General features: G+C 32.6%; 8 protein-coding genes and 1 long non-coding RNA gene across 13 annotated transcripts in view; 7 read left to right on the top strand and 2 right to left on the bottom strand.

Annotated features, from left to right (window-relative positions):
• LOC122592658 overlaps positions 1–2,602 on the top strand; it is a 3,263-nt gene extending 661 nt beyond the window's left edge. Inside the window, exons 2-8 of the mRNA XM_043764941.1 lie at positions 380–425; positions 517–565; positions 1,066–1,161; positions 1,438–1,491; positions 1,582–1,647; positions 1,841–1,919; positions 2,198–2,602. Coding sequence (XP_043620876.1) covers positions 380–425; positions 517–565; positions 1,066–1,161; positions 1,438–1,491; positions 1,582–1,647; positions 1,841–1,919; positions 2,198–2,275 — 468 coding nt within the window. The 3' untranslated portion in view covers positions 2,276–2,602. The remainder of the gene's footprint in view (positions 1–379; positions 426–516; positions 566–1,065; positions 1,162–1,437; positions 1,492–1,581; positions 1,648–1,840; positions 1,920–2,197) is intronic.
• A 1,934-nt stretch (positions 2,603–4,536) lies between these two features.
• On the top strand, positions 4,537–8,059 carry LOC122592204 (probable serine/threonine-protein kinase PBL19). The gene is made up of 9 exons (XM_043764402.1): positions 4,537–4,684; positions 4,816–4,946; positions 5,068–5,165; positions 5,355–5,560; positions 5,830–6,519; positions 6,585–6,724; positions 7,038–7,250; positions 7,467–7,616; positions 7,817–8,059. Exons 1-9 carry the CDS (start codon positions 4,537–4,539, stop codon positions 7,880–7,882), a joined length of 1,842 nt encoding a protein of 613 aa, XP_043620337.1. The 3' UTR covers positions 7,883–8,059.
• A 1,162-nt stretch (positions 8,060–9,221) lies between these two features.
• On the top strand, positions 9,222–12,463 carry LOC122593105 (probable nucleolar protein 5-2). Its single transcript, XM_043765460.1, has 9 exons — positions 9,222–9,317; positions 9,396–9,509; positions 9,596–9,637; positions 9,983–10,162; positions 10,247–10,411; positions 10,508–10,708; positions 10,799–11,296; positions 11,381–11,515; positions 11,870–12,463. The coding sequence occupies exons 2-9, from the start codon at positions 9,432–9,434 to the stop codon at positions 12,212–12,214; spliced, it is 1,644 nt and encodes a 547-aa protein (XP_043621395.1). The 5' UTR covers positions 9,222–9,317; positions 9,396–9,431; the 3' UTR covers positions 12,215–12,463.
• Positions 12,464–14,355: 1,892 nt separating this feature from the next.
• On the bottom strand, positions 14,356–18,816 carry LOC122592968 (vacuolar protein sorting-associated protein 2 homolog 2). Its single transcript, XM_043765302.1, has 11 exons — positions 18,650–18,816; positions 18,018–18,062; positions 17,603–17,637; positions 17,466–17,516; positions 17,170–17,274; positions 16,511–16,582; positions 15,596–15,667; positions 15,247–15,327; positions 15,132–15,167; positions 14,918–14,976; positions 14,356–14,589 (listed from the first exon to the last, which is right to left on the bottom strand). The coding sequence occupies exons 1-11, from the start codon at positions 18,690–18,692 to the stop codon at positions 14,529–14,531; spliced, it is 660 nt and encodes a 219-aa protein (XP_043621237.1). The 5' UTR covers positions 18,693–18,816; the 3' UTR covers positions 14,356–14,528.
• A 1,874-nt stretch (positions 18,817–20,690) lies between these two features.
• LOC122594032 (multiple RNA-binding domain-containing protein 1) lies at positions 20,691–26,038 on the top strand. Its single transcript, XM_043766510.1, has 15 exons — positions 20,691–20,806; positions 20,970–21,077; positions 21,195–21,309; positions 21,426–22,117; positions 22,253–22,384; positions 22,562–22,651; positions 22,819–22,933; positions 23,044–23,367; positions 23,454–23,518; positions 23,750–23,924; positions 24,042–24,146; positions 24,222–24,323; positions 24,394–24,567; positions 25,029–25,160; positions 25,615–26,038. Coding segments are annotated over exons 1-15 (2,466 nt in total). The 5' UTR covers positions 20,691–20,804; the 3' UTR covers positions 25,750–26,038.
• Positions 26,039–31,521: 5,483 nt separating this feature from the next.
• Positions 31,522–43,267, top strand: LOC122590941 (187-kDa microtubule-associated protein AIR9). 2 transcript variants are annotated; one of them, XM_043763116.1, is made up of 38 exons: positions 31,530–31,626; positions 32,175–32,986; positions 33,196–33,267; positions 33,569–33,634; positions 33,968–34,039; positions 34,142–34,207; positions 34,307–34,369; positions 34,450–34,515; positions 34,759–34,858; positions 35,160–35,261; positions 35,527–35,759; positions 35,859–35,973; positions 36,060–36,180; positions 36,283–36,458; positions 36,602–36,737; positions 36,930–37,030; positions 37,195–37,242; positions 37,577–37,761; positions 37,845–37,962; positions 38,113–38,240; positions 38,317–38,485; positions 38,758–38,876; positions 39,072–39,240; positions 39,378–39,462; positions 39,541–39,614; positions 39,707–39,826; positions 40,000–40,195; positions 40,282–40,403; positions 40,506–40,713; positions 40,882–40,955; positions 41,074–41,212; positions 41,341–41,519; positions 41,626–41,781; positions 41,857–41,988; positions 42,255–42,313; positions 42,400–42,432; positions 42,550–42,681; positions 42,834–43,267. In XM_043763116.1, the coding sequence occupies exons 2-38, from the start codon at positions 32,225–32,227 to the stop codon at positions 43,008–43,010; spliced, it is 5,073 nt and encodes a 1,690-aa protein (XP_043619051.1). In that variant the 5' UTR covers positions 31,530–31,626; positions 32,175–32,224; the 3' UTR covers positions 43,011–43,267. The 2 variants fall into 2 exon arrangements, 1 of the variants encoding a protein (XP_043619051.1); XR_006322651.1 differs by lacking the exons at positions 41,857–41,988; positions 42,255–42,313; positions 42,400–42,432; positions 42,550–42,681; positions 42,834–43,267 and having other exon boundaries at positions 31,522–31,626; positions 41,074–41,220; positions 41,626–41,715.
• A 3,359-nt stretch (positions 43,268–46,626) lies between these two features.
• On the top strand, positions 46,627–54,468 carry LOC122590660 ((+)-neomenthol dehydrogenase-like). Its single transcript, XM_043762838.1, has 6 exons — positions 46,627–46,690; positions 46,810–47,044; positions 47,589–47,654; positions 50,100–50,288; positions 50,392–50,795; positions 54,305–54,468. Exons 1-5 carry the CDS (start codon positions 46,677–46,679, stop codon positions 50,791–50,793), a joined length of 906 nt encoding a protein of 301 aa, XP_043618773.1. The 5' UTR covers positions 46,627–46,676; the 3' UTR covers positions 50,794–50,795; positions 54,305–54,468.
• Positions 54,469–54,866: 398 nt separating this feature from the next.
• On the bottom strand, positions 54,867–57,919 carry LOC122590661. 4 transcript variants are annotated; one of them, XR_006322576.1, is made up of 4 exons: positions 57,646–57,919; positions 56,061–56,174; positions 55,921–55,962; positions 54,867–55,786 (listed from the first exon to the last, which is right to left on the bottom strand). It is a non-coding gene; the product is annotated as an uncharacterized LOC122590661 (long non-coding RNA). The 4 variants fall into 4 exon arrangements; XR_006322574.1 differs by having other exon boundaries at positions 54,867–55,962; positions 57,646–57,912; XR_006322575.1 differs by lacking the exon at positions 55,921–55,962 and having other exon boundaries at positions 57,646–57,911.
• A 427-nt stretch (positions 57,920–58,346) lies between these two features.
• Positions 58,347–66,489, top strand: LOC122592203 ((+)-neomenthol dehydrogenase-like). Its single transcript, XM_043764401.1, has 7 exons — positions 58,347–58,541; positions 58,727–58,990; positions 59,126–59,139; positions 59,883–59,930; positions 65,039–65,046; positions 65,680–65,856; positions 65,974–66,489. Exons 1-7 carry the CDS (start codon positions 58,528–58,530, stop codon positions 66,379–66,381), a joined length of 933 nt encoding a protein of 310 aa, XP_043620336.1. The 5' UTR covers positions 58,347–58,527; the 3' UTR covers positions 66,382–66,489.
• The last annotated feature ends 3,552 nt before the right edge of the window (positions 66,490–70,041 follow it).

Genomic DNA, 70,041 nt, shown 5'->3' with positions numbered 1-70,041 from the left:
ATAAGCAATATTGATAAGTATTGAATTGGTAAAGTTGGTCATAATCGTTCACTATACCTCAAGGAATCAATTCCTAAATAGCTCTAAGTGAAGACATAATGGACATCCTTTGTTAATGGTTTTTATTTACCTTAGATTTCATGTATAACAGACCCATTATCAATCCCCACCAACTGATTCCACGGTGAACATCAAAGAAGGTAAAACATGTAACAATATGGTTAAAGGAACACGGGACGTGATTTCAACCCTTGACCTCCGCGTTTATGTTGCATGCCCCTCACCACTAGGCTACCATCATCCGGGGCTATCCTAAATATAATGTGATGTCAATAAATCTAATATTATTTTTAATGCTAACTGTTTGCTTTAAGGTTAGGCTCATGGGTCCTCAGATCCTCCCGGCAGATCTGTAGAGCAAGAAGGTATATAACTTGACTTAGTAACCGAGTAGCAACGTTACTTATGAAAACGTACTTCTAATATGAGACGCTAATTCCTATTGTTCTATTTTAGGTTCAGGGGAGAACAATGGAAGTCAAGCAAAGTCATCCTCATCATCCGAGTACTAACTACTTGCCTTTCATCACTATTGGTCAATTCTGCAGTATGTATTGTTGTTTTATATTTCTGTATGGCATTATTAACTGCTAATTAATTTCACATGTACAAAAGTAAACTTATGAAGTCAATTTTATATTTTTATCAAGATTTTCGAAAACAACCTTAGGTTCCATATCAATTAATTATGGACAGTGCTCATAGCTGTAGACTTGTAGCCTTTTACTTCCCTCTTGTTTTTTTCTTCTGAATTTTTTGGCTGCTAATTATTCTACACATATCTAGATATACTATCAGATTCCTTTGACATTTTTGGTGAGAAATTGAACTTCGGTTCTTATGGTTAGTATATGTGGGTTATTGGTGAATTAAAACTGTACAACATTTCCGCTGTCAACTTTTAGAGCTAAATATTGCATTGAGCCATTGCTGGAACACTAATAAGATTGGTACTTGTAGTTTGAGATTTGTATATAACGTAATATTTGTCCATGGAATTGTCAGGATATTGAAAAAGCTCAGTAGATATGGGCTATCAGGGATATTGTCATATGGGCTACTTAACACTGCTTATTATCTTTCCGCCTTTCTTGTGGCATGGTAAGTGCTTTCTGCAGTTGTACCTTAGAAATATTTAGAGACATACAACTCACTAGCAAAGTTTATTTTGACTTTTGAGGACCAGTATAATAATCATTGAAATTCATCTTCTAGTTTTCCCATATGCAAAACCTAAAACTGAATTATATTAAAAAAAGAAGAAGCAACCTAGTAGATTGATTAAAGGTAAACAAAAGGGAGTGATTGTATACATATTAACAGTTCATTATTCTATCCATACCTAGTTGACAGGAATTATGTTTATTCATGATTTAGGTTCTACATTGCACCGGCTCCCGGTAAAATGGGTTATTTCACAGCAGTTAAAAGGTTCACAGTTTTTTTTTTTCTTTTTATCATTGTAATCATCATCAGTATACTATTGTGGCGAAAGTCTGAATTGTACAAAGAATGGTGCAGGTTTGTGAAATTGATGGCCATGGTCTGGGCTGGAAGCCAAGTAACTAAGCTATTGAGAGCTGGAGGGTGAGCTGTTTAATATTATTAATATTTATATTCGTTTTCATTTTATTACGTAAGGTTCATATGCTGAATTAGTATTTATATATATTTTACCCACATGACAGTTTGAGATTAAATATCAAATGGATTATCAACATACCAGAAAATTGAAATGTTGTGTGATCAAAACCTTTATAAAGATTTGCTTATCATGCAGGGCTTTGGCACTTGCACCTGTTGTTGACAAAGGTTTATCTTGGTTCATCTCCAAGTTTAGGTTTAAATCACAGGCAAAGGTTGGTTTCTCTTTAAACGCTTTTTTTTCCTTTTGCCCTGGTGCCTTGAGTTGCATGTTGTGGTCGGGTTGGTTAACAAAGTTTGTTAAATATGATTACAGGAACTATAATATGATTTAGACGAGGCTTTATCCATTAAAAATAAACTTAGATCGGCTTTCAACATGTTTGACGTGTATTTGACCGATTTGAGGCACAATATGATAACCCAGTGAAGAATGGTAAATTGGTTGAACTTGTCATGTCTATTTCTCACATGTGAATTATGACATCCACAGGCCTTTACAGTGATTGTTGGGTGCTGTTTTGGGCTTGCTGCTGTGATGTTTATCGTCGTGACGCTGCTTTCCGCTTAAACCTTCTTTGCTCCTAACCTTCAAAGTTAACCTCAATCCCCATCTCTATAGTTTTTTGGGTACGAATTTGAAATTTTGACTCACTATGAGTATGAGGACATGTATGTCTTTCTCTTTTTTTTTTCTTTAAAACTAAGTAGTTACATGCAATGGTTTTGAAAACCAGACAAGTTCATTTGACTGTCTGCTCATCATTAACTTACAAAGTTAAAGAAGTTTAAACTCGGCGATTCTAGTTTGTATCTTTATTACCAACTCGACCTAAGAAAGAACGATCTTGGTATGTAACCTTTTCTGCAATTGTAACTTAAGCCACTTTTCTTCTTACTGCTATTGTAGTGTTCCCATTCTTATATTTTAAGGGTAAAAGTTCATTAAATGGTATACTCGTAATATATATCCTTTTATCCAAGTTAGATAATCTTTGTAAAAATACCCTCATAGGTGGTTAAGTTTCAAAATTTGTTCTGATATAAATAATATGGTGCAATGAAATACGAATGAGGAAAATTAAACACGGCGCATATAACTGATCTACAAAACCAAGTTTTCTCATCAAATAAGAATATTCATGAAATACAAGTGGAAGTTTTTCTTGTGTACTACATCATCCACATTTTGTGATAAAATGGTGAATCATTGATACCTTTTCTCGGTTAAACTGTCATGTTTTTGCTTTCCAAACATGACCTCATATAAAACCAACCTGGTTTGTATGACATTATCCTAAAACGAAACTGATCCGCTTCTGGTTTAATTCGTAGATTAATCTTGATATTGTGTCGCTATCTCTTGTATTTGACAATTGCAACAACTATGCTCTGTAACTAAAAACGATAATAACGAACATGGATTAAAATACCCCTTAAAGACAAACATATATGCAAACCTCAGCAAAATAGAATCGATATAAGTATTATTTAAAACTGTCAGTTTCTTCCCTTGTTAGGCTATCTATGTGTACAAACCATTTGTTTCAAACTGAAATTAATGGAAACTTAAACTATTAACATTTTCAAGACGAATCTCACATGATGATGTCACTGACAATCGATTTGGCCTGACAAAAATGTAGAGGTGGCAATCTTGACCCATTTGCTAACAAAACGGATCAAACTTGTAGGAATTCCCCCTAAATGTATTTTTAATGCATACAATCTCCGTTACTATATTTTTGGTCAAAATGTAAGATTATCATTGTAATAGACTAATAGTATAGTTATCATAGTTATATTGACTGAGCTGACTATTTCTATTCTCTTAAACAATCTGTTTCCGCCATACAAAAAGTTTTGACCCATTGCCCAACCCACCCATTGTTCCTAGAAAACGCTAGCCAAATTTTCAGCCAATGTATTCCTCCCACATGACACAACAAAAGAAGCTGGAACTTTGATACTCATTCTTTACAGAAATAAGCCAACCATACAAATTAGAGGCTTCCTGTTGAAAACTAGCTTTGTTATCATCACTTGAAACAGCAGCAGCCGGCTGTATTCTGAAAAAAACAAGAATCACCATAACCATGGGTTGTCTGTCACAAGGTGTAACTTAAAGTTTAAATCCTTTCTTGTTCCTGACAGTGAATAAATTCCTATACCCATCATCACATAGATAAGGGATATGCGAAAGAACTTAAACTAGGCTGCATCGGATTCCTGCACCCACTATATAAGAGTAACTTCAAGTTTCTTCCACTGTTTTTATTCTAATGATAACTCATACTATGCCTTTTTTTTGTTTTTGCTTAACTAATGCATGCTCTTACTTTGTTTAAATTTATATTAATTCATGCATATGTGTGATCTACGTGTGACTACCTCATTGTCAATTGTCACATTTTTGGGATATTCATGCATAATAGCTAATATACTTTCATACTTTGACCGATAATAGCAGCACACTTTGAATTATCAGAAAGAACATCCTTCAACTTTTGATCAATCATAGAAACCGACCATGAGATAAATTACTTTGTATAAGTGTGAGAATAAGTTGCTATAATGGACAATTATGCCAACGATTTTCTGTAGTGCAAAAATGAAAATGAAATAAATGTTTAGTGCTAGACTGTCAGTGCATACTTACAAAGCTAAATGATTTGAGGATAAAATGTCAATTCGATGGAAGTCCAAAGGGTCTTTGTAGCTTTTCTTATTTGACTATCAATGAAAATGAAAGAAATTCTTATAGCCATCCTCACGTTGTGTAACTTAAAATGAACCTACCTTACTGCAGTTTATATAAATTAGAAGAACATCATGTCTACAGGAGCAGAAAAATGGATGGTAGTCCATGATGTATCAAGAAGTGATGGTTTAAGCGCAATCATACCGGCCTTTGAAAGCTTACAGATTAGATCAGGTGATGAGCTGACACTCCTTGGAGTTATTCACCAGCTTAGTCCTGGTACGTAACCTATCTTCACCGTTACAACAAATATAACGATCTCAATATCTGAAAGCGCAAATGCATATACACATGTATCTGCAGAAAGCGAAAAGCAATTTACTAAAAAATCTGATCTAACTTGTGTGTAGTGAAAAGTAAAAGCATGATGGATGACAGTGGATCACACACCAAAAGTAAGGATGATGAACAGATGAGAAAGGAGGAGTACCTTAAACGATCAGAAGTAATAGAATTGTCTATGATTTGTGCAAATAAAAAGGTTTGAATATTAAGCAAATCCAGACTTAAATAAGTTCATGCTTTTTACTTTTTTAGTTTAGACCCATGACTTGATTTATTATTGTTAAATCTGAATGTTGTCCACAAAATGTGCTTTCCAGATAATGTTCCTGGTTGATGTGCAAGCTGCATCTTCTCCTAAAACGGTGGTTGTACAAGCTGCAAAGAGTTTAATGGCAACATGGGTAGTACTCGACAGGTACGTTGAAAGTGAAAATATAACATCATTATAGGCATTTCTATCAAATTTATTGTGTACATGACTCTTCAATGTTCACATATCTATTTATAACCTTAGCATAGACTTTGTTTCTTACTACTACACTACTTATGTTGCATACATTTCACTCTATATTTTATGTTACATTAGTCTTGTTAGATTATTCAGGCACATGAAGAAAGACAAGAAATACTATATGGATAAGCTTGAATGCGGCATACTAAGAATGAAAAGCAATAACAAAATCGGAAGGCTGAGAGGACCAATAGTAGAGGACAAGAAGCCAAAACTGGGGAGAAGGACTACAAGCAGTGAGCATGTCTCATATGGCGAAATGATACCAGTTATGTCAAACCAAGCACTTTCCAAAAAGAGTGAGTAATTACTTGTAATATGTTTCGAATGCACAATCTATCTTTGTTGTATGGATTAAGCACAAAATGGGCAGGTCAGCCGGGTTGGGTAATGGGTTGCGTCACAAATCTAGGGAGTGTAAAAACATATTGGGTCGGGTTAGGTTGTACAACTTCTACCCGTTCGACTTGTTTTGCAGATTTAAAATTATTATTTTAGTTAAATTTTTCAACTTTACTTCTTTGACATGATGGTAATTATTCCTTTTCTATCTTTATTTCTTCTCCAGAAACAAGTGGTCAAAAGGCAACAAACTTGCTTAAACAAGAAGGTAGCAACAGAGGTGGTACATCTTCATGGGATAAACCGCAGGTTTCATCTTCCTTCTCATCTACAGACCAGAAATCCTCATCTCCATCGATAGCTTCCACCTCAAGCTTCACAATTTCTGAAGTTTCAAGCTCTACAGATGGAAGAAACTTTTCTGCAATGCATATTGATCAGGAAGGAAATGACTCTAAAAACAAACAACCTTCAAATTTTACTCCCAAGAGTAAAGATTGGTGCAAGGTCGAATCATTTGATGATCAAACAGAAGGGTGTCAAGAAGAAGAGGAATTCAAATATTCCATCTGTTCGGTTTGCCAGAACAAACGTCCTAGTATTCGGTTAAAGAGAGACTTCAGTTATACCGATCTGGAACAAGCTACTAATGGTTTCTCTCAGAAGCACTTTCTATCAGAAGGCGGATTCGGTTCAGTGTATAAAGGAGAACTAAAATGTGGATTACAAGTTGCTGTCAAACAACATAAAGATGCCAGTTCTCAAGGCGAGAAAGAGTTCAAGTCTGAAGTTAATGTACTTAGCAAAGCCCGACACCCAAATTTGGTTGTGTTGTTAGGATCATGCTCAGAAGGAACACACAGACTGCTTGTTTATGAGTTTGTCTGCAATGGTTCTTTGGATGAACACTTATCAAGTAAGATGAAATAGATAAGATACAAACCGAGTACATTCTTACTGATAAAACTATTTTCTATGCAGGCCATGAACTCACCTGGGACAAGAGAATAAAAATTGCACTTGGTGCTGCTAGAGGCTTAAATTATCTTCATAAAATAAACATCATACACAGAGATATGAGGCCAAATAACATTCTTGTAACACATGACTATGAACCTCTGGTAACGTTCTAAAACCTTGACAGCATTTCACAAAGGGAAATAAGAATGCACTTCAACATATAAGTGCCTAAATACTGTTTAAGACGATTTGCATGTCTTAAAAGTGAGTGTGGTCCATGAGATAAACGCTTTATATAATAGTACGGATAAGAAACTCGTGTACTGGTTGGGGGGTACTTGCTAACCTCGGTAGATTATATAAACTTATAACATAGGCCATTCAATGTTGATTTTGAAAGTTTCCTTAGACGTGCGATTTTATCTTCACAACCTGTTTGGTGATTGGAACTAACCTCATTTGAATGCATATCAGCTAGGTGACTTTGGTCTAGCAAGAACAGACTGTGTTGATACTGATGAGACTGGTGTGGTTGGGACCCTTGGATATGTAGCACCAGAGTATGCAGAATGTGGAAAGGTGTCAACTAAGACAGATGTTTACTCTTTTGGCGTGGTACTATTACAGCTGATCACTGGATGTAGGACAAGAGAGAAGAAATTTGATGGAAAAACACTAGTAGAATGGGTAAGGCATTGGCTTTTAAATTTATCACATTTTCGGTTTCTCTTAGTTATGCAGTACAAGAACTAGTATTATGCATAATTGTAAACATGAAATGCACAATTCAAGCAGTCAAAAAAACTGACAAAAGCAAAATGCCATTTAAAGATAAGTCTCATTGTCAATAATATTGCTAGTTCTATAACCTATAAAGATCCCTGATACAAGGTTTTCATGCAGGCAAGACCACTTCTTGAAGAAAGAGTTTTCCCCGATTTAATCGATGAAAAGATTCTTGATGATGTCCATGTCTTCCAGCTTTATCTCATGGTAAAACTAGTAGATAATTGTCTCAAGAAAGATCCTGCCCAACGAGAGACCATGGAAGACGTAAGTATAGTATTTGTGTTTGATAGAATTTCAGAAAAAAATCTTACTGATAAGGAGATGTCTGTATGTAAATATAGAACCAACGCAATGTGATAAAACTGGAGACATTTATTAAAAACAATCCCGGTTGATACTAAAACAAACAACTATTGCTGTAGAACAAAAGTAACCCATGCTTCATTTTCATATTGGGCACGCAGGTGGTGCTGGATTTAGAATGCATTCAGAAAGGAACTACAAGGTACAGAGAACTAAAGCAATGCTAAACGGATGGAAAGAACATATATTTCTTACCCACATACAACTACTACGCAGGATGTCGAAATTGTATATGCTTCATGTCAAATATTCACAAATATGACATTCATGCTCTGACTCTCTGTATCAACAGGATGTCTAATGTATTTGAACATACCCATGTTTGTTTTACTAGTTCTTAAAAAGGTCTAATATGCTAGTTTACTTGAATATCATGAACAAAGTTTATGACAGTTAGTCATTTATGGATAGATTCATCAATTAGGTTTATTAAATGAAAACGTGATGAACTTTAACAATTTTGTTACCAAACTTCAATTTTGTCACATAAGTTTCAAGCTATTCCTTCTAGCTGTCTGACGATCAGAACATAAACAAGTGAACTTGCTTCTCCAAAGTTCTTATAAAACAACTTTTAATCAAAACTACGGTAAACAGAGGGGCAGATAAGTGTCACTAACGTGCGATGTTTAGGTAGGGGGTGCCAGTGGTCAGTGGCGGAGCCAGGATTTTAGGTCGGGGGTGCCAATTTTTTTTTTTATCAAACACGAATGCCAAAATACTTAATAATAGATCAATCTTCTTTTGCTTTGTCGTTATGGTTGTACAAATTTTACAAACCACAAAATATTAGTAATCTAATATGAGTTAGATGGTTTTAATGTTTCATAGTCTCATAAATATCAATCTATTTTAAATGAACTGACTGGGAGTTATAAAGCACCAAACTTCGACCACAAGTTATATTTCACAATTCACAACCATCATTAGTTAAATTATGATAATAACCTATTAAAGATGTCACTACATTTCTAAACAATCATTACAACATCAACACAAGTAATAAAATAAAAAAATAAGAAAATTTGAGATATACCAATAAAATGATTGTTGAATGTTTATTGGCAAGAAACACTGCCAAACCCAATTCCCTGAAAAAATGGTTGTTTGATTTTTGCCTTTTGAACTTCTACTTTATTTTTTAACTAATCTATTTCAATTAGAAATCCTCAATTTATTTAGGAGTGATTATGTGCTAGCGGGCTTTAAAGTGAGCCAATAGTTAATTATGGTGGGCCGATAATCAACAAAACTATTAGCTAAACCCCAATTTTAAATTATCTATGTATTTGCATTGCCCAATATGCAGGGGCTGTTAGGAAAAAAAAAAAAAAAAAACATAATCCATATCAAAAGAAAAAAAATACGGAGTAGTTAAACTGGTTCATTGAGAAGAATCCCAAAATGGGCCATAAATTAAACAAATGGGCCTAAAGAATAAACCATATAAAAAAAGAAACCCACAAAGCAGAGGGCCTTATCAATAAGTATATACAACGGGTTAGGGTTTTACACACCATCCACATAGCAACCCTAACGCGCACACACATAAACCCTGATTCTCTTTCTTTCCCTCACAAACCCCCATCTGCCACAAGAAAGGTACTAAAACCCTAATCCTCTTTCTTTCACTTTCTCTCTGATCTTTTTCATTTGATTCACGCCATTATTGTTCTACAGGAGTAGCTTTTTACCTTCAGCAGTGAATCAAGAAAAATGATAGTTCTATTTGAAACCCCTGCTGGTTTTGCCCTTTTTAAAGTCTTGGATGAAGGAAAGCTTTCCAAAGTTGATGTAAGTATCTGTATCTATACATGCATAGTGTATGTAGATATCTTATTTGTATTTTTCTTGATTTTGTATTTTTTTTTCTTTAACAGGACTTGTACAAGGAGTTCACATCTGCTGATACTGCTAGAAAGGTATTTTCTTTTTTTCAACATTATTGATGCTTAAATTTTTATTTTTTATGTTTAATTATTAGCTTTTATAATAAGTGAGATAGTAATTTTTTTAAAATTTATGTTGCTATTTGTTATGTATATCTAACATGCAAACATCATATGGTAGTTTTATCTCATTAATTTAAGTTTGAGTTTATGTAGAAATATCAGTATGTACTTGATATATTATGATTTAGTAGCTTAAGTTATGATATTTTAGAATAGGGCAATCTTGATCTTTTAAGGTGGAACAAGATTGTAAAAGTTTTCGGCTTTTTTATAGTTTTTCATGTACTGAACACTTAAGAGCTTATTTAACAACAGATTGTAAAGCTTAAAGCTTTTTCCAAGTTTGAGAACACATCTGAAGCACTAGCAGCAGCCACTTTGTTGATTGATAGCAAGCCTACTAAAGGTTTACGCAAGTTTTTGCGTGCTCATTGTGAGGGTGAGACATTGGCTGTTGCTGACTCTAAACTCGGAAATGCCATCAAGGAAAAGCTAGTAAGTTGTGATTTTGGTTTGTAGTTTTGTCGTTTGGTTTTGGTATATATTTGGACTTGGTTTTTAAGCAAAATATTGTTGCAGCAAATCGATTGTATCCACAACCAAGCTGTTATGGAACTTATGAGGGGAGTGAGAAGTCAATTGACAGAGCTCATAACTGGTTTAGGTGCACAAGATCTAGCCCCCATGAGCTTGGGTTTGTCTCATAGCTTGTCTAGATACAAGCTAAAGTTCAGTCCAGATAAGGTAAGTTTTTGTTATCCGTTAGTATTGTAATGCTTATCTTAATAATAATAGGGTGATACTGAAAACAACTTTGTATCATATATATGATCATGCCAGGTTGATACTATGATCATTCAAGCTATTGGTTTGTTAGATGACCTTGATAAAGAGCTCAATACTTATGCAATGAGAGTACGGGAATGGTATGGGTGGCATTTTCCTGAGCTTGCTAAGATTGTGCAAGACAATATTCTTTATGCTAAGGCAGTTAAGCTCATGGGTTACCGAACAAATGCTGCAAAACTTGATTTCTCTGAGGTATATTTATACTTAAAGTTTGCCATTTTTTGGTTGTTGGCATTGAACATATTCCTAGTTTATCTTAGATAAATTTTCGACTGTCTACAGATACTGACAGAAGAGGTTGAGGCTGAACTTAAAGAGGCGGCTGTAATTTCTATGGGAACGGAAGTCAGTGACCTTGATTTGACCAACATCAAAGACCTATGTGATCAAGTATTGTCTTTGTCAGAATACAGAGCACAGCTGTATGATTATTTAAAAAGCAGGATGAATACGATTGCCCCAAATCTCACTGCTATCGTTGGAGAACTTGTTGGTGCTCGTCTAATTGCCCACGGTGGTAGCTTGTTGAATCTTGCTAAACAGCCTGGGAGTACAGTTCAGATTCTTGGTGCTGAGAAAGCACTCTTTAGGGCTTTGAAGACAAAGCATGCAACCCCTAAATACGGGCTTATTTATCATGCTAGTTTGATCGGGCAAGCTGCACCCAAACATAAAGGGAAGATTTCACGTTCTCTTGCCGCGAAGACTGCATTAGCAATTCGATATGATGCTCTTGGAGACACCCAAGACAATTCTATGGGAATGGAAAACCGTCTCAAGGTATCATGGACATTCAATTTAATAAGATATCTTGTATATCATGTATGCATAGCTTAACCTTTTCATATCATATAATTATTTCAGCTTGAAGCGAGATTAAGAAATCTTGAAGGCCGTGAACTTGGTCGTTCAGCTGGATCAACCAAGGGCAAACCAAAGATTGAAGCTTACAACAAGGATTTCAAGAAAGGAGATGGAGCAATGATTACTCCTGCCAAGGTAATTTATCATTACCTTCATCATCAATTTACTTATTAGTTTCTCTATTCCTTCAAACTAGAGTTGTCAAAAGATAGGTGGTCTGGTGAATTTAGTTAGATGGGTTCAGGTCAAACAGGCCAGGTCAGGATTTGTTGACAAGGATTTCTTTTTGTCTATTATTTCAGAAAGGATTAATGTGGATTAATTTAATCTATATATATTATATATATATATATATATGTGAATAAAGTTAATTAGTATGTTGATTTCTACTGAATTGTAACTTTGGGTAAATTTCCAACTCCACTTTATGCATCTGCCGCTTAACTAGTATGTTGATTTCTACTGAATTGATATTGCTTTACTTTACAGACTTACAATGTAGCAGCAGATTCTGTTCTAGGACGGATAGAAGCAGAGGCTGACAAGGACGAGGAGATGACGGCTGTAGCACCAGTTGATGAGGGAAAGAAGGATAAAAAGAAGAAAAAGAAGGATGATACTGTTGATGAAGAAGCTGCAGATGAAGATGCTAGCAAGAAGAAAGTCAAAAAGAAAAAGAAGCGTGCGACAGAGGAAGAAGCTGCTGAAGCGCCGGTTGAAGAGGAGAATGTCGAGAAGAAAAAGAAAAAGAAGAGAAAGCATGCCGAAGATGAGGCCGAAGCTGAAAAATCAAACAAGAAGAAAGATAAAAAGAAGAAGAAAACCGACGAGTAATATGTATGGTTTAATAGAAATATTTAAAAATTTTGGGTGTTTTGCGAACAGGTATGAGGTTATTACCCCTATTGTAGTAGGGTTTATTTTGGCATTTCTGAATGGTAGTAGCAGCAGCGGATGGACTAATTATTCCATATGTATTAGTAGTTTTTTAGAATATGCTTTTATTTCTTTACTTGGTGTTGATATGTTGCCATAATGTTTAAAATTATGGTTTATGGAAAAAAAAATCGGTTTTTACCATCAGGAATATTTTGTTGAGTTGGAAGTTAAATGTGAATTTTTACCATATGGAATATTCGTTGAGAAAGTTGTTAAGTGCTTGTTCCAACCCATCTTCAAATTGGTGTGTACCAATAATGTATAATTTTGGAAAAAGTATTACAAAGTACATAACTCGTATAGGTGACATACATGTGCAGGAAAGAATTACTTAGGAAAGGAAAGAATTACTTAGGAAAGTGGTGCCGCCAGGGAGGGAAGGATAGAATTACTTAGGAAAGTGGTGCCGCCAATAATAAAATCAACTCTCTTACAAAGTACTCCTAAGTAATTATTTCCTTCCCATCCTCGCCTGGGAGGGAAGGAAAGAATTACTTAGGAAAGTGGTGCGTCGAATGCATTTTTTTTTTTTGTTTACTTTTTTCAGTTTAGATGTATGGAGTGGTAAAGATGGGATAAACGAGTCTTGGAAAATGGAGTGATGGGTGACTGATCATTGGAGTCAGAAATAGAGAGTTGATTCGTTGAGTGTCACACAATAAACTTTTTTTTTAAGATGTGGATCATTTGTTTGCAACATGAGATCTCGTTTTAATCGGGTCAGCGCTAGAGAGTCCCTTACCCTCAATACCTAGTAGGAGGAGAAACCCCAACTAAACCGTCAAATGCACTATATTTAATTGAAATAAAACTTTGTCCCTCCGCATGACTCAATTCTGATTCACTGGAGGACTTTATTTGTGAAATTCCTTGAAATGTCTTTCCCGTGTCTCGAAGTTGAGACCTTCAACTAAACCTTTAAATTTAACAACTTTTGGTAAAATTTTTAAAGGTCACATGACATGTTTTTATTGGTCTTTTACCTGCCAAAATTTGCTAGTTTTTTAGCAAGTTGACATTACACCTTCGCCCATGAGATATCAAAAATAATGCACAAATAAAAAAAATTTACTTTATTTCTTTAGAGTTAATTACAAATTTCGTTATTGTGGTTTGTCATAAATTACAAGTTTTATTGTTACATTTCATAAGTTAAGGTTTTAGTATCTGATTTAGTGATTTTGAAGTAATATCAACAATTCTGGTCCAAAAGCATTAACTTTTTGACCAAAGTTGTTGATTTTTGGACGAAAAGTATGAACGGAGATTAAAATATCGGAGATCAAAATCATATTTTTTGAAAAGTAAGGATCTAACCTTTAATAATTAATAAAACACAGTTGATTTGTGTAATTAACTCTTTATTTTATTTTAACCGAAATTTATATAATTGATGTTTACTTGAAAAAAACCGAAGTTAGTGTGGGGCAAATATAAACACAGCCGCCAATTTGTTGTTAGAAGACGGTGGTTTATAGGGAAGTGTTCATTTGGCCATGCGTACAACCGCAAGGAGTGTTCACCACCGTGCATTATGGGAGTGTCACGCGTAGGTCAGAGGAGGGTCCTGTTTCCTGGTGAGTATAAAGCGATTGTACAATATATGTAAATTCCTCGTGCCAATATAGCATTAGTTTTTCGCTGCAATCGAGTTATGATTTTCACGTTGGTGCTCAATCAATATCAACATAACATAAGGTGAAATAAGATCACAAGACTAAGGTTATATAAGTCCATCAATAATTTGTATACTGATCACAAGAGAGAAAACTTGAATATATAATGTGTAATAAAACTTCAACATAATGAGAAAATAAGATTTGTTGCCTTTCATATATAATGTGCATTAAGACATCAACATAATGCGTTAACTATTTATATACCAAAAACAGTAAATTGGTTCAGCCACCATTTTCCAAAGGTTCTGATTTCGGTTCAAGTGACAGACAATCAATTTCTAATGTCAGGGAGTCTACTTTTGCAGGTCATATCTATTTAAAACCAAAATGGATATGTAGATAAGTGGATGTGGAGAATGACAGAATGTAATATGCATATATAGCTCATAGGTCACAATCTAGAAAAGGATAATATATTTTGATGTTCATTATAATAACAGTATGTAGACGATACAAAATAACCTATACATTGAAACTAAGACTTCGGATCCTCACCAAACTAGAGCTCTCATGTATGCAATGCTTCTGGATCATATGCGTCGAAGAGAGGCAAGTCTCTTTTCAAGATCATCAACATCATTCGACACAGAACTGCAAATTTCATAAATACAAAAATCACTTATTGTGGTCTGGTTTTGCAAGGGCTGGACTAATATTGGTTACTCGGGTGCTTTCATTCATTTTTACACAATGTTTGGTTGTGTGGAAATGAAGTGTCAAATACAGTTTCAGTTTCAACAGATCAAAAAATTTAGTGACTTTCATGTAGCAAACTCTTGCGCACTAGAGTGCTTTTTTCGCCTTTTCAGTCGATCATAATTTTTTCTATATTTATTAAGTTGTTCTTCGTGCATTATTGCAAGTAAAGGTGGATATGGTAAGTGTTATTGACTTCCCTTATAGCTAATAGTTGGCATACCTGGGAGCAGCGTTTTCAACTTTCTTGGGTCCAAGTCGACCTTTTGGCGCTGAAGATAACTGTAATATAAAGAAGTTAGTTAAAAAGCTGTCTCGGCACTCAAAAACCCCAAAAAAGCAAGCTTAGGGGCTGGGAGGAAATTTCTTTATCTTATACATAATCACGTAGTGTCTCTACTTCTAACAGTAAAATAACACGTCATATAAAAACCAACCTGTGATGCAACGCCTACGCCAATCTCGTCAAGCACCTACAAGTGGACCCAATTGTTAGGTTTTTTTATCCTATGATGATTATTAAAAACTGAAAACAGAGTGCATTATGTCTACCTGGTTTGTAAGCTCCTCGGTTTCCTCTTCAGCCTCGTCTTTGTCTAAAGTTTCATCAATGGACTCGGACATCATCTCAATCTGCAAATAAGTAAACACTAAGTTGCAAATTATGTTGTTTGAAGTTGCACAAAATCAGATATAAACCAGATCTTCAAGTGTTTAGCAATTTCTGGATATATAATAAACTAATGGATGAAAGAACCAAGAGACATTTTGTGACAAAAGTAAGGAGTTGTTTATTAAATCGAACTATAAATCTCTCTTGTTAGGTGTTTTATTGCCACTTCAAGTTGCAATACCAGATATCCAGTTTCAAAATGTAAACGCAGATATCTAATAAACTTACCGTCATATCCAGCTGAGCAGACTCCTTCTGGAAGCTTTTAATTACTTTAATCTGTTTAGCAGGGGCCATTTCCTGGAAACAAAGTTAAAGATCATTTCCAAAAACATGGATAAAAATAACACATTTTTGAAAATATAAGATTCAAGGAGGATTCCTGGTCCTGGTGGTCAACTAACATCATCTTAGCAAGGGGTTAGGAAGGTAAGATGGGTTAACAAGTTAAAAACAGGTCATATTCTAAACCTGTGAATAAAACAAATTAGGAGGTTCTATGCTTTAAAAATAGACCTAGGTGGGTGACTTTCAACCATTTAGGCGGTTCCAAACAAAACCAAATTCGATCTATATTTGGTTTGCATGACATACTCAGCTTGCTTAAATTATGCCAGCTATAAAATAAATGGGGTAACTTTTACCTGTTTATGTGTGAAGATGGAACAATTAGGACAAACATGTAAAGTTGAAAATCATTACAAAGAGCTTCAACCGTTTAATGATTGCCCGAATTAATTACTTGCATTAGTCTATCAAAAAACCTGGATCATCATTTAACAATACTGATTTACCATAATTAAATTTATATAAAAACCATTTATGACATTCAAAAACTAGTAATAAAATGAAGTGTTAATGGGTCAACCAACCACGCATGTCGATTGTTGACCCATCCTCAATGTTAGCCTTTTTGACCTGTTACCAATTGTCACAAACCATCCCATTTTGTCACATATTGTGTTAACAATATCAAATTCCAAAAAAGAGAAAGAATTGGAAAGTCAACTGAACACAAACCAACTTGACCCGCTATCTAACCCGCCCATTTTGCCACCTACATAGCTATCGAACCTGCCCATTTTGCCACCTATAAGCTACTTTGTTGTGGCTAAATCTCAAGCACTGAGTTACTAATTGTACCTTGTTCATAGCAACCATTGCCTTTGTTGCACCCTTCATTCCAGTAGAAATCGAAGTGTTCGCATACAGAGTCTGCCAAAGAAAACACAGCAGGGTAAATCTAGCAACCATATATGAATCCATGGAGTAATTGTTTTCATGGATGTTGAAAAATGAACATGGAATCATTAATGATATATAGAGACATCAATGTAATTTAGATCTTTTCTGGTAGTAACTTAGATCTTTTCTGTTGCTTGATATTGAATAGTCAGAATTTATCAGTTGACTGGTTATAAAACATCCTGTTTAAAGGTGTAAAATAATCAGTTGTTTAATATCTGGCAATTTCTATTTGATAACCAAATGATACATTTTTGTGGCAAAACTGAAAAACGTACTGTATAATAGGAGGAATTTGATTATGAAAAACGTCTATTCAAGTCACAATTATCAGTTATTAAGGTAATAAGAGTTGAATAACCAAGTCTCTCAAATTTAGTTAGGAGAACTTGTTCATTAGAACATAAAAAACGAGTATTGCAAACTTGAAAAAGGGCATGATGTTTTAAACACAAATCTCAACACTCTTAAGTTTAAAATATAATACAGTGTAAGTTTATAACATTGGTGATGATTATGTTGGCAAACGTCCCAACAGATTATGTATTCATACACACCTGTGTATGAGTTGCTACGCCTCTGATCTGTGCACGGCTCCCCTGCAAATTTGTTATTTGTTGTCGAAGGCGCACAAGCTGGCGAGCTAATATCTTGGTGGCAGCCTGATTTAACAAAACGAATTTCAAGTATTATGTATAGACCTTGTTCAGTCACTAGAAGTTATTGTTATAACAATTAATTGTAAAATAAGCAAAAACCTCATAGAATTTGGAAACATCAATCCTTTGTGCGAATATATGCATATGTGTACATGTAAATATACAGACCTGCTAGATCTAATAAATGGACTAACCTCGTTTCCAGTCTTGGCTGTTTTTTTAATTTCAGCCACTAATTTCCTCTCCTGAAAATCAAATTTATGTTGTGAACTCATTAAAGATGAAAGAAAATCAGAAGCACAATAGTATAAACCCGGATATTATAACACACCTCCATCTGTAAGGATGCTATTTCACGTTCAATACCTGCATTGCACCACATCAAAGCTTAAGCAAGAGAGAAATTATTTTACATTTGAAAATTTAATATTATGTTAGACCCTGTACCAATAAACATTGTAATAAAAAATGGTCACAGTAGAGTGATATTTAAGGTAAATTAACTACATTTTGTACACCTATAAACATACTATTATTCGTAATTTCAAACCAAATGTAGTAACTACATTGATTTACTGACAGAAATTGATCCTATCTATAAAATCTTGATTAGAAATTTCAGAACCCCCAAAAGGCCAACGCCAGACCGACCGCCCCCCATGCCCATCAAGTTATATAACAACGCTTCGATAATAGAAGAATTAGACTTTTGTCAAGACAAACAAATAGAAGAAACCAAAGTTTACCCCGTGTGGCGACAGCCATATCTCTTTTGCTCTCCCTCAACGCATCTGTAGGTTAATACAAAAAGAATAAATCCACCGACTAAAATGTAAAATTACCACTCACAAAAAAATCCGACATCCACAATTCTACACTTACCATTCACTAATTCCAAACATTTAAAAGAATGTTCAATTAGGGTTTCAAAAATTTTGAAGAGAAATTGAGCAAAATGTATACTCACTTAAAACCATTTATGAAAGAGAAAAAAAAATGGCCACTATGGATGAACTACTTTACTGTCTAAAAAACACAAATCAAGACAATCTTGAATTGGATAAAATGTATATATCTTAACAATCAATTGAATTGTTTCAAAATAATAATCAACTACTACAAACATATATATGATAAATAATATTAAAATATATATATATATATATATATATATGGAAAGGAAAGGTCCTGTAAGTATTTATGATAAAATTGGGTCACAAAAAAAGAAAGTGTTGAATTTTTAATAGCAAATAAATTTGGAAACAAAGGTTTGAACTTTAAACACTCAGAATAACAACATCAGCATACTACCATACACTAATTACCAATTAATTAGTGTGCATTTAGGAAGAGAAAATAAACAAGAAAAAGGTGGAACCTTTGGGTGTTGTTTTCTTCTTGAAGAGGTTTATGGCTTTCATGATGTCTGTCTGTCGTCAGCAAACAGATCTGGGAACTACTGGTATGTGTGTTTGTGTTTTTTTACACTTTCTTGTTTTTTTTTTCCAGATATTTAAAAAAGAAAAATGTTTATGGAAAGTGGTGGACTACTTACTTTAACAGGGTCGGCAAGGACAAGGAGTGTACATATAGCCGTTATAGTAGTGTCAAGTTACTATAATGCCCTCATCTTTTTTTTTTTTCGTTTGTGGTCACCTTTTCTCATTATTCATGGCCCCTGTTGTTTATTCTTTTTGAAATGCTAACATTTTGTTTTGTTACTTGTTAGGGCAGACCCATGACTTAAGCGGAATTTGGAGTTATTTGTTACCTTTTCAATTCAGAACGCCCATAACTCGTTTTTAGGGGCGTCCTGAAGTGATAAAATGAGTATTGCGTTTCAATTTAAATGCCCATTAGCAAATACGGACTAACATGCAATTTTATCTTTTTTTAAATAGTTTTTTAATATGCCACCTTATTAACAAGTTTTTTATTAATAATAAAAATGACCTTTAAAACATAACCTCTGACTTCAACTAAAGGTTGTAAAACTCCTTGATCCATATGTCACATGTTGTTATACGCTTTATAGAGAGGCTTATGATTAAAGTTTCACTCTAGATAGTCTAAGTATATAAACACCTTAACATGTTAAAATGATCTGAAACTTACTCTAAACTACTAATTTAGTGGCAATGGTACCTTAATGCCAAACATAACAACAACAAAAATTATTACATAAAATATCTTAAACTTTATTTTGTTAGTTATAAAGATTTAAAGAATTTAAGGTTTAAATGTAAAATAATCTTAAGTTAAAAAAGAAAAAAGAAAAAAACAAATAGACTCACATGGCTACACCCACTCATATTAGCTTTCTTCAACCTCATTCCTTTTCATATTCCAAATCTCCATTTTACAACAAAAATCGCATTATACTAAAACAAGCTAATGCACTAACAACAAAAAACTAGAAACTCTCCAATGGTTAAAAATAATTCATGGAAACAATAAATACTTTTCAACGTCTATTTCCCTCTTTTGGCTTCAATAGTCGAATGCATACTGATTTCCTCTACCCAAACAAACAAATAGTCGAATTGTTCAATTTGGTTTGTTTTGGGTTGGTTTAACCGGATTTGGTTGTTAAAATTCAATCTGTTTATGTCTTACATGTGAATGAAGTTATTCATATACGATATAATGCTTAATTTTAAAGTCCTCAAAATTTCTATAAAATGAAAAAAGGTTGTTATTATATATACACAATGATAATCATAATGATTATAATACAATTATCTCACCTAAAAAAAATGCAATTTTAGTATTGCAACTTCGCATGACTCTTCGATATATAATACATGATAGAGGATTTTGATTTTTTTTAAATTTTGATATGTTTTAAAGTTAAAATTTGAAAGGTTCAAAATATTCCTCTTACATATTACACTTTTATTCTCATTCTCTAAATACTTAAAAGGGGTTAACAACTATGATTTTATAACCAGCCTACTTTCAGAAGTTTGTGAGAAATGATGATTTTGTATTTACACATGTGATTTTCATGGGGGAAGTTTGTGAGAGGGAAACATAGAAGATCCATGCTTTTAGCAGCATATTGGTTTTTCTCATAGTTAAAATACCTCATTACTAAAACAAACTCTACACACATCTCGCCGTGACCACCATTGCCACCACCAGTCAGTCATACACATCTCGATGCTACCACTATCATTATGGGTTTTGATAACATGCTAATATAAATAAACTTGGATCAATAAAACTAAAAGGCCATGGCATAATTGTAGTTATGCTGGGCCGTAAGTGAATAGTTCTAACTTCTAAATAATAAGTCCGGCCTAGTCAAAAATAATAAGCCCACATAAAATAAAATAACGGACATTAAATATACTTGTTTGTTTTTTTTTTTTATTATATATATGTACATAAAAATAAAAATAAAAAGTGAAGAATTAGAAATAAAAAGAAGTACTGTAGAAACTATAGAAAACCCAAAATTAGGGTTTTACTTCCAGAAAGAAAGCCTGTTCATTCATCACCGAGACCAGACCTTTTACATAATTATTATTATGTAAGTATAAGTATACATATCATTAATAATGATAATTAGTTTCCGTTGCTTTAAGTTTGATTATTATTATTTTTTATTTGATTTAGATACGCTCAATCTTCTTTTAAGCAGTATGTTTGAAGTTGCATAATTTTAGTTTTTAAATTGATTTCTGCCAAGGAAGGTCTCGAATATGTGTAAAAAATCTGCCAAAGCATGCCAACGAGGACCGCCTTCGCGATTATTTTTCGCAGAAAGGAGAAGTTACTGATGCTAAGCTTATGCGAACCAGGTACCCAGCCCACTGTCTCTTTCAGTTATATATATATATATATATGTTGAATGTTTTATTTACGTATGATGTTACGAGTCTTGTTGGGTAACAGTTTGGGGGTTGATGTTCTTTCAGTGATGGTAAGAGCAGACAGTTTGGTTTTATTGGATTTCGGAGCGATGAAGAAGCTGCCGAAGCTCTTAAGTTCTTTAATGGATCTTATATGGATACTTACAGGATTACTTGTGAGGTGTACTTTTTTTTTTCTTTCACAATTTATGTTTTTTCCGCGTCTATTTTTAGCTGCAAATTTGTCATGGGTGATCTATAACATTCTTAAATTAACAGACTTTATTGGATATATAGATTGCTCGGAAAGTGGGTGATCCAGAAATGGCACGTCCATGGAGCCGCCATACTCTTAAGAAACTACAGAAAGACAAGTCAACCGTGGAGAAAAAAGAATCCGTTAGTTTAAGTCGAAAAGGTAAAGCAGAGGTGAAGGATGATGATGCGGAGAATGAGGACCTTCAGTTCCAGGAGTTTATGCAACTCATGAAACCACGTACGAAGTCAAAGTTATGGTCGAATGATATGCTGGAAGCCCCCCAAGGAAAAGATGGTAAAAAGCAAGCTAAAGTAGACGGGGAAGGCAAAAAGAAAAAGATTTCAAAATCTGCTAAGTTAATTGAAACTGGTGATGAAGCTGATGGTGTTTCAGACGATCAAGCAGATAAGATGGAAATTAGTGCGGAACAAGAAAAAGCTGTGTCTGATATGGATTACTTTAAAAGCAGGGTAAAGAAAGATTGGTCAGACTCAGATTCTGACGATGATAATGACGATGAAGGGGATGTAGAGGAGTCAGAGAAGGATGATGAAATTACCAAGAAACACCATGACATCCTTTCTGAAATAGAAGATGAAGAGACTGCAGATTTAACTGAAAAACCTAACGAGACAGATGATGTAGATGAACCATCATCAAGTTTAGAAGATGAAGATGCTGTTCTACAAACTGGTCGTCTTTTTGTTCGTAATCTGCCATATACTGCTACGTATGTTTCGTATCTGATTAAATTTATCCACTTTTGAAATGATTGGATTGTTGTGCTGTTAAATTTAGTTGAGAATATTACCTAGTGTGTGATCCCTGCGACTTTAATTGCTTGATGATTTGAAATGAACAACAGGGAAGATGATTTGCGGGAGCACTTTAGCAAGTTTGGCAACGTATCTCAAGTCCATCTGGTGGTTGATAGAGAGACAAAGCGATCAAAGGGAATCGCTTACATTCTCTATGCACTCCCTAAATCTGCAGCCAGGTTTCTATTTATTCTTCTACCCTATAGTTTCTATTTTTAAAGTCTGCATCGCTTGTTTCATGAACATAATTGTGATTAGATGGCATGCTTATAAAGTTACAAGTTTTCAAATACCACTTGGTTTGTTTTTATCGTGTATGGGTTTTCTTTGTAACTGTAAAAAGCTGATTTGTACAGAGCTCTGGAAGATCTTGATAATTCTATTTTCCAAGGCAGACTCTTGCACATTATGCCAGCAAAGCAGAAAATTGTTCCTGTAAAAAAGGAGTAAGCATCCGTCGATTCAATTTATCGTTTTCTTAATTTAGTGAACTGTTTAAAATATTTTATTCTGTGGTGAACATCGAGTGCCTGGGGAGGAAATTTAGACCAACTAGTGTGCCCACTGCCTTTTTCAATTCCTTTAATTTGTCAAATTATATTTAATGGATCAGTGATTTGGCCGATCACTCAAAGACGTTTAAGCAACAGAGAGAAGACAAAAGGAAAAAATCTGAAATTGATGGAGATACAAGATCATGGAACACTTTATATATGAGACCAGATACAGTATGATCCTGGATTTTCATAAATTATCTTGAAGTTTAAGATTTCAAACTATATATTTTGTTGTTCATGTTTCACATCCTTTGTTTTTTTTAAAAAATTTTTTATAATAGGTTGTTGAAAATATTGCGAGGGAATTTGGTACAAGTAAAAGTGAACTACTTGACCGTGAAGCCTCAGATGTAGCTGTACGTATCGCATTGGCTGAAACTCAAGTGATAGCAAAGACAAAAAAGGCTTTAGCAAACGCTGGTGTTAACGTGACTTCCTTGGAAAATTTTGCCAGTCAAAAAACAGAGGGTGTTAAAAGAAGCAATCATGTTATACTTGTTAAAAATCTCCCCTATGGTTCTTCTGAAAGTGAACTAGCTACCATGTTTGGAAAATTTGGAAGTATTGACAAAGTTATCCTTCCTTCAACCAGAACTCTGGGTTTGGTATGTTGTTTAGGATCTATTATCTGTTCACATTTTGCTTAATGAACTATTTAAATCACTCATTAGTTAATGTTGTCAACCATCAGGTTGTTTTTCTTGAACCTGGCGAAGCTCGTGCAGCACTTAAAAATTTGGCATACAAGCGGTACAAGTAAGTTCTTGCTTATTAGCAATAGGTCTAGGAACTCATAATTATACTAGCTCTTGTCATGTGATGAATGAATATTTAAAGAAGAATAAGGAATACTATATATGTTTCACATAATGTTGCTTCTAACTGTATTCATGATGATATATTATACATCTCCTGATCTCCATCAACTACAAAAATCTATGCATATTTAGAGCTATTAAAACTTATATTCCTTTATTTAAAATCTAGAGATGCTCCATTGTATTTGGAGTGGGCACCTAGTGACATTCTTAGTGAAGATCCAAGGGGTGTAACCGAGGAAGATGAACTTCCTGCTGTGGGGCAACACGAGACAAAACGTGCATTACTAGAGCGAGAGTTGGAAGGAACTACAGAGTCTGATATTGATACTGAACGAGTTGAGGTCTGTTGTAGCCATTTGATATATAAATGAATGATCCAGGATCTATTTGTTTTTTTCAATTTCAATGTAACTTGTTGCCTTCAAAATTCTAAAATCTGCTCTTGATGATCTTATCAGTCCCGGTCGCTTTTTGTCAAGAACTTGAATTTTAAAACCAATGACGAGAGTTTGAAGAAGCATTTTGTTGAGCACGTGAAGGAAGGAAAACTCCGTAGCGTCAGGGTATATTTTTTTGGCTCTTAACAACCTACTTTGAATATATTGCTTTATATTGCTTATCTGCTTGTCTTTTTGCAGATAAAGAAACACTTGAAAAATGGGAAAAACGTCTCGATGGGTTTTGGATTTTTGGAGTTTGATTCTGTGGATACCGCTGTACATGTTTGCAAGAATCTACAGGTATGATGTATAATGTTGTATCCAGATATTTGTAGATTTGATACTAACATACTTGAATGCATCATTTCAGGGAACGGTTTTAGATGGGCATGCTCTCATATTACAATTGTGCCACGTTAAGAACAATGACAAAGTAAAAGAGAAGGTGGGCGAAGATCAAAGCTCAACAAAGTTGATTGTAAGAAATGTTGCTTTTGAGGCTACAGAGAAAGAGTTGCGGCAACTGTTCAGCCCATTTGGCCAGGTAAATGCGCTAGACAGTTTAATAGTGTGCCCCTGGTCATGCTTTACAAGTGTATTATACTAAAAATTAGAATACTGTTTGAGTAATCTGCAAATTACTAATAGCCCACCTTAAAACTTTAAAGCCTAGCAAATCGTAATATTAACTTATGAAAACATATAATAAGTGCTCAATTTTAGAACTTGAAAGGTATCAAGTGTGCTTAAGATATTAAAATAATTATGCATTGTTTGATGAAAAATGTAACATACAAGTGGTCAGTACGGAAATTTTTCAAGTAAAAACAATTAGTTCACATCCTAAAGACCAAAAAGTGTGAAGAGATCCTTAAGCACTTATTACTGTATATAATTATTGCTGCTCTATGAATGTTTGGTTGTGTGACCATTTCAAAGCATTTGACTTTGTCGACTACTTTCTTTTGTCAAATACGCTTATAGAACATTTTTATGTGTTTCCAGGTTAAGAGTTTGAGGCTTCCAACAAGGTTCGGGAAGCATAGAGGATTTGCTTTTGTGGAGTATGTAACCAAGCAAGAGACGAAGAATGCCCTCCAATCTTTATCAAACACTCATTTGTATGGTCGCCATCTGGTAATGCTTCTTCCCTTGTATTACCATTTTTTTGGAAGGCTTTTATTACAATAATCACATGGGCCCTCTGCGAGTGTGTGGCATGGAAATTTCAACATCTTAGTTGTATATAGCCATGGTTCTCACGGAATGTGTCGGCATAATTGAAGAGAAAGATTGTGTAGATTGTCTGTTGATTTATATATTACATGGGAGAAAAGGGAACTGTTTGGTGGTAGGGTTGGTTGATCAAAGCAGGGGAAGATCGTTGTTTTAAAATTGGGAGACCCCACAAAATAGCTTCGGGTAAGTAACAAGTGATTGATTTGATTTTTTGAACCATGTGCAAAGTTAACATCGCAATTTTGCTTGAAACGGATGAGTGCCTAGGACGGGGCCCAGTTCTATCTGTGAGGTCTACGTTATAAAGTCTGAACTCTACCACAGCAGGTCTGACTAACTCAATCACTTGCAGGTTCTAGAGAGAGCAAAGGAAGGAGAGAGTTTAGAAGAGCTACGGGCTCGAACTGCTGCTCAATTTGTTGACGAGAGCACAGGTTTTCAAAACCAAAGCAAACTCTCTCTAAAGAGAAAACAACTTGATATATAGGATCAACTTGGAAAAAGAGATGTCGGTGCTTACTGCCAAGAGCCTGAAATACGTGGCTCTTCAGTAAAGGTGAGTTTTGTAGGATCTTACACAGAAAATCAGTGTCAGTTTTGCTTCCATTTTTCTTTTTGTGAAATTTTTTTATTTTCTATGCTATAAGCCTGAAAGAGCATAAACAACACTATCATTGTGTGTAGCGTGTTTCTTTTTTTTTTTTTTGGATCATATCTTAAGTTATTATGAGAGTATAAATCAATGTTCTCCGTACCTTAACTTTATTAGCATTAAATCTGGTAGTTGTGTTAATTTCAGTTTGTGGCTAGTGGTTTGGATTGACAAACTAATTTATATGAAAAGTACTACGAGTATTTGATAATTAAATGAAAATCAATTTTTGTCATTAATCATTTTTGTTATCCAAGTTGATACTGTACATTTATTATGTAACATACATACATTAGAAGAAAATTTGGCAAATGAGGTCATCTCAACTGGTAGATGCATCCTTGGTTTTTTCCAGGTCTTGGGTTCGACTCTTAGGAGTGACAAGTTTGTGGATTTTTTCCTGATTCACTTGTAACGGCTTATGGTCTATATCTTGTAGTTTAGAGTACGTGCAGGGCTTTGAAATGTTTTTAAATGGTATTCTTATTATCTTCTTAATTCTTATCCTTATTGTGTATATGATACAAGTTATTTGGTTATATCAAGTCTTTGTAGTATCAAGTTTTTCCAAGTGTGTTACTTACTATAATAAAGCAAATGGATGTGAACAGTAATTTTTGTCTTTATCTGCATTTTTGGCATAAATAAAACATATATAAAATATAAGCAAAAGTTTGAGTTTGGTTTAGTGGTAAAGAGCTTGCACTCTAAAGGGGAGGTCCTTGGTTCAATCCTTCCTCCCCCAAAAATTTTTAAATGAGTTGGACGTGTACAGTGTCTTTTGTCTTTACCTGTCTTTTCAATATAAATATGAGAATTATCAATTATAAAACAAAACATGGAGTTAGCTAAGTGGTTGAGTTTTTTCAATATAAATATGAGAATTATCAATTATAAAACAAAACATGGAGTTAACTAAGTGGTTGATCTCTTCACCTATTGTGTTGGAGGTCACGGGTTCAAACCCTCTCCCCTCATTTATTTTTATAACTTTTATAAAATTTTTTTACCTTTACTGTATTTAATTTTTTTTATAACTTTTTAAAATGTTATAAATTTTTTAAAAACCTATATATTTTTTTAATTTTCTACTTTTTGGTTTTTTTGTTGCATTATATATCTTTTATATTCTTTTAAATATTTGGTTTTATATCTTTTTTAGATGTAACATTTGTTTTTTTATAACTTCTTCATTTGGTTTTCGTATTTATTTTTTTTTCTCATTTTTTTTTGGTTTATTATATTTCTTTTGTATTTTTAAACTTTTGGTTTTCATTATTTTTTGTCGCCTATAAATTTATGGTTTTTTTTAACTCCACTCATAAACATAAATATTTTCAAAAACTTATGTCGCCCATCGAGCGACATGAAATTCCTAGTTACAAACAAAACAAATCCTCATTTGTACGAGTGGTATTTTTAAGTGTGTTTTGCAAAGTATTATCAATTATCAATGTATGTATGCAAAGTTTTTCCAAATGTATGTATGGAGCATCTTTTCTGCTCATGTGAAGTAGCATTGGCAATCTGGAATAAGGTTAGTGAATGGTGTAAAATCCAACCCTTATTTTTCTTTTCAGTTAAAGACATCTTCAAAGCCCATGCTCATGTGGGAGCAAAGAAAAGAAAGGAAGCCTTGCTACATGGGATTGTTTTCATCACGTGCTGGTGCATCTGGAACGCCCGTGATATGCAAAGATTCGAGAATAGTAGGATTTCGATAGAAAAGATCTTTCTAGACATCCGATCTATTGGATTCTTATGGTATAGATATAGGAAGTGAAGTATAGTAACTTGGGAAGAATGTCTACTTTTAATCTGATGTAACCATTCGGGTATATTGGACTAATCCACTAGTCTGTGGATTGGTTTGTGAATAATAGTAAAATTTCAAAAAAAAAAAAAAATGTAGACAAAATAGTTTGATGGTCATGTCATTTTCAAATATCTATTTCCAAACAAACACAGCCATTACCTGTTGGTAGTGGTACCATTACTTGGTGGTAGTGGTACAAAAAAAAAAAAAAAAAAGATTTTCTTTGCTTTTTAAAAGTGCGCACCGCACGTGACCCGTTTGAATTATGCAGTACAAACACCTTTTAGAAACCCAAAATTTTATACAGTAATTATGTCGTCCAAGTTTCCAACGCTAATCAATTTGGGTTTAGCTAGTCTGTTTTCTTGTCAAATTGTAATACAGTAATACGTCATTTTCTTAAGATTTTGTTAATATGGAAATAGAGATTATTGCATTGACTAGGGAAGAATCCAATAAGTATTAGGTAAGACTTTGGAAGGAATACCAATCGTACAATGATACATAGATGAATACGCCACGACCGAAATGCTTAGAGGTTTTAATTCGTGTTCATTTCTGTTACACACAAAGATTTATGCATACTTCACGATAACTTATAGGATAATCAACTTAATTATTGTTCCTTCCTATTTGTCAATAAATTATTAAGGATTTCAAATTTGTACCTTTATTTGAACAACTAAGAAGGCTATGAATGGTGAACTCTTGTTGAATTATATAGATGTGATATGTCGTAAAGTTTACGTTAATTGTGAGATTTACATGTATTGCTTTAATAGCACTTTTATAAAGAATGACGCGTTCCGAGGTATACTTATTTTTTTTAACCATAACTTATCTATAATATAACTAAAAGAGAAGGTTGGGAGTACACTTGGCACCCCTAACCCTTTTCCTTTAGTGCAATATTTCATCCTTATTAATCTTTTATTTTTTTAATATTTATTTAATAAATAATGATCGACTTTTAATAAAAAAATCTTTATTATTATTATTGTTGTTGTTGTTGTTGTTGTTGTTGTTGTTTTTATTATTATTATTATTATTATTATTATTATTATTATTATTATTATTATTATTATTATTATTATTATATATACCACCTAGAAATAACCCTCACATATTCTCAACAAAAGAAAAAAAACTTACGGCAAAAAAAATACCTACGATCGACTACCAAAAAGGTTTTTTTTATTTATATACCTTGTTCATATACTTTGTTGATGAATTGATATGTATTTTTCAAATTATATGTTGTACACTTTTTGTTTCTCTTTTTATTTAACTAACTTTGAAAGAACAAAAAAGGGTAAACTGAAATCAATATTTATATGAAGTTAATTTTCATATGTTTTTTCTTTAGTTTTCGTATTGATTAAGTTGTGATATTGGTCATATTGATGGTTGCTCGAATCATACCATTACTGTGTGAATTTTTAATTCGTCTATAATCGATCGAAAGTTGTCATCAAGAATCAATTTACTAAGAATATATATAGAGATTTATGAAGCAGAAATTTACCCATCAATGCAATGCACTTCTTTATTTTTTAATTATTAATATATGTTTATGTTTTGATAATGAGTATGATTTCGATATGTATGATAGAATTTCCCCAAAAGATTAGTTTATTACGCATTACTTCTTCAACCTTTTGTCTTATTTGAATCGTTTTATGTTTTATTTTTAGGTATTTTAATTTGATTCGGTATATATTTAATTTAATTGAATTCCAATTTTTGAGTTTTGATTAATATATTTTGAGACTACTCGTTTATTGGACGGGCCTGAACACTAATGTATAATATATATAATATTATGTTATATCAATATTTAGTATTTTAAACAAATTATTTGGTTCCTTATATACATCACCTTAATCTACATTTTACATGCTCCTAATCCAGATTAGTCGACACAAAAATCCATAAGTCATTTGTGTCCTCACATGAGTCCGTTTTTACTTTTTAGTTTTATTAAAGGTGGAAAAGAAATGAGAAGAAAGGTGAAAATTATAAAATGCATTCTTAAGATTTTTTAAAGTGTGAAAAGGGAAAGAGTGAAAATGATTAGGAGGAGAAGTGTAGTTGTTTTTTGTTTTAAAAGTTTTCCCTTTATTTTTGAGGTGATTATGAAGGAAAACTTTTCTTATCTCTATTCTTCTTTCCTCTCTTTAAGCTAACTAAATAATAAAAATCTGTATCATGAGTCACACAATATTTTATCTATACTATATTATAAAGCAGATTCCCCCTGTATAAAATTTTAAGTTTCAACATTTACTTCCCTAAAATGCTCATTCTATCAATTCTATATTACCAAACACCCTTTCTCTTTCCTCAAATCTCAACCAATCATCTTTTTTCTTTCTTTTTCATAAATCATTTACTTCTGCAATTCATTCAAAATCTTTTATCCCACAAACCGTATATCGATAAATTATAAAAATTATATGGGTGTTCTTAAAATTTAATGCTCTTTCATTAAAGCTGTCATTCGATATAATTTCGACGAATTCTTAAATCCGAGGGCGGAACCCGTACGGTTAAGGCTTTTGACTATCATACTTTATGACCTATCATCTCACCATCTCACCGTCGCAACGCGCGAGTACTTACCCTCGTAATAATAAATAAATAAATATATATAACCCATAGTCGAGTAAGAATGGTAACAAATGAAATACAGTATTATTTATCCACTAAATAGTCTCCTTGTTACTTTATATCCTTTGGATTCTCTTTGTCTCATGCTTCCTTTTCCAAAGAAAATTTCTACCCTTCTAAAAAATATTCCTTTCCATTTAAAATTATCATATATATTTTTAAGTAAGTACTCCGTAACTAACTAGAAACTAGTACGTATAATTTCTACTACTGGAATATTGCATATACAAAAAGGTAACCTTTGACTTTAGTTTGTCCAATAATTTTGTCGAACTGTTTATTGTTGGGGAAATTCGAGATAACAAACAGATAACCGGATATAAACAATATTTGAAGGCATGTGATCGCTTTCAGATTGAATCAATTTGACGGTTCACCCAAACTATTCAACCGGATACAATCAAAGATTAAGAATTTTCTGTGTGTATGTATTTGAGAGAAAGAACCAGAAAAGAAGAAGAAAAAAGAATAATCAGAATGTGTTACGGGATTTTGTTTTATCAACAAAAACGACAGTTATTGCAAGGTTTCGAAATTGCCATTTTTAGTCCCTCAAGTTCCAAAAATTTAATTTCCGGAGGGATTTTTACTATAGCAATTTAATGGAAATAAAAAATTTCTAAGCTCGACCCCAGCCAGGGGCTCTGCCCCTTGGACCCCGCTCCCAGGGGCGCTGCCTCCGGACCCCCGTACTTTAGGGGCTTCGCCCCTAAGGTCATAATAAATTCAAATAAGCGTGCACTCCGCACCACCAATCCTATATGATGTATTATTACGACAATACTGATCAAACAGTTAACCTAATTATTATTTTTAATAAAATAGTTAACTAAATTAAATAAAAAATTGTGTTATCAAATCATAGTGCGCGCGAAAACAAAAAGATATTGAAAATATATTTGGGTATTTTCCACCTTTTCAGGTCCCCCATCACTGTCACTTTCCTCAATCATTTTCTTTTAATTCATTCCCATGTTTGTTTTTACAAAAATTTAATTTTCATTTTATTATTTAAAGTATACTACTAATATTTATTTCTACAAAAAAATAAATAAATTTCTACAATAAATAAATAATTAATAATAATTATTCAAAGAAAGCCCTACCAGTTGTTGTGTTTTAGCTTACTTAATACTAATGATAATTACAAATTTTAATTTCATAATATTTGCTCAACAGTAATCAGTCACTGACTGCTTCTTCTCCAGATCTGCTCTGACATCCTGGTACACTCTCTCACTCACCAACTCAAACCCACATTATCCTATATATGTATAATTATATTCATATATGCATGTATATGTATGTGTGTATTTGTAATGGATGTTAGCATATATGTTAATGGTACTACTAATTACTGTTTATTTAGGTTTAAGGTGTGGAACCCACATGTTGTTTTGTTCAAGAGTTAGCATAGTGTATGTAAAATTTGAATTTTTATGTTTAAAGATTGTTTTTTTTTTCCTTCTAAATTTATGCTCCCCAATGCACCTTTAGGTATCAATTTTCATTTTTTTAATTTTTTGTGATAATTTTGGTCAAGAATTAGCCGATTTTTGTTATGAAATGTTGTTTATGCTTTTTGTAACTGATAAATGTGTTAAAGTTTCAATCTTTGTGCATGTAAGCTGTGTTTTTTTATAGCTCCCACTGCCCCTTTAGCTATGCAGGAATCAAACCCAGATTATTTTCTTATCTTTTTTGGGTAAAGAATTGGTTTTTGTGTATTCTTATCAGTCAGCTGTTGTTCATTTTTGTGTTTCTTGACTGGCAGGCGATTGATTTTAGCTGATTGGTATCAGAGAGTTTGTTAACTAGAGTGAAATGGAAGGGGGAGAGGGATCTTTAGACAAGGTCCCGACCTCCAATACAAAGACATCGTCTTCTGCTGAGAGTGTGAAAGCAACAACAAAAAGTGTTACTAAACCAACTGTTTCCTCATCTTTGAAAGTCTCTGGTTCTACTACTGGCTCCACCCGAAAAAAGATAGAACCTACGACTGTTTCTAATGCGGTCAAATCGACTCTAAGAAAATCGGCCATAGATCAAGGCAGTGAAACTTCTAACGCTGTTCCTGCTGTTAGAAGGAATAGCACAGGGAGTTCAAAGGAGAAGCAAGCTACAGTTAAGAAACCAACTACTAGTGTTGATTCAGCCACAAAAAGGCCATTGAGGAGGTCTCTTCCAGAAGCACGTAGGAGTTCACTACCTTCACCAGCTACCAAACCTTCGGTTCGTGCAAGCTCATCTGAAACTAAGAATTCGGTTATTACTTCTCCTGTTGTTAAAACTCCTAGAACCATGGGCAGTAATGTTAAATTATCTTCATCACTTTCTTCATCATCAAGAGTCCCTTCAACGTCCATAGACAGCACAGGGAGCAGCATGCTTAGGAAATCAATCTCGAAACTATCTTCTTCATCTGCCCGATCATCTGCAGCTTCCAGTGGATCAAATTCCGGATCTTTGTCGTCTTCTCGAGAAAGAATGTCTACTTCATCGAGTTTAAGAAAAGCAACTCCTGACATTAGGGTATCTCGTTTGATCATGCTTCCCCAAGTTGAGGCCAAGGCCGGTGATGATGTGGTAAACCTTTCCTTCTTATAGTCAACTCCTCCATCCGCAATTGTTTTATCAGTTTACTTTTGGTCTTCTAAGGATGAAAAGCATTTGTTTTAAATGAAATTTTATGTACTTTTTATCCCATGTTATATCAAGTTTAATAACCTGCTGTCTATTTATTATCATTAGCTCTACTGTCATGCTTATCCAAACTTTTTCTCCCATGATATCAGAGGTTGGATCTTAGGGGTCACAGACTTCGTAGTCTGAAAGCTAGTGGGCTGAAATTGTCATCTAATCTGGAGGTAAGCTGATATGTAAAGTATCATTTGTTTTTTGAACAGCGATATGTACATTTGTTGGCTTATTATTACATTTAGCATTTGTATGATGAGTCTCTATCTATCAGAGATGATCATCCTTTAAACTTCAGAACCTCACTGTATAAAATAGTTAAAAGACTTTTTTATAATCTCTACTAAAATTCTACTAGGATTTGCATGTTCCCAGTCACTTGCATGTTCTTTTGAGTAGTATAATGTAGAAATAAACTGCTGCTTTGGTCAATTATTATAGAAGCCTATTACTGATACCCTGATGTGGCAGTTTGTTTATCTCCGAGACAACCTGTTGTCTTCATTAGAAGGCATTGAATTACTGACGCGAGTGAAGGTCTGTACACAAATCTCTTTTGACTCTCTCCATACACTGAAGTAGTTTATTATTTTAATTCTTCTTAAGAACTTTCTCTATATCGTCTTTCCTAAGGCAAGTTATGTCTTTATGGCTGTATTGCCTTAAAAAAAGAAAACTTTTTCTTTGATATATGATCAAATCTGGGTAGATTGTTCCTTAAGTTGCGATATATATAATTTGCGAAATGTGAAATTTCTATCGAGGCTATGACTAAGATCTTACCTATCTAAAACAAAAGAAAAATCATATATGACTGTTATCTATGGCTTCTTCCAAGGTTGGTAAATGATTATTGTGGTCTATTTGTAGGTTCTTGATTTGAGTTTTAATGATTTTAAAGGGCCTGGGTTTGAACCACTTGAAGCTTGTAAAGCCTTGCAGGTTACTTTCACATATTGTTTTTATATCCTAATGGGCCGTAAATAAAAATAATGAATTGTTTTAACCAGAAATTTGTTTTCCTTTTTTTTAAAACTTTTGTAGCAACTCTACCTTGCTGGGAATCAAATAACATCACTTGCGACACTTCCTGCACTCCCAAATCTGGAGGTAAATATATATGGTCCGTTAACTTATCTTACCAATGTGTGCTTAATAGTAATCTAGTTATTGACATTTCGTGCCACTTACAAATCTCTGTTCTTCTAGTTCCTCTCGGTTGCACAAAATAAGTTGAAGTCTCTTTCAATGGCCAGTCAACCACGGTTGCAGGTTTCTTTCATTCTCTAATTTACCCTCCCTTGTATGTTGCTTTGGTTTTTATCATTCTTTGACCTTTTGGTTCTTTACAGGTCTTAGCTGCCAGCAAGAATAGGGTATCAACGCTGAAGGGTTTTCCATGTTTACCATCACTTGAGGCAAGTTTACCAACAATTTCCCATTCATCCAAGTTTGGTGTTTGTGGATTGTAAATTTATAAACTTCGCACCAACTTAACATTTTGTATTACGCTTTTTCTTGGATCTTTTGTGTTTTTTGGGGTATTCGAGTGAGAAAGATTGTAGGATTATAGGATCAATATATCCTATATGTATCTATACTTGCACAATCATGCTTGAATGTTATTATTTGCTTATATATGCTATTGCTTTATGCTGTAGCATTTACGGTTAGAGGAGAATCCTATTCTTGAGATGGCACATGTTGAAGCAGCTTCCATTTTGCTTGTTGGCCCAACCCTGAAGAAATTTAACGATAGAGGTATTTCATATCTTTGATAAGAAACTTGAATGCCTTTTAGCATATGCTGTACTATATTAATTTGTTCTCCATTGTGTTAATGTAATTTTTGCACGATTTTTTTTTTTCCTTTTAAAAATCTTTGTCCCAAATTGGACATTGCTGCTGATTACTGAATGTTTGCAAGACGTGAGTACGTATTAGTTTCAAATCAGCTTCAGATTGCATCACATGTTTTATACTAAATTTATGTAACTGTGTTATAGTATTTAAAGTTTTGTCAATTGCCTCTAACGCTTGTATTCAATGAAAATTTTGCAAGATCTTTCTCTTAAAGAAATCGCACTTGCAAAACATTATCCTGCGCATACAGCAGTTTGCATTGCAAGAGGTTGGGAGCTTTGCAGCTCAAAACAAGCCGTAGGTGAGCTTTTCCAAATCTATTATTGTTACTTGATAGTTGATGAAGTATGCAAATTATATATATTCTCTGAAAACACATTATTTCATAATAAATAAGGACTTGAAAAAAAAACTAAAGACTTGAAATTGGGAGACTGCGTATATATTTTCTGATCAATCAATATTCATAACACTTTTTTAATGTCTGTACTATTTGACTAGTGTAGTTTAATGATTACAATAATACGGGTCTTATACTCATAATGATTTGTCAACTATACGAACAGAGTCGACTTTTAACTTTCTGGTCGAACAATGGAAAGACCAATTTCCTTCTGGTTACATGCTCATGGAAGCCTCAGTTGATCAACCATTTGAAGAAGATGCCTGTAACTGTCACTTTCTTTTTACCAAAGATAAGATCATAAATGACGAGTCAGAATTAGTTTTGAATTATCAATGGTTCATTGGAGGCACTGCTCTTGCAAACTTCACTGCAATTCCAGATGCTACTAGTGAGGTAATGAGCCTGTTTGATTGTGGTTGGGTTGATTCTCAGATAGACGTTACTATGTAATTATGTATTAACATTACATTTTGTGAATATTTTGTTGGCAAGGTATACTGGCCAAAACATGATGACGTGGGCAAGATTTTGAAGGTGGAGTGTACTCCTGTACTTGGAGATACTAAATATTCCCCAATTTTTGCTATATCTTCACCAGTTACTCCAGGTACATATTCACCACATATCAGAGCTTTTATTGTTGACCAAAGTTTGATTTCAAATATCAGGTCTCACCTTGAACTTTTTGCTTAGGAACTGGATGCCCGAAGGTTCTGAAGCTTGATGTGCGTGGAGAACTAGTTGAGGGGAATATAATTACAGGCCACCCAGAGGTTGCATGGTGTGGTGGGACCCCAGCAAAAGGCATTTCTAGGTGACTCATTTTCATTTGCATTTTGCAGTTTGATTTACTGTAGCGGGCATTGCAGCTATACCTATTCTTTTGTTAACAATATTTTGTATATTTTTGTTTCAGTTGGTTAAGGAGAAAATGGAACAGCAGTCCAGTGGTGATTGCTGGAGCAGAAAATGAGGAATATCAATTGAATCTAGATGATGTTGATTCCTGCCTAGTGTATATGTACACTCCTGTAACAGAAGAAGGAACCAAAGGAGAGCCTCAATATGCAATCACGGATTATATAAAACCTGGTGGGTTATTTATGGTTTCAATTATTATTGTGTAACAGTTCAGAGATTTACATATGGCATGTTACAAATCTTCATCTTCATATAACTTCTTGATTAGCTTACTTTACATCTATTCTAATCACTAACCTGTTTCTTTTTGTCAGCTTCTCCATCTGTTAGTAACGTGCAATTAGTTGGAGACGTTGTAGAAGGAAATGCTATTACTGGGGTAGGCGTGTACTTTGGAGGAAAAGAAGGACCAAGCAAGTTTGAATGGTTGCGCGAGAACAAAGATACGGGGTTTGTTTTCCTTTTAATTTCACAATTTCTCTAGGAAATAGAAAACTTATTATATTACTAAGAGCAACTAACAAGGGTTAAATATTTTTCATTTATAGTATAATTTGTATTAGTATAAGTACATAACTTTTTTAGTTTTTAAATTTTTTATTATTTGTTTCCAATATCCTCTAATACCGTGTATCTTGACAGAGACTTTGTCTTGGTATTAACTGGCACTACTGAGTACATTTTGTCCAAGGATGATGTCGGTTCACGTCTGGCATTTGTATATCTTCCAGTAAATTTTGAGGGTCAGTCCACTTAACTTTAGTAATCCAAAGTTGTTATGAGTTACTTTATCTTCATAGCATCTAACTTTAATGTTTTAGTTTTGTTGTTACATCCTTCTGTTATTTACTTACTATGAATTGGGGTGGTTTGTTCTATCATAGTTTTTAATTTATTGGATCTACAGGCCAGGAAGGAAAATCTACATCAACACTTTCTCAAATAGTCAAGCGAGGTACCTATGCATGACTAAGATTAATTATGACCATCTACATCTTACCTTTCCTATAACCCGCATATCTGTGGGATTGGGTATCGTTGTTGTTGCTGCATGTGTGATAAATTGGAAGTTACAAAATAATACATGATAATTGCATGCAATTATATATAAGTATTTTTGAAATAATAAATACCAGGTTAGTAAGATAAGTAATCTAAAGAGTATTTTTGAAAGTCAGAAATCTACAAATGAAGTAATATTTTTAAAGACAGTGAAATGTTGAACTCTAGAGAGCTCCAATGATATTTTAGTCAACTCTTAAGATCAATTCCCCTGGTTAAATTTTCAGCTCCGCCAAAAGTTACACACCTAAAGATAATCGGTGATCTAAAAGAAGGAAGTAAGGTTACAGTGGAAGCTAACGTAACTGGAGCTACTGAAAGATCTAGCAGAGTTCAGTGGTTCAAATCATTTTCTTCAGTTTTGGATGGTGAGAATGGTCTCGAAGCAGTTATCACATCCAAATTCGCCAAGGTTAGTGGTATAATCATGGTTGATTATCCTTGACACATTCTATTAACATAGGATTCTAGTTGAGAATTTGTGTTACATGTCAGGCATTTCGCATCCCTTTAGGCGCAGTCAAATGCTACATTGTTGCCAAGTTCACTCCTGTGAATGAAGATGGTGAATCTGGTGAACCAGCATACGCTATATCAGATAGATCAGTCGAAAGTACGTGAATTACATTTTTGCCAACTTCTTTGATTGCTATTATTGTTTGCAAAACTAAGAATGACCTAACTATAATGTTAGTGTAATGTACACTCATCAATCAGTATCGGTAGTAAATGCTTCTTACACATGTTTGTTGAATCGTTGCAGCTCTTCCTCCAAATCTAAATTTCTTATCCATAACTGGCGATTACTCAGAAGGGGGAATACTTACAGCATCTTATGGGTACATAGGGGGTCATGAAGGAAAGAGTATATACAATTGGTATCTTCACGAGGTATTTCACTTTTCAGTTGTTCTATATGTATCATTGCTATAACATTTTTATGCATATTTCACTCGGATATGAGCAGGTTGAGACTGACCCTGGTATGTTGATACCTGAGGTCTCCGGTAGTCTTCAGTATAATGTTACGAAAGATGCAATTGGTAAATTTATCTCCTTTAAATGCACTCCAATACGTGATGATGGGATTGTGGGAGAGTCAAGAACTTGCATGGGACAAGAGCTTGTTCAGCCAGGTAATTACATTTCTCGTGGTGGTAAATTGTTTGTATACACAGCTAAAATTGCTTTTGTGTATTATTTTTGTAATAAAACTTAAGTTTATAGTGTACTTTCTTTAGAATACTTTGGTTTGAGACACATAAGATTATAAGAAAATATACGCCTAAAATATTACGTTTGTGTCAGCTTGTGGCCGTTTGTATGGTGATATGATTGGTGTAGAGTTTTATATATCTATCTTTGAAGTTTTAATTTGATATTGATTTTTGTCTATTTTTTTAATCAGGAAGCCCTAGATTGTTGTCTCTGCACGTGGATGGAACTGCAGTTGAAGGCACTTTTTTATATGTTAACAAACAATATTGGGGTGGTGAAGAGGGAGACTCTGTTTTCCGTTGGTTCAGGGTACTCATGGAACTTTAAAGCTGTCTTTATGTCAAGATAGTTTCTTTATATGTTTTTGTTCTAAGCCTATATAAAAAGTTAGGCTTGTCATTTATTTTACTATTATGAGGCGGAGAATTGTATGCTTTGTATCAGGGGAAAGTAAATGAAAACTATATATTCATGAAATATGTTAATAGGTAGTTATATGTGCAGACTAGCTCAGATGGTGTGCAAAAGGAAGTTGCCGAGGCTACCACTTCATCATACTTGCTATCAGCTGATGATATTGGCTTTTTTTTGTCAGTTTCATGCGAACCTATGAGAAAAGATCGAGCGCGTGGTCCTATTATATTATCTGAACAAATTGGACCAGTATCTCCTGGTATCATGCAAAATTATCTATTTTAGTATATAAACCTTTGCTTACCTAACTAGAAATATCTGAATAGTTTTCTTTTGAGTTTTGTGATCAATTTTTCCAATAACAGTTATAAGGGTTCTCCATTTTTTATTTTTCAGGGCCACCAACTTGCCAGTCACTTGAATTCAATGGCTCAATGATAGAAGGGGAGCGATTGACTTTCATTGCATCGTATAGCGGAGGGTAAGACATCTTTTACAAGCTTATAGAAGGTGTTGAGGGCACAAATGTCATCTTAATTATGTACTTAACCTCTTTCAGGGATAAAGGTGCCTGTTTCTTTGAATGGTTCAGAATAAAGGATAATGGTTACAGGGAGAAACTGCATTCTAGTGGTCAGACTTCATCATAGATATAATTTACCACTTACTGGTACATTTAGCAACCCTGATGATTTACTAAACAATAACTGTGTTTTTCTTAGCAGAGCATCTAGATCTGACCTTAGAGGATGTGGGATCATGTGTAGAACTTGTTTATACACCTGTTCGAGGAGATGGAATTAAAGGGACACCAAAAAGTATAGTATCTATCCCAATCGCTCCAGGTGGGTAGATTTTGCATTGATTAAAGATTGATTGTGAATTGCCGAACTGTAATTTTAATACAATTAAGAAAGTACAAATTATGAAATTGATGCACTTGTAAAGATAATTTGTAACATCATGCTGTGGTCTACTAATAATTTGTAACATTGATATCTATTAATTTTTTTGACAGCTGATCCTGTGGGTGTGGAACTTCAGATTCTTGATTGCTGTGAGGACAAGGTTGTGGTTCCTCTGAAGACATACTTTGGTGGACAAGAAGGAGGTGGAAAATATATATGGTACAGAAGTCGATCCAAACTTGATCCATCTGCTCTCAAGGATATATTAGATGCTTATGAGGATGTGACTATATGCGGGAAAACATTGTGAGTTTGTGAATATTAGGCACATGTTTTTTGTCTATCTTTTCTGTTTTGTTTGTACATTGTTGGTTAATGTTATCTTTTGGCAGAACATACACTCCATCACTGGAAGATGTGGGTTCTTATTTGGCTTTGTATTGGGTCCCAACTCGTGTAGATGGACAATCCGGTGAACCCTTGGTGTCTGTTTGCAACAGTCCAGTGAGTCCAGGTAGCCTCGTGCCCCTTCTTCTTGTATTGAAATGATGAGCAGTTATGTATTTGATCTACTTGTGGTATAACTATGACATATTAATGTCAAATGTCGTGCCAGCTCTTCCTGTAGTATCCAAAGTTAGTGTGAAGGCGCTGTCCTTAAGCACTTTTTCTGGTGATGGAGAATATTTTGGTGGTTATGAAGGATCAAGCATCTTTAGTTGGTACAGAGAACCTATGGAGGGAGCACCTATTTTAATAGACGGTGCTAACTCTAGAACATATGAAGTTACGGATTCAGATTACAATTGCCGATTATTATTTGGGTAATTACTTTACCAATGTTCTTATTCACTCTTCATATGTGTGCAGTAACCATAGCCTGTATAAACATTAATTATATTAGTTAGAAAATCATTAACAATTATATCATGTTCTTTTTATTAGTTTTTAATTTTTATCATCCCTGAAAAGTTTTTTTGTGCAATTTGAAGGTATACACCGGTTCGTTCTGATTCAGTTGTTGGAGACCTAAAGCTGTCTGAGCCAACAGATGTGATCCTACCAGGTACAGATATAGTGTTGCATTTCTGTAGCCTTTTATGGTTCTATATCTGTTTGATTAAATCATTGTATCTTATCTTTAGTCTTTTTTGAGGCTTCTAATTATACATACATACATACAGAGCTTCCCCGAATAGAGATGCTTGCTGTGACTGGTAAGGCAATTGAGAGGGAAGTACTAACTGTTATAGAAGTTATCCCAGAGAGTGATGCTCAGCAGAATGTCTGGCAAAAGTACAAGAAACATGTCAGATACCAGTGGTATACCTGTACACCATAAACATTAATGGCATTACTTTGTTTATTTTTTGTTATGTTTTCTTTATGCTCCCTTCTTTTGTTTTACCCCAAAAAGTTAGTGAGTATTATCATTATTTGTTAAATGACAGGTATATGTCTTCTGAAATGGGAAGCAATGGCTTTGAGCCAATACAATCACAATGTTCTTGCTCATATAACCTGCGGTTTGATGACATTGGTTGTCGTTTTAAATGTGAGTGCATTGTAACTGATACATTTGGAAGATCTAGTGAGCCGGCATATGTCGAAACTGCCCCTGTTTCTCCAGGTCTTCTATCCTTTCTCTTATGTCTCTTCCATTCCTTATATTATTTTCTGAGAGCATTATTACAGAATAACTATGTTTCAAGATAAGATATGTTTTTTATTTCCAGGATTACCTAGAATGGAGAAGCTGGAAATTGAAGGCAGAGGTTTCCATACCAATTTATATGCTATTCGTGGGAATTATAGTGGAGGGAAGGAAGGTAAGAGTAAAGTCCAGTGGCTGAGATCAATGGTTGGCAGTCCAGATTTAATTTCTATTCCAGGTATGTTCTAGCATGCATTGGTTAATTCACAAGTCCCCGATTCGGTATTTAAGATACTTTGATATTCTAATGCAGGTGAGACAGGAAAGATGTATGAAGCAAATGTTGATGATGTGGGTTACCGGCTGGTTGCTATTTATACTCCTATAAGAGAAGATGGGGTAGAAGGCCATCCAGTTTCTGCTTCAACTGAACCAATAACTGTTGGTAAGCCTGGATCATTTTTATTTTTCCCGAATCTATTTTTGTCAGTCTATTTTTTTATATTATTTTTTATAAATACATGCTGTATCGTTTTCTTTTTAGCAGTTGTTTTTGCCACTTTGACTTTTTAGAAATAAAACATGACCTGAATCAACCTGTCCATAAGTAAATGGTCCAAAGTTTTCATCTTTTTATCTGTACCTACATGCTACCCCCCCTCCCCTCTTATTTTTTCTTCTATATGTCTAACATTATACATCGGTTTTCAGAACCTGATGTTCATAAAGAAGTAAAGCAGAAGCTTGATCTTGGCTCTGTCAAGTTTGAAGTAAGAATCTGTTCATCCTCATGTACATGGTATGCACAAGTATTGTCTATTTTAAGGACTCGTAACATTTTATGTCTCTTGAACAGGCATTATGTGATAAGGACAGATCTTCGAAGAAGGTAAATTATACTAAATTTTTTGTTGCTGATATCATTTTATGTATGCAAGGATGGGGAGGTGTTGGGCTAAATTGTCATTTTGGATAAATCCTGACTCATTTCTGATTAATATTATAGGCTCCTGGGGTAGGTAGTCTTGAGAGAAGAGTATTGGAAGTTAATAGAAAAAGAGTGAAGGTCGTAAAGCCTGGTTCCAAGACTTCTTTCCCAACAACGGAGATTCGTGGAAGCTATACTCCTCCATTCCATGTTTGTGATTCCGTCCTTCGTATATTATATTAAAAAAATTAACATCAATACCAGTACTGCCTTTTGTTAGCCCTCCAATTAAAAAAAGAAGAAAAGAAATGCAACACTACTTTCTGATCTACTCTGTATATCTCATGGCATCATTTCTGTAGGTGGAGATTTTTAGGAATGACCAACATCGGCTTAAGATTGTTGTGGATAGCGATAATGAAGTAGATCTGATGGTTCAAACACGACACCTAAGAGATGTAATTGTGCTAGTGATCCGAGGCTTTGCACAGAAATTCAACAGTACTTCCCTTAACTCCCTTTTGAAGATTGAGGCATGATCAAATGATCCAGTCTTTTTTGGATTTGAGTCTATATAGTGACAGTTATTTGCTTGGTTTCCTTGTTAAATATCCCATTGAGAAAAAAGAACAGTATATATGTCCCATTATGATTGTGATGTTTGTTGTAGGATGTATATGGTTTTCAACTTTGTGTTCTTCCAAATATTTGATTTGATTGTATGGTTTTTGTTTGCCAACTCTGATGGATGTAAAATGGCATTTATCATTTCTTATATATCTTTTAACTTGCAACATTCTGTTGATTCTCTATATCTATATCCTTACAATTATATAATTGATATCCTGGGTTACTTAAGTTATTACTAATATTTATTTATATTATTATTTCTGGTAGCTTTTACTATTTTTTTAGTTAGACATTTTAATCTATTCATACTCTTAAATTATACTCCTAAATTATACGTATGTCTGGGATGAAACTGAGACTCTCGGAAAACATCTATTAATCTATTTCCACAAATGTGCAAGTGGGACACGAATTCAAATAGATCTTTCTAAAGTTAAAGACCTTATCGATGGGCAACCAACCCTATTGACATTTCTTGTAGCTTACTTGATTACTGCCCACTCGTTCACATATGTGCTTGTATTAGTAGTATTCTTGATTTTCAAAAGCTCTAGTTAAACCGATCTGCTCTAAGCTGGTATACTTTGTCGCTAACTATGCATTTTCTATACCTCCATTGCAAAGATGTATGTACCATGTATATCTGTACAGTTGTAATATTTCGATCGTTGCAATGAACTGCGTCCTGGGATCTATGAAACTCAAGCTTCCCTAAAATTTGGTTTTAACCAGTTTTGCAATCAATGGGGTCTTCTTTCAACTAGTGGGCGCCACTGGAAGAAAAAAAAGAAAGAAAAAGGATACGGATATTCAATCAATCAATATCTATTTTCAATATTCAAATATTCTACTTCTAGCTAACTTGTAATTCTAGTGATCAAAATGAATTAGCTTATTGACTTATTCATTGTAAAAAATCAACTGGGTTGGATTAGTGGTTGGAATCCTTCCTTTTAGAGACAGAGGTCATGGGTTTGATTCCCATGCTCAGCAAGGCTGGAGGTCTTTTTCTACCTTTGGTAGAATCTAGAAGCAGTCTCTCTACCTTTGGTAGGAATAAGACTGTCTACATCTCAAACCCCCCTACACCGTTGAAGACGGTATTCGGGACCAAAAACTCGTGGAAGACGACATTAGGAGTTACTTTACTTATTCATTGTCTTCTCCATCAATCTCATTCATATATATTTTCATCCATGTCACTCAGGTAATGACCCGTACATCATCATTTTTTAACCATACACTATCAAACATGTTTTAAACTGTTAGTACAATATAAAAATGTGATTTGCATCGATCTCTAGTGGTGTGATGGTGTACGAATCACCATGTCACCCTCGGTAAAAGTGTCTATCTAATAGATTGCAATTACTATTCATTTGACTATTTGAGTGATCGTAATGAAAGCTTCAATCTCTTTCCATGTACTACAATCCAATTTGGAATACTTTGATGTAACCGACCAAATATATATATTTTTTTCAAATACTTTGTTGTTAATATGCCGTATATATTGAACCCCAGATGAAGTTGTTTTGACCCAAGTCAACAAAATAGTAAGAATTTCATATATGTCTCATATTAATACTCTAATTACATATTTATCCAATTTAAATTAATAATTATATATATACATATCTAAATTTTGTTTAGATTATTTCATATATATCCATTGTGTTATAAAATGATTTATAATTCAACTTACTCAAAATTAATTCTATATTTGTGCTTTTAAAATGTCAACCAATTACATATGAACCAAATTATATAAGCAATTCACAAGGTGAACCTTTACAAGATCTAAACACATCTTAAAGTTACGGTTGCACATATATGATCAAGTGTGATTTTGTGAATCGGTGGAGCAAAAGACAAACAATAAGAAAGCTTTTGCATATACAAGTAATAATAAGGATGACAACGTGCAAGAAAAAACCTATAACCCGCGGACACTCATTTGTCATGGACGAGAGATTTTAATAAATTTAATCCATGGATACGATATGGATATAAATACGTAATCATTTGCGGGTCGCAAACGAATAATGGGTACACTATCCGTCATGGATAAATCCGCGAACTCGTATTTTTTAAGCAAAGTTTTAGCTTGAAGTTTTAAAGTTACTTTTAACGATTGGCGTAAATTCATAATGATTTATTTTATATGCAAGATTATGTAAATAATGCCAACTTATTGTATGAAATATTATTGTGCATGACAACAAAAAATACAAGCCGTCAGAGGTTGCTTAGCCAAACTAATAATATGACAGTCATCTTTCTGAAAGCAAACAAGATCATAGGTGTGTTGCCATGTCAACATGTGATTATAAATCATTTTACAACACAATGGATAGATATGATATAATCTAAACAAAATTTGGATATATATGTAATTATTAATTTAAGTTGGGTAAATATGTAATTAAAATATCAATATGGGACATATATGAAATTTTCCCAACAAAATAAGTTAAATGCATAATAAATTTGTACCTTTCATATCAAAGTTTTGCCCTTGAATTTTGTAATAAGTGTGTAACTATTTAATGCACCTTAATTGCATCTGCGTTTAACAAAGCCTTACATTTTTTTTTAGCTTATTATGAAAATAAATAAAAGTTTCAACATGGTGTTTATATGTTTTGTGTTAGATTTTGAAACACAATTATGATTCTAAAACCAGTTAGTTTTAAATTCTTAAAATATAATCATTGTCTTGTACGATTCGTATGAAAATGGTTATCCTTTTTATTGAGTTTTTATTTTTATTTTTATTTAGTGATCGTCTGATCGATGTTTTCCTCAAAACATATTTACATCCATTTTAGCCACACACATATGTGCGGTTTAAAATATTACAAATATATGCATGTCACTGTCGGTGTAAGTATTATTTATGCAATGTATATCATGACCAACTTTTATCAAATAAAAAGTAACAAAAATAACTTTTTGTGTCATTTAACAATATAAAATATACGAATGAATTGAGTTTTTAATGTACTTTTCGTTCATATAAGTTTCATCAACTACTATATAGTACAAACAAAATTATTTACGGTCAAAGCTAGTCAACGTGACATTTAAATTGGGACGGAGGGAATATTTAATGTTATATTAGCACGATACATGCAAAATACGATGATGTGATAACGGTGACAGATGATGATGTAAGTAATTGATGTGAATGTGTTTGACTTAAAGGGGATAATAAAGATATTCTATAAGGAAAATGTTAAATCCTCCTAACCAAATAGCCTAATAATCCTCCTAAAACATTAAGAATGTGACATGTGGTATCCACTAATTCTTTTTCCAAATCTTGCCTTTTGTGTCATCATCTCATGATTAGGGGGATTATTATGTTATTTATAAGTTAGGAGGATTAATCGTTTCTCATTTTATAACATAAGAGACTAACAGTGTAATTTAATATTAAGGGTTAATGGTAATTTAATTAGTTAAGAGTAGTTTAGTGAATTCACGTGTCTAATATTTTTTCTTTACTTTTACCATGAAGCTATATAAAAGGTGTCGCCTTACTCTTCATATTTGTCGTTCCATTTGTGCCAATGGAGAAGAAAAGGTACGTATATTATCACCATCAAAATTTATAACACTTTGTTTTTCTTTTAATATTGTTACCGCCTCGCAAGTTTAATGAATTAATCCTAGCTTGTTTGTCTTCTAAAATATAAATTTCAGATATGCAATTGTGACGGGAGGAAACAAAGGGATAGGATATGAAATATGTCGTCAACTTGCGTTGCAAGGGGTTCAAGTCATATTAACAGCCAGAAACGAGAGTCGCGGGATGGAAGCTGTCAAAAAAATTAACCTTCCGAATGTTATATTTCATCAACTTGATATCAAAGATCCATCCAGTGCTGCGCGTTTGGCCAACTTCATCGAAACTCAATTCGGAAAACTTGATATCTTGGTAATCATGCAAATTAAAAGATTCATTTCTTTTTCAGATTTGATTAAAACATATATACATAGGTACGTCTTAAACACACTCGATCTAAAGTTTTTGAATATTTATTATAATTATAAGCTTTTGAACACGCTTTAAGTTTGTCACACATTTTCCACGCTTAAACAAAAAAAGTAAAGTAACTCCCAATGCGGTTTTCCATGGGTTTTGGGTCTTAATACCGTTTTCGACGGTGTATGGGTTTAGGTTGATATGTAGACAACCTAACCTCTACCAAAGGTAGAGAGGCTGCTTTTAGGTTCTACCATATGTAGAAAAGGACCTCCAGCCTTGTTGGGCATGAGGATCGAACCCATGCATGCCTTCTGTTTCTAAAGGCATGAGCTCCAACCACTGATCCAACCCAGTTGGTTTTATTAATTTAAACAGGAGCTCACTATATTATGTCTAATATTAGGTGCCAAAAAAAGTAGTCAATGTGATTTTGCTTTATTAATTGAGTGTGATTGTTAACGAGAAATAAGATTTATACATCTACGTACTACAGATCAATAATGCAGCAGAAATTGGAGTGATGATACTTGATGATCAAAAATTTAAAGATGGAGGTTTTGTAAGTACTTTTATCTCTCTATATTTATATAGACCGTAACTAATACTACGTACGTACGTAATACGTATATGAGATAATGACACGAAAGTGTAACCAACTGAGACCAAAAGGTTATGTAATGTAACCAACTACTCGACTAGCTATGTAGTGTAACCACCTTTGTTTTTTGGGTTATGTCACATAAGTTATCGGCTACTTCAAGTTTTATCCAGTTAAGCCAAAAATAAAGTTAGTGATAATGGCACGAGAGTGTAACTAACTATGACCAAAATGTATGTTATGTATTGAACTAATCGACTAGCTATGTAGTGTAATCACCTTTATAATTCCACTAACAAAAATATAAGTTATAAAATTATTCATTTCTTTTGCTTTTTTTTTTATCTTCTTCATTTCATCACACGAACTATGCAACACAACCAAAATGAGAATCTAAACCCAAATATGTTAATCCACCTGATTCATCATATCATTATCAATCAATATATCTTCTTTTATCCATTACTAAATATCTATATCTAGGGACGGAGCAAGAAATTTTTTGGTAAGGGGGCAAAATTGAAAATTGTTACATTTATCATAGTCATAGTATATAAAAAATTAGGCCCTAGCTAGAGAATAAAAATTGGGTCTTTTAAAGAATTTTGTTAACGTCGGATTTAATCAAATTATCAAAAAACCGTGTTAAGAAAGCCGGGTTTAGCTTATGTAAGTGTCGGCTATGAAAATGTTTGTCTTTAACATAAACGTCAATCTTTGCAATTTTGGAACATGTGACGACCGATGGGTTGCGTATATTAAACAATATAATATAAGTTCATCGAAATTAATGATATATGATAATGTACGTATTTTATAAAATAATTAATTTCTATATATCTTTCTACCTTACTATGTGATTATAATTATTACTTATTTAAAATAAATATATATGATAATAATTTGAAAAAAAGTAATTACTTTTTTACATACAACCATATTATTGATATATTACATATTTACCCAAACAATACAAAAAAAATTTCTTCAATTTTTTTTTTTATTATTAAAAACTAAAACAACTCAAAATTTTTAATCTAGCAATGAAGGAATCTATCACAAAAGTCAAAACTAATGCTTACAAAAATAATGATTTCGAAGAAGACACTTATCACAATGAATGTGACGTCTATATGTATTCTTTTTAAAAATATTTTTAAAGTCCAAGTTATAAATATACCTTTTAAAATTTTTTTACATTGTACCAAAATTGGAGTGGTGCCCCCATTGTGTCCCCGTCTCTGTCTAATCTATATTTATATAAATTTCTCCTTCGTCGTTGTAGACAAATGGTTTTACTACGCCGATTCATTTTATAATCTTAATCACCACACTATACGATGACCAGATACCTCAATGGGTTTTGCTTTATTGAATTCCACAACTATTGTCAAAGATTCGAATGGCAATGGCTCAAAGACCGTGTTGACGAAATCTGCTAATGTTCTTCACTGTTGCCGGAATCTACCGCTAGGTGGTGGGATCTGCTACCACTGTTGCTGTCATTCACCATCTACTCGATAAATATCCATCTATTAGTCTAGCCTTTTACACACAAATTTGATTTCTCAATAAAACCTACAAATCTTCAAACTTAAACTGATAGAAAAGAGAGGTCGCTTGTTGCCGGAATCTTCAAAATCGGAACCGTCGCCACCATGATCAATGTGGTGTATTTGATAGAGAGAAGAGATGTATATATATATAATTGTTTATATATAGAAAATTATAATATATATATATATACATATATATTCTTAATATATGTGAGTTGGTTACATTACATAACATTTTGGTCATAGTTGGTTACATTACGATGCCATTATCACATAAAAATAAAAGTGGTAACCTACAACTTGTTTCGTATCCGATTGCTTACATCACATAACCCAAAAAACAAAGTTGGTTACACTACATAGCTAGTCGAGTAGTTGGTTACATTACATAATGTTTTTGTCATATTTGGTTACACTTTCGTGCCATTATCCTTATGTATATACTATAGTTATTTTATCATTGAACCATATATTAAACTACTCGTATATCGTTACAATGCTTTTAACTAGTATTTTTATTAAAGGAAAAGTAGGTGAATATGGTGTTGTAATACATTCAAATTGAGTGAAAAACCACTTACATACTAAATTGTTAATATATTTTTTTTATAATGAATAAATTATGAGCCTCCAATATTTTTTATGTATTTAAAAATTAGTATGTGATGAGTTATTCAACAACTTAAATATATGAAAACACTATATTCACTTCCCTTTTTATTAAATGGTACTATATCAGTATATTGTAATATTATATATGTAATGTATAACAAAAATACTAATAAGCATATGTATTATGTTGTAATTTATATGACTTTGTATGTATATATATATATATATATATATATAGTTACAAGTGGTGGATGAGAAAGCACATCTTTTAACCAATATTATCAAAGAACCTTATGAATTGGGAGAAGAGTGTCTCAAGATCAATTATTACGGAACCAAAGTGATCACAGAAGTACTCCTTCCGCTTCTCCAACTCTCTAAATCTCCCAGAATCGTCAATGTTAGCTCTATTTACGGAGACCTATACGTAAGTCACTAGCTCGTATATATGTCACAGTTAAAAATGACAAAAAGAAGTTCATTTCACAGACTATATATATAAACTTCGTGTGTTTATGTATTTTGATCAGTGGTTTCACAATGAAAAGTTGAAACAAGAGTTGCAAGATATCGAAAACTTGACTGAAGAGAGGATTGACGAGATAATCCAATGGTTTTTAAGGGACTTTAGGGCTGGACTATTAAAGGAGAATGGATGGCCACTCACGACTTCTGCTTACAAAGTTTCAAAAGTTGTTCTTAATGCTTACACGAGGCTAATGGCTAGAAAGTTCCCAAACATTATGGTGAATTGTGTGAACCCTGGGTACGTTGCAACCGACATGACATCTCAAATTGGATTTATCACGGCGGAAGAAGGTGCTAAAGGTCCGGTTATGGTTGCTTTGTTACCTGACGGTGGACCGTCTGGTGCCTTTTTCAATAAGACACAAATTGCTCCTTTTTCATCAATGGAGTCGAAAGTTGAATAAAGGTAATTCGTAGTTGAGCAAAGTATGAAATAAGAAATGTAAGTTAAAAATTACAATAAATTGCAACATACTTTCTGAGTATTTTACAAAAATAGGTCACTTTATCAAACTTTAGCAAAAATAGGTTGTTTCCAATTTATGTTGCACATATGGGTTACTTTTGACAATAGATAAATTTGGGGGGCCAGTAAACTTAATTTACAGATTATTTATTTCCACCCCATTCTTGGTTTTTATTTATTTATTTATTTATTTTTATTTTTTAAGTATTCTTGGTTTCTAGCTCATTTATGATTTCGCTCTTATGTGTTACTAGCTAAGCAACCCGGGTTAAATCCGGGCTGTTTAAGTAAAATTCTAAAACCAGAAAATGTTTATGTAATTTGTTTTATTGATGCATTATAATTTGATGTTATTAACATGGTGAATCGACTTATATAATTCGCTATTTGTAACGTAAGAATAATTATTAACAAACAAAACTCAGGCATACCATAATATTAACTTTATTGCAAACCATTTCACTTCCTTGATACACTAACTTCTACTCAACACTATCATAGTATACTTTGCCTCATCAAATAAGACCAAACTCAATACATAGGCTAAATGAAGTCACAAATAGCTACAATTCATACATGTTAAGGTACATAACATACAGACACAAGTTGAAATAGCTAAAACCGATAATGAGAATACCTGCATATAACTTCAATATAACACAATGTATATCATGTACCATTTTAGAAAGATATGGAAGCTAAATACTGAAATAGCTAATACAACAACAAAAAAAAGTAGTCTACAAGAAGAGATCAGAACACCATGTATATCATGTAATCATTTGGAAAATCCCTGTTTTTCAAGAAAAAGTTGAAAATCTTTCCTAGTCCTACACACCTAATTTAAGACTAATGATTGTAGAAATAAAATTCCTTGTTTCAAAACTGATATACTTACAACATGAATGAATTTTGAACTTGTTTGAGGCAAAGCAATTAAGCTTCTGCTGCAACTTGAAATTATTTCTCCATATATCTATTTGGACCTACACCAATTAAACCTAGACCAGAAGCCGCATTACGCTTAGTATATGAGATTAGGACTGGTTCCTATTCTAAGTTCTAATACTTTTGCAGCCTTCCTGGTCAATTAGGTTCAAAAAAATAAACATAAAACATGGGCCAGAATTATATTAAAGCTCAATGAATCTATTGTTGTGACTAACCTTGTAACCACCATCAAAGATGGCCCAATATGTACCCGAAGAAGCGAGCACACAAATGCTTTGAGCATAAAACTGTTGGCCGGATCTGGAATATTACATAACGTCAATGACATCTTTCAATCAATAGCTAAAGGTAATAGTAATTGCAAAATGGGTATTGCAATTGTAACATCCCAAACTTTTTATTTAACGGTTGACTTGAGTCGTTAAGTCAACACTACGTGTCCGTTAAGCCTATAAATGATTTAATGACTATATGTGTTTAATGTGTTATATGTGTCAGGCTTTAGTGTCTTAATGATTAATGTGCTAAAGTGCTTAAGATATGTTTTATATGTCTTTTGATGTGCTTAAAGTGTTTAATGTGTTGTAAGTATTCCCAATAGGTTTTTTGAGCTTAATATGAGCCATAAGGAAGCCTAAGGACTAGTTTGACATAGGTGGAAACTAAAAAACGGGATTAGGGTCTTGGAGCAGGTCATTAGCTTCTAATTACTCATATTATCCTTTTCTCTTTGAGCCCTAACCATTCCCCATTGCCATAATCAATTCCTAGTTCGATTTCATCTTCGTTTGGTTGATTCGAGAGTGTTTTGATCAAGTTTTTACATTCTCTTTATAATCTCCAGGTATCCCAGGTATAATAACATTGATTTCATGTCCATTCAATCCCTTGATTCGATTCATAACAGATCTAGGTCTTTAGAGGGTTGATTGGAGTCAAAACCGTGAGTTTTAATCGATTCGGTAACCTAAAACGATTGTTGTTGTGTTGCAAATCAATTGGATGTTAAGGGTTGTTTTCATGACATCATTAGAGTCTTAAAATGATGAATTTTGAGGGTTAAAAGTCGTTCATAAGGTTTGGGGTCGTTTGGGGAGTGTTTGGTTAAGTTTTGGAGGTTAAACAATGAGGTTTGTGCAGAATCGGGGCTAGCTACGGCGCAACTAGAAAACAGTGACATATAGCTGCGAACGCAACTTGGTAGTTGCGACGCAATAGCGACGGAACTTTCAAATGACCATAATTTTTGAACCGTAACTCCGTTTTTAACAAATAAGCTATCCACGGAATCGTAAGAGAGTCTACTTTCTAATGGTTATGTTTTTAAAAGATGATTGTGATGTCAAGTTTCCAGAAAGGTTAATTTAGTTAGTGAATGTTGAGTTTTGTCGAGTTATGTAAGCTTTAAAGTATTAATCGAATGTCCGATGCATCAAGCCTTGTCATGGGTCATGTTTAAAGATACTTAGGCTTGATTCATGAAAAAAAGTAAGTAGGTACTTGTTTAGCTTATTATGTCGTTTAATAATTATAGGTAGTCGGGAATACTTGCAAAGCTCGGTAACTTACGTTATCATTTTGTACGCTTCTAAGAGGTAAGATACACTACTTTGACATGCTGAGGGTTCAACAAAAGATGGTTTTCTTATAATAACTTCCATTTAATATCTTGATCGTTTATGGGTAATCGGGATACACAGGAGGTGATATGGGCTATGTAAATGACCTTTGAGGCCTGATATGCAGTCCCTATGATATGAAATGAAATAATGTGATATGAAATGAAATGATATGATATGATATGTTTTGAGATGTATTGTATTGTGCATGTTTGTATGGCTTGTTAATCTAGTTCACTAGACTCTTTAAGTTACCATATCACGTGCACGTTTAAGGGCCCAAACGTAAAAGATGATATGTGTTATGTTTAGGTAATGTAGATTCCTGAACTATATGTAATATAAATCGAGCTCGTATATGATATGAAAGTGTTAAGCTTAACCCGTACTTGCCCTTGCCCGGTGAGTGCGTATATGGTTGCTTGGGTGGCTCCTTGCAACATAATTACGTGGTTAGAGTATCTCCGGCTGGCGTGATTGACCACCAATGTCTTGAACATACGGACTACTCCTGGATTGGCTTGTCATTCCTTAACGACACTGATGGACCGCCGTAAGGCTTATCCATCCAGTCGGGTGTGAGGTCCCCGTTAGGTCTTTTGACCGCCTACACACAAACTTACACCTTATATGATATGAGTGACTTATGTCACACCTGAAATGATGTTATATGTGATGATGAAAAGATGATTAGGCACATCTAAGACGAATGATCCTATATGAATGATGTTTATGGCTATATGAGATGTTATGTGCCTTAATGATGAAATATGACTTTTAATACGTTTTAATTGGACAAATGTTTTTATAAGTTTGTGTTATCTTACTTAGCTAATTCGTTAGCTAACACTTGTTTCTTGAAATGTGTTGTTCCTTCAGGTTTAGCAAGCTTTGAGTGTTGATGAATAAAGAGCGAGGCATGGGTAGATTGCTTGAAAAGGATTATAGTTTACTCATAGTGGCTGCTCCTTTAGACCTTTGAATTTATGTTTAGATATTTATGAATTGTATTGACTTGTGATCGGTTGTTTTATGTTGGGCAACCGATGGATTTCCATTTAGACTTGTTTCAATGATATGGCTAGTAACACCGTTTGATGAATAAACCAAACTGAAATTATTGGTTTGGACTTTTAAATGTTTTTTCCGCTTTTTTTGACACCGTTAGGTGAAAGTTTTTGAAAATCGTTATTTTTAAATGATGGGTGTTACAGCAATATTCACAAAACCCATAATAACCAACTACGTTATGTAAAAACAAATTTCAAAATTATTAGACTAACTGCAAGATTCGTTTTATTTAATCATATGTACCTAGAGTCAATATATAACCAACATCAATTCACACAGTATATGGTGCACCATGATATTGACTGTGAGAGCAAACAACTTTTGTCGTATATTTTGACGATAAACACACTACTACTGATGCATAAATTAGTAGCCAAAACTGAAAACTATATACCTATAATGTAACTATTGAAATGAAGGTACACATAACATTCATTCATAGATGGGAAATTGGGAATAGTCTAACCAATTTCATACGGATAAGCATGAGCATCGTCATATTCACCGATCAAATCCAACTTATGTAGTCCTACTTTTACTTGTTTTCACAAAATAGTTTGTAACATTCTCACAATGGGTTCAAAAGTTACTGTTAACTACTACAAAACGATTATCGCTAACTACTACAAAACCAAATGTAACTATTTCAAAAACATAAGGCATCTTTCTGTATGGAATGTATAGTTGTCTGATTTTTAGGTGCTATTGACAAGGTATCCTTCTATAGCAAGGTTGATCTATCTTTAAATGTCATTCTTCCGTCCGAAATAAGAGATGAAATTTACTACTTTGTTCGATGGAATGAATACCACAAAGCCATCACCTACATGAGCCAGTTCCAAATACCCTTTAACACATGAGGTTGTGTTAGCTTATACCTCAAAATTGAAGACACAAAATCACATATTCATGATGTGTTCATGGTATTTAAAAATAGCAGATTGAGTTGGCAGGACGAATGGGTTAGCAAACGGGTCGCAACGTCCTGCAAACGACTTCAAAAGGAACATGACGAAAACATTAGAAAAGCAATCAAAAACCTGAAACAGGAGGGTCATGCACATTTGCACAACTCGAAAACCATGGGTTACAGTAGGTATGCACATTGTGCAATACCACATGTAAGTGTTCAGTAATATTCTTAAATTAGACCAAGAAAGTCGGACTGCTAAATGTGACTTGTGAGCCATTAGAAACTGCCCAATGCTACTCGTTATCCACTCTTCCCTATTCGTCCGCCTTCCAGGGACGAGGGAACACCATTGGGTTCAACTCATCCCTCGATTCGTCCTACATGGCAGTTAATCCAAGACGTACACCATCTTTTATTGTTTTGTTGGAGAGATTATTAAAAAAAAAAGAAAAAACTTGATAGCTTAATTAACTTAATTGTAAAATCATGACTGAACAATAGTCTAGCTTACCAAACAATTTAAGTTGGTCTATTTCACTGTTGTATGATAACCCTACAAATGCTACCACAGTTTACATATGTTGAAGGATTTTAATCCATAGTATTATACATTACTATAAAATTAATAAGTGTTGCAATTTACGAACATACCTTGACAGAAATCCCAAATAGCACGTGTTCAAAAGTTAGGATAATACCAATGGCTTCATAAAATCTTCACCGTCGCCTTTCGCACCATCAAAATCCATACAACAAATCAAAAGCCTAAAAGTAAATCCAAATGTATACAGCAAAATCAAATTCATAATAATAACTGAACCAAAAAAACAAAAAGTCGAAACAAAAACAGAGATAAAGAATCAAGCAAATATAAAATAAAACAAAAAATCAAGGTCAAATATAAACCCTAAAAGTTGGAAAAAATGGAAAAAAATTTACCGAGATGGAGAAAGGAATTATAAACCGATTCTTCCGAGATACATTAATGAATTTTGTATTTAATCTTATTTGAACTATTAATATTATTTATTTATTAAGAGTTTTATTTTTAAGATATAAAATATTTTTATTCTTAATTTTATGACAGGAATTTTAGTTAAAAAGGGGGAAGGCCGCCACGTGTAAACTTTTTAAGAAAGCAGTTTAAGGGATCCTCTTTTATTTGATTTGATTTGATTTGATTGTTTAACTTTAGAATGATACCCAAACGGCTTAAATAACCAAGTTAATGAAAGTATTACCTTTGCTTTTAAAAATAGAATTGAGTGTAAATTTTATATTAATGGTATCAAAATTCTTGTATGAATTGTAAGAGATGCTACATTAAACTTTCTTTATATTATTTATTTAAATTAAGTAGGTAGTAGAGAGATTTTAAAAGTTTTATAAATACTATTTGTTTTGCAAAGTTATAAATTAAATGAGTGTACGGTAAAAAAAGAAAGAAAGAACAGGGTTAAAGTATTAAATATGTAAAGTCTAGTGGCCCTTGATTTTTATCACATGTCAGAAATAGTCTATATTTGCAACACGAAATTGAAAGTAACCCATTTTTACTAAAAGTTGATAAAAATGACCCATTTTTGAGGGAAAAAAAACTCCATACTTTCACATACAAAACATTAGTTTGTGAAATGTGGTCATGATGATCGATAAGAAATGAAATTATGTAGTCAAGTTATGTGGGGTTGTGTTTGTTTACGAGAATGGATTTGTTTAATGACTCTCTACCTCTTGCAAATGGGAAGTGATATTTAAATGGGAAGTGATATTAGTATCACTCATTTTGATAAATTTACTACAACTATGTAATGTAATAGTGGTTTATATAGTCAGCTGTAAAAGTTGTACGTTGTGGTACATAAATCAAAAATCGTGGTATGAATCTCTAGCAAATGGTTACTATTGGATTAGGTTATTGTGGATAATATATATTTTCGATGGGTTTCTGTTTCTTTAGTATTGATAGTACTCACGCAACAACGCATGAGTATATGAAAGAATTGTATGTTTATTGCTAAAGAAAAACAAAAGCATTATGTTATTACGATTAGTGTGCAAAAATGTACGTGTTCCTGCTTTTCAAGATGGTAATTTTAAATCTAAATTAAAGTAAAGCTTTTTCGACTACTTCCGGCTAATTAGAAAACGACCGACTTTATAACATAAAAATATATATAGACAGATAAAATCTGAAGTATACAACTAACAGATCGACCAATTCATTCATACATACCCGTTCCAACTCATAACTGATCGAGATCGATACAAATCCTGTGCTTGTGTTCAGCCAAAAAACTTCAGGACGTCCTAGCTAGCTACAGTTGATATACATGAAGCTAGGTTACATATAGCTAGCTATATATACTTTGTATGAGATTTGAGCATAAAGAGGCGCGCATAATCAATTTTAATGGTGAAAGATTTTTACTAGTGTAATTATCATATTATTTCTTAAAAATCGATAAATTAGGATACGTATATTCAGTCAATCGAATCAATCAATCAATCTATTTCTAATATTTATTGTCAAATATTCAACCTTGCTTGTAATTTGAGTGATCAAAATGAATTAGCTTATTGACTAACTAATTGCCCCGGCCCCCTCATCAATCTCATTTATATTTTCATCCACATACACAATATTTATTTATAGTCCATGCACGTCGCTCTCGGTGCAAGAGATTTCAAATATTCAACCTTGCTTGTAATTTGAGTGATCAAAATGAATTAGCTTATTGACTAACTAATTGCCCCGGCCCCCTCATCAATCTCATTTATATTTTCATCCACATACACAATATTTATTTATAGTCCATGCACGTCGCTCTCGGTGCAAGAGATTTCAAATATTCAACCTACGTACCTTGTAATTTGAGTGATCAAAATGCAAGCTTCAATCTATTTCCAATGAACTTTTCAAATATTCAAACTTTAAATTTTAGTGACCAAAATGAAGTTGCTTTATTCACTTATTCTACGTTTGTAACCAATAGAATGCGATTAATGTATCATAGTCAAAACAAAAGAAAAAAAGTATAGAAGTTATTTAGTGCAATATAAAAAGTGTTGCTTTACTCGATCTTGGTACGTAGATCGCTTCAATTCATTGGTGCCAATGGAAGAGAAAAGGTACATAATATTATCACCATCAAAATAGCACCGCCATCTTGATTTGCTTCATAAAAATCTGGTGATCGATAATTAATTAATCATTCAAATCTCCCAACATATTTAACCCCTCACTTTTTTTTTCCACAAATTTAATCCTTCCTCTTTTATATTTATATATACTTAAAATAAAAAATCAAATAAAGATGTGCAGTTGTGACGGGAGCAAACAAAGGAATAGGATATGAAATATGTCGTCAACTTGCCATTCAAGGGGTCCAAGTCATATTAACAGCTTTAAATGAGAGTCAGGGGATGGAAGCTGTCAAAAAACTTAACCTTCCGAATGTTATATCTCATCAACTTGATATCAAAGATCCATCTAGTGTTGCGCGTTTGGCCAACTTCATCGAAACTCACTTCCGGAAACTTGATATCTTGGTAATCATTATTCCAAAGAATATACATTAGCTAGATTCTCAGCTTTTAGAGATCATATAGTTAGTTTTCATTAAGGAAAATAATTAATCCTCTTAACTAAATGACCGGGAAGTGATAAATCTACAACATTATTAGACATCTAAAACAATGAATATTTTATACAGTTATAAACTGCGCAGTATAATATGTACATTTATTGTAGATGACTAAAATATGTTATAGATATATCATTCGCCACTAAATAGCCTACAAATCCTCCTAATCGTAAGATGATGACAAGGGGCAAAATCAAAAGATAAGATTAAGAAAGAGTATTATTGGAATCCACATGTCATAAACTTATTGTTTTAGGAAGATTTTTAGGCTAATTTTTATGATGATATATCTATCAATTTCCTTTGTGTGGGTTTTTTCCCCTGAATTATCTGTAACGGCTTATGGTCTATATCTCGAAGTCTAGAGTACGTGCAGGGCTTCACTATTATATGGTGGGGTATTCCCTAATGTCGAATATGTACCGACCAACTGTTAAAAAAAATGAGTTGTCAAAGGAGTCCACATACGACAGACGACAGACGACACGATTGTCACCGTCCTATTCAGAATTGGTATATTAGTTATAAAGAAAATGATAAATCCTCCTAACCAATCCTCTTAAAAATCCTCCTAATATATTTACTTGTTAACAAATGTAATCCTTTAATTCTCTTTCCTAATCTTACCCCCTAATTTTTCACATGTCACAATTCTATTAATTAGGAAGATTTGTAGGCTAATAACTTAGGAGGATTGATCATTACCCTAATTATAAACATCAATCAATGTAATTTTGTTCATTTAGTTAGTTTGCTTGTTAACCATAAATAAGATTTATATATCGTACGTACATACGTACCGATCAATAATGCAGCAGAAGCTGAGTGATTAAACTTGATGATAAGGAGTTTAGAGACGGAGGAGGTTTTGTAAGTACCTTTCTACATATTATATGTCGATCATTTAAACAAATATCTAACTTTATCCCTATAAATGTTTTTAATCGATACGCAAGAACGGTACCCGAGCATTGTGGCGGTGATAGAGGTGATAGCAGGGTGGTGATGTAAACGGGGGTGGCAGTAATAGGGTGATCTTTAGTCGTACGGGCTCCGCCATCGGATTTAAAATTTCGTTGAAAGTATATCGAATGACCTCTCTAATGAAAGAGCATTAAATTTTAAGAACACCCATATAATTTTTATAATTTATCGATGTACGGTTTTTGAGATTAAAGATTTTGAATGAATTGGAATAATAAATAATTTATGAATGAGAGAGAGAAAAAAAATGATTGGTTGACACATTTTTGTCACACATTTTTGTTCACACATTTTTGTTCGCATGTTATTCACACATTTTTGTTCACATGTTATGAAAGCGTGAAATTTTCTGTCACAAAATTCACATTTAAAAACATTTAAAATTTATTCACATTTATAGATGTTTAATAAATGACAAGCTAATAAAAAGCTCATACTTTTAAATGTAAATAAAAATGTTCACATTTTTAAAAGTGAACTAAATATTAGAGAACTAATTTACAATTATATATGTGAAGAAGCATAAAATTTTATCACATGTTTAAACGTGAAAATCTAAAAAAAAGTTTCTCACATCTTTTATCGTGAAAAAAAATGAAAACAATAGTTTACGTTTATAAATGTGAGAACCTTTGAGTAAAAACTTCACGATTCTAATTGTGAGGAACTTGGAGAAAAATAATTTCACACGTGTAGCTGTGAACAATTTGAAGGAAAAAACTTCACGCCCCTACACGTGAACAAAAATTACAATATCTTAATATATATTATACGAAAGTTGAACTAATGACTTATTAACCAATCATATTGTTCGATTTCATCAAATTGACTTTTGATGATGTCATCATTTAGATAAATTACAAATAAAAAAATCCTAATAATCATTATCCAAGTATATTATTATATTAGTTTTTATATTGATTTGTAAAAAAAGTCTCATTAATTTACACTTTTTTGTTTTCCATCAATAATTTACATTTTTAGCCCTGAATACTTAATTTATATTTATTTTTAGCCATCAACTTGAAAGAATTTTTTAAAATTTACAATCATTTAATTAAATAAAAAAATTTTCAACATATGAAATATTTTCTACAAAAAATTATTTTAAAACCTAATGACTTATTAACAAATATTAGATTAGATTTTTATAATTATAAATATTAATATTTAGTTTAATATTTGATATAAATACAATGTGACATCTAGATACATATCCCAAACATGATTTATAACAGCGGGTTATTTGAATCCTAAATCCAAATCAATATAAACTCCATTCAAGATTCATTTTATCACTCAATCAAAAAGGTGCATAATTTTCTCCTTTTCTATATATTAGTTTTGCATATTAATATTTAAAGTTACAATTGTCGTTCAAATCAATAGTCCTAATTGTTATCAAATAATATAAAAACAATCATAATGGTTATCATATTATCATAGAATAAGTGATTGAAAATAAACATATGCGTGTTATGGACGCGCAACTTGATTAAATATATATACTTGAATGTCAAGCACAGGATCACAAATATGTTTATATCTTTTATTCTTAATTATTTTTCATAATAATATCACATTATGAGTACAACTGGTTTCAAAATATTCTATAATGGAGAAATTATGGAATGACTACGACAAACAATTTCGTCAATATGTCGAGGTTAATAATGACAGTGACAAACATATGATTATTGTACTACAACTTGCAAAATATAACACGTAGAACCGTATTTCTTCAACATTATAAGCTTTTATGACTTAAATGTATAAACATCGTAAACGGGTCAAAAATCTAATAAATAAAATAAAATAAAAAATTACAATTTAGCATTTCTTCTTAGAGTGGCTCCTACGAACTAAAACCCCTCCCCTCTTTCACTTTCGCCCAAAAAATTAACAATTTAGAAACCTTAGATCAGATTTAATCTCTATCTCAATAATATATACACATACATATATAGGCTTTTTATGTATTTACATCAATTGAGGAATCTCTCCCCTCTGGTGCGATTACAGAAACGTAACCCTAGCTTGGGATTCCATTTCAATTCAAACTCGACTCGTGATTACAGGAATCCTAGCTCGGATTTTCATCCGGTGCGATGTAATATATATATATATATATGTATATGTATAGGCTTTTTTATGTATTTGTGCGATTTGATCGTCTGTGTGATTTATGTGTATGTGTGTGATTTGCGTATATATCTATATATGTATGTATAGATTTGTTTGTGTAGTTGTGTTTCTGTGTGATTTGTGTGTGTGTGTATCGTTAACTTCGTTTTTGGTATATTCTAGAAGCATTTCATATGCTATATATCTCTATCTCTATATCTATATGCTTATATCTGTATCTGTATATTTATCTAAATGTTTATATCTCTATCTCAATATCTATATCTATATGTTTATTATCTGTATCTGTATATTTATATGTATATCTTTATATTTTTATATCATTATTTGTATGTGTATATATGTATATTTTTTTTGGTTTAGTTGTTATCAGGTTTGGATTTATTGATGTTATATTTTGTAGTTTTGAGTTTAATGTGTTTATGTTTGTGATTAGTTGAATGTATTTAGGTTTTAAGTCGTTAAAGTAGTGTTTTTAATATAAAGTGTTGTAAAAAATTGGCTGAGTTTTCGCTATAAGGTTAGTGATTGCGTATATATCTAACCGTATGTCCACATTGTATTGTAGAGGAGTGCACTTTGGTGATGAATTACTCGACTTCTACTTAGCCTCAAACAACTTTCAGTTGTAAGGTGAGTATATGATCCTACGTTTTTCACCTGAACCTTTTAACTAAGAATTCTACTTTTGTTGACTTGTATCGCATGAGAACTAACTGTTATTAGAACGACTAAGATATATTAGTTGTTTTCGGCATGACTATAATGATATAGTTTGAGTTTTACTGAAGTTCGAATGCGGCGTGTGTTAACTTCTGTTGAAAAAATATGTAGTTGTTCTGCAACTGCTTGAGATCGAGTGGACGAACTGGCATTATCGCATCAAAGGAAGAAGATGTTCCCCTGGAAGTGGAGGAAACTAATTCGGGTAACTACATTGTTGTGTTTGTACCTATTGATGAATTTGCTAACAATGACAAACATTGCCTTAACTATTTGTTCAATATCTGGCACTTATGCCCCTGATGAACAATGCCTTGTGGATTATGACACCGACACACTATGTAGAACCATAAGCTAATGACTATCTTACTTTTCAACAAACACCTTCATAATGCGATATAAAAAAGCCTTAAACATATCTATATAAACAATAGGTCAACTTTACTGAAACCTATGGTTTATCTGTGCAAAAGAATGACTCGTGAAGAAACGATAATGAAGGCTAGTGATGGAAAAGATAACATCTTGGCTCTTGGCAAGGTATTTCCTAACCTGCTTTATATGCAGGACTTGCCAAGTTGATGCTCCAAAACTGACTTGACTATGTAAGCATCATTTTTTTTTGCGTATTTTCATTTTCGGGCTCCATGTGGCCCATTTACTCAGTTTCATGCAAAATCTAATTTTTAATATATTTTTATTTAGCAGCATTGATAGTGGTACAGGGATATGGCCATTGACCAATCGGTGAAACAAATGACCAACTTGCGAGGTTAGTTATCAACTGGTTCATTAGCTAAACACCATCTACTATGAGACGTTTCAAAATATATTTAGTTGATAGCAGCTTGCGTTTTAAAGATGCTAGTTACCGTCTTCTGAACCACTATGCTCTGCACCCTCATATTTAATTTTTTATTGCGTGCAGTCATGCCAGACGTCCCAAAAGTCTACAGATTCATTGGTAGGATCTTTGAACCTAATGAATGTGATCATATGCAGAAGTTGAAGATGATGGATCCATTAGTTGTTGAGACGTTATGATTGTTTGCTACTATTAATCATTTATTACCTAGGTGTTACCACCAAGCATTATAAGTTAAGGCTGATTTTAACATTCACGACATGTAAATCTTAAATTTTATAAATCTATGGGGTTTGGGTTCGTGAAACAGGCCCGGGTAAGAAAGTCGAGCCTGTGCAAGTTTGTAAGGTACATGGTTGTCATGTTATTTCCAACTTTAAAAACCATGAATAGCGTACCGAATCCTGATCTTAATAAAAAACTGTCCTGTTTCACCTAAAACACTCATAGACCAGCTTGCATTCCTTGCTATTATTATAAGTACAAGGTTTCTTGTTCAAATTTTAGTGGTTGTTATAACAAGTGTAAAGTGGCGTCGATAAATGATCAAGCATTACTACCTAAGGAAAAAGCCGACCCACAAGTACTTAACTGAAGAAATAGTTGAAATTAATAATAATAATAATAATAATAATAATAATAATAATAATAATAATAATAATAATAATTTGTTTGGTTCGTCGCTAAAGCTTTAATTGGAATTTTTGCTGCAGTTCTTTTAGATTCTCTGGCTTAGGTCCCAACTCTGTTTTGTTTAATAAATGGACGTGTCGTCTTTAATTTGAAGCTCGGGATTGGAAGTAATTGTGGTCGCTCTTGTAGTTATTTTGCTCACTGACTAAGTAACAAAGTGTTAGAGATAGCAACTTTACTTGCTGCTATGTTTCCTTTGTTTTTAGAGGTGGTTCGTAGTAAAGCCCCTGTCAAATAAGATCTGTACTGGTATACTTGTTGCTATGTTTCTTTTGTTTTAAGCATGATTTGTCTACCTTGATGAATATGGTTGATACTAATTTGTATTGTATTTTAAAATTCTTTTTCAGTTTTTGCGGGGACATCACACACATATATTCAGTGAATGCTTCACAAAAGGCACCCAATTAATATTACATGAGGTTTGCATACATGTTTGTCATGCATTATTTGACCATTTAATCTTACGCTTTTGAATATATTTTAGTATATGAATAGTTCATGAACTTTATAAACATTTTAATTTGCAGGGATCTTTAGTAAGTTCGAGAAAATTACATCGCAACTCAAAGATTTAGTAGTTGCAATGTGGATTAATATCACTTGAAACTTAATTTGTGTATAGCTCATAGAATTCATGAATTGTTGATCATTATGTACTGGTGACTAGTACTAGTTTATGTATAAATGAGAAACTCATTTGTATTATTTCCTTGCAAATAAACAAGATGTTTCTTAATTTCTCTAACAGTGAGTAGTTTCTATATATCTAAAAAATTTCATTACAGATAAATACAATAACAGTAAGTAATTAATAGAAATTGGGATGTGTAAAATATCTTCACAACTGACTAAGCCAATTATGTTCACATATTTAAGTGTGGAAAATTATGGTAATATCTTCACACTTCAAAGTGTGAAGCATTATGGTGAATTGTTCACATTTTCATGTGTGAAGATTACAACAAATATGTTTACACTTTTAAGTGTGAAGTAATAAGATAAATTGTTCACACTTTCATATGTGAAGAATTATGACTATATTTTCACGCATTCAAGTGTGAAGAATTTAAACAATATGTTCACATTATTAAATGTGAAGGTTCATATTATTTTGTAACATCTATTTTTTTCACACCCAATACAAATGTAAACAATATTTTTTTTATACAATTTTAAATGTGAATATTTGTATAAAAAAATATGTTTGGAGGATGAGAAAGCACATCTTTTAACCCACATTATCAAAGAACCTTACGAATTAGGAGAAAAATGTCTGGAGATCAATTATTACGGAACCAAAGCAGTCACAGAAGCATTACTTCCGCTTCTCCAACTCTCTAAATCTCCAAGAATCGTCAACGTTGCCTCTATTTACGAAGACCTATACGTAAGTCACTCATACGTAATGGATAAATTAAAATACACAAATACTTTATTTTTTATTTTTTTTGAGTAATTAGAATTCAATATGATGAATTTTTATGTTTTTACGGTCATTATTTAGTGGTTTCACAACGACAACGAAAAGTTGAAAGAAGAGTTGCAAGATATCAAAACCTTGACTAAAGAGAGGATTGAGGAGATAATTCAATGGTTTCTAAATGACTTTAAGGCTGGTATGTTAAAGGAGAATGGATGGCCATTAACATGCTGTGCTTACAAAGTTTCAAAAGCTGCTCTTAATGCTTACACAAGGCTAGTGGCTAGAAAGTTTCCAAACATTATGGTGAATTGTGTGCACCCTGGGTACGTTGTAACGGAAATGACATCTCAAACTGGATTTATCACGACGGAAGAAGGTGCTAAAGGTCCGGTTATGGTTGCTTTGTTGCCTGACGATGGACCGTCTGGTGTCTTTTTCGACAAGACACAAATCGCTCCATTCTCATCGGCAGACTTGAAAGTTGAATAGATGGATATATATAGCCCAACAACGTACCGGCCTATTTTCACATTTTTATATATATTTGAAAGTTGAATAATTACAAAACATAGCAACATGCTTTCAAAATTTTATCATTGGTACATTATATATTTGTTATGATCGATCGGTCAGAAATGAAACTATATATATATATACCTATTTTTGTAATTTGTAATATGAAATGTATGTGTGTTTCAGTGTTTATTGTTAAAGTAAAAGCATTCAGTTATTATTACTACTAGCTAGTAAGAAAATGGTTCATGCTTTTCATTTTTATTAAGATGGTATATTGTCAATAAGGCCCACATATCCGGTCAAATTTTTGTGATTGTTGAGGAGGTTTTTTTGGTTTCCACATGTAGGTTTTAAATTCAATTCTTTATAGTAATAAGTATATAAGAATTTTTCCCTGAAATCTCTAGTCAAGTCCTTCACAGGTTGAGGCTCAAATCGAATTTTCAAAAATTTAAGATGGTATATATTGGGGTGTTCACTATTCAGATAAACCGAATAACCCACTCAATCCATTTCATTTGTACTATTCGGATTTGGTTTGATGTTTGAGTGAAACCGAATAAGAAAGTTGTTAAATGGCTTGGTTTGGTTTAGAAAATTTTCAATTGGTGCCAAATCGAAACCCGGTTAATTATTTAATGTCTAAAAAAACTATAATAATCTAATCTAAATGACGTAAATACGATTCTAATTATTTAAATACGTCCTTTTAATAATCTTAATGCACGTGGTGATTTGAATAACTTCACATAAATAAATAAGATGGTGTAAATTGACATTCGGATTGCATGATTATTTAAATTTATTGAAATGGATCTGGAAATGTTTTTTATTTGGGTAATTAAAACCCGACCAAATAACTCAAACTTTATTTGGGTGGTTTTGATTGGGTGATCATATATATATATATATATATATATTGGGTATTGGGTGGTTTACAAACTTGAGGGGATCATTACCCCTATTATATAGTACTAGCTTAGAAACTCGCGTATTACGCGAGCAAATCAAAAAAACTTTATTTTCACATATTGAAAAATGTGTGTTATATGTCATGTAGTGCAATAATAAAAGAAATATATGACTAAAAGAAACATGTAACTTATTTATATATTTATTAAAATAGCAAATTCATAAATTTTTTGCTTTTTAAATTAAGGCCTTTTTTAATCTTTGAATTTAAATGTTTGTGAATCTATTATAGAATATTTCATTAAAATAATATAATGATAACTCATTAAAAATAGAAAGGATTAAAGAAAAGCTTCAAAAAGTGGTACAACTTTGTTTATAATACTAAAATGTAATTTTTTTACAAACGCATAACAACGTAGATTAAAATTAAAATGTATAAAACTTTTTATATTCTTATTGATAAAAGAATTTTCTTCAATTTAATTATCACTCTAAATATGCACATAATAACTATTATACATCTTATAAGTATTAACATTAAAATAATTTAAAAGTGAAATTACTTGGCTATTTCTTGAATTTTTAACATATCTTATGTTAGTTAAATTAGTAAATATATATATTTTTTTTAACAGCTAAAGAAAACTATTTATGATGTAAAACATACTATATATTTGTGAATAATATATATATAATTAATATTTGTGAATAATTTATATATAATTAGCATTTGTAAATAATGCGTCTACTAATTAATTAGCTATATCCAATTTCTTGTATATTAATAAAGAATTTAAAAAATCAAAAAATTAACTAATAAATATTGTCATAAATTATTTAAATAAAAAAGAAAAAGTTTATAAGAAAATTTCTAACTATGTCAGTTAAATTTCTTTATATAAATAATGATGTAAGCAAAAACTTGTTTTATTTATATAGTAAATACTAAAAGTGGAAGTACTGATATTTGTGCCCACACACATTCCAGCTTATTTTTATAGTTTCTTATTTATATAACGTCTTGATCGATAATTCACATGAATTCTTTAGGAAATATCATCTATAATTCATATTTATCTTGATTCAATTCAATATGCAGCAAACAATTCTCATCGAACAAATCTAGCATTAAAATTTTAAAACTGTTATGTTGTATCAATTGTACGTCATCTACCAATATATATATAACAAGGTGCTAAATTCTTTTATGGAGAAACAAGGACCGTTAGATGAATTCAAACTTTTGATTACAACCCTTAGATCTAAATAATAGTATCATTACCAAATTTAATATTAAGTAAACACAACATTAGTCCATCTACTTTGGATAATTTACACTTTTTTGTTTTCCATCACTAATTTACAGTTTCCACCATTAATATTTAATCACTAATATTAAGAAAACACAATATTAGTCCTTGTATTTAAAATAATTAAATTTTGTATATTTAATAGATTAAACTCGTATGTTGTGCGAGATAATTGAGAACATAAATATAAAAACAATAATTGATAGTTACATTATTATTCATAGTTATGGTAATATAAAGTACTATCAGATTACGACCGATAAATTTTTTTTATAGTTTATGAATATATTATATACGCCAAGTATAAAAGTAAGACTAATGAAACATAAATATTTAAATCATAAAAGTCTTTCTCATGATATATAATTATTAAATATAATATAATAAATACTTTTCAAAAAATAAACATAATATAATAAACAATCTTATTTGATAAAAGATAACTATCATTGAATTAATTAAAAAAAAAGTAGTATAATGTATATAATCTTTGTACTTATATATAAAATGGAAAATTAAATATTAATGATTAGGATTATGATTAATGATTATGATCAAAATTGATGATAAAGATTGTACATGGCAACATAGATATAACAATTTAAATGGAAAATATGGCACCTCATTAAAAATCTAATGTGACAAAAAAAAAACTAAAAATGTCACCTATGAAACTATCATCTCTTAGTTACATAGAGAGATTGAATACTTGATATATAATTATAAAAACATAATAAGTTTGAATTTTTCATTACAAGCCTTAAATTTTTTTATTAACTTAGTTTCATTTCGTACGCATATTTAAATTTCAATGCAAGAATAATTACCTTTTATATTTTGACAAAATATTACAAGAAATAAAAATTAAAAAAAGAGTTATAAAATACGGAAAAATACTAGAACAAAACACAAAAATATGGAAGTTAGATTGTCTAATTTATTATTGGAAGTTAGATTATTCGAACAAAACACATAAAATAAATATGTTATTTTATTAAATAGATACATAATGTAGTTTAAGATTTATAATCGAATATTTGATTTTACATAAATAAGAAGATAATATGTTTTTTGAAATTTCATTTAAATCACAGGGTAGATCGAAAGGAACCCTTTGATCCCGTGTACCGAATTGGTACCTACGAAACCTCAATGTTGAGTTTTTTTGCATCGATGATTAGCTATCATTATCAGTCTTATTCACGACAAGAATTGAACATGCGTCCCTCAAGACAACAGACTCTCAATGATGTCATGGTGGCAACCCACCTAAATGAGTTGGTTCAAAATTTAATTATAGTAGATAAAGTGTTTTGTTTATATTTACTTTTATATCGTCATTATACAAATATATAACAACCATATTATAGAAAACAGCTACACTAAAGAGCAATTTTGAATATTACTA

The sequence above is a fragment of the Erigeron canadensis genome, chromosome 3 (assembly GCF_010389155.1).
Source record: "Erigeron canadensis isolate Cc75 chromosome 3, C_canadensis_v1, whole genome shotgun sequence".
In the NCBI taxonomy this organism is placed as follows: domain Eukaryota; kingdom Viridiplantae; phylum Streptophyta; class Magnoliopsida; order Asterales; family Asteraceae; genus Erigeron; species Erigeron canadensis.
The sequence above is the reverse complement of the archived record's forward strand: the minus strand, read 5'-3'. Positions and strand labels throughout refer to the sequence as shown.

Bases quoted from the DNA above. Each gene is read 5' to 3' on its own strand.
- LOC122590941 (XM_043763116.1), top strand. From the start codon at position 32,225: ATGGAAGGGGGAGAGGGATCTTTAGACAAGGTCCCGACCTCCAATACA. The intron at 40,196-40,281 runs GTGAGTTTGTGA...ATCTTTTGGCAG, and splicing joins ACTATATGCGGGAAAACATT to AACATACACTCCATCACTGG. The intron at 40,404-40,505 runs GTAGCCTCGTGC...ATGTCGTGCCAG, and splicing joins CAACAGTCCAGTGAGTCCAG to CTCTTCCTGTAGTATCCAAA.
- LOC122594032 (XM_043766510.1), top strand. The intron at 22,652-22,818 runs GTAAGCATCCGT...TTAATGGATCAG, and splicing joins ATTGTTCCTGTAAAAAAGGA to TGATTTGGCCGATCACTCAA. The intron at 23,925-24,041 runs GTCTGTTGTAGC...TGATCTTATCAG, and splicing joins TTGATACTGAACGAGTTGAG to TCCCGGTCGCTTTTTGTCAA.
- LOC122590660 (XM_043762838.1), top strand. The intron at 47,045-47,588 runs GTAATCATGCAA...TACGTACTACAG, and splicing joins TCGGAAAACTTGATATCTTG to ATCAATAATGCAGCAGAAAT. The intron at 50,289-50,391 runs GTAAGTCACTAG...TATTTTGATCAG, and splicing joins CTATTTACGGAGACCTATAC to TGGTTTCACAATGAAAAGTT.
- LOC122592968 (XM_043765302.1), bottom strand. From the start codon at position 18,692: ATGAAAGCCATAAACCTCTTCAAGAAGAAAACAACACCCAAAG. The intron at 15,168-15,246 runs GTAGACATAATG...GTCCACTTGTAG, and splicing joins CCGAGGAGCTTACAAACCAG to GTGCTTGACGAGATTGGCGT. The intron at 14,977-15,131 runs GTTGGTTTTTAT...TTTATATTACAG, and splicing joins GCGTAGGCGTTGCATCACAG to TTATCTTCAGCGCCAAAAGG.
- LOC122592203 (XM_043764401.1), top strand. The intron at 65,857-65,973 runs GTAAGTCACTCA...GTCATTATTTAG, and splicing joins CTATTTACGAAGACCTATAC to TGGTTTCACAACGACAACGA.
- LOC122593105 (XM_043765460.1), top strand. From the start codon at position 9,432: ATGATAGTTCTATTTGAAACCCCTGCTGGTTTTGCCCTTTTTAAAGTC. The intron at 9,510-9,595 runs GTAAGTATCTGT...TTTCTTTAACAG, and splicing joins GAAAGCTTTCCAAAGTTGAT to GACTTGTACAAGGAGTTCAC. The intron at 10,163-10,246 runs GTAAGTTGTGAT...ATATTGTTGCAG, and splicing joins ATGCCATCAAGGAAAAGCTA to CAAATCGATTGTATCCACAA.
- LOC122592204 (XM_043764402.1), top strand. From the start codon at position 4,537: ATGTCTACAGGAGCAGAAAAATGGATGGTAGTCCATGATGTATCAAGA. The intron at 4,947-5,067 runs GTTTGAATATTA...TGTGCTTTCCAG, and splicing joins TGATTTGTGCAAATAAAAAG to ATAATGTTCCTGGTTGATGT. The intron at 7,617-7,816 runs GTAAGTATAGTA...TTGGGCACGCAG, and splicing joins AACGAGAGACCATGGAAGAC to GTGGTGCTGGATTTAGAATG.